The sequence below is a fragment of the Saccopteryx leptura genome, chromosome 2 (genome assembly GCF_036850995.1).
Source record: "Saccopteryx leptura isolate mSacLep1 chromosome 2, mSacLep1_pri_phased_curated, whole genome shotgun sequence".
NCBI lineage: Eukaryota > Metazoa > Chordata > Mammalia > Chiroptera > Emballonuridae > Saccopteryx > Saccopteryx leptura.
In genome coordinates, this window is record NC_089504.1 from 133,820,341 (window position 1) to 133,888,694 (window position 68,354).

Sequence of the window (68,354 nt, forward strand, 5' to 3'; positions counted from 1 at the left end):
CTGACATGACCGTATTTTACATATATTAGATTAAATAAATATGCTATTAAAATAAACTTCACCTGTTTACTTTTACTATTTTTTTAAAGAAAATTTGAAGTCACATATGTGACTCAGGTTCTGTTTCTATTGAGGGGTGCTGGTCTAGACCCTCCCTGCAGGCCAAACACGGGGCTCCAGGCTGAAAGGCAATGAGAGGTCATGACAGATAGAGATCAGACCCCACCAGAGATGTCACCAGTCAGATCCCATGGGACAGATTCCCAGTGGCCCAGGCAAGGCAACACTTCTTGGGTAACTCCTTTAACCCTGGGCTTCACGAGGCCCTCTGAGCTGGGGCATGGCTCCCCAGAGCTTGTCCCTATGAATGGAATGCCCTGATACTCCAGACAGTCACCCAGAGCCACCCCAGAGCTTTGGATCTCCTCACCTCCACAGTTCATGGAGAAGTTCCCCAGCACTCCCAGGGGCCAGGCCTGGGCCCCTCTCCAGAAGCCCAGAGGCATCCTTCCTCCTGTCCAGCGCCCTCGCTCCCACCCACCTGGGCCTGGGCTCAGCCCGCTGTGGGCTGGAAGGGGATGAGAAAGGAAGTGGGTCTTGACAGGCCCCTGGGCCTGTAGATACATTGGCTGGGTCAGCAGATATATTGTATGTTCCATTTCTAATGCCTGTCCTTCCTGTTGTCCCACTGATTGGGGAACAGAAAGGGAACAGGAGGGAGCCAGGAGGGAGGGCACAGTCTGCGTGGGTCTGTCCCTACTTCTCCCGCCTAGATGACTCCACCTCTCCCAGGTCCTGGCTGGGATCCGAAGGCCCCAGGCAAGTGGGGGAAGAGGAGCCACTCCTACTTTCCCAGCAGCTGCTGCTGCCTCTTCCTGTTTTGCTAAAACTCTGGCTCTGGACCCAAGGGGGTGGGGGAAGTCACCAGCCGCTCCCGCCCCCCAAAGGTCAACCTCGTCCCCCTGGTCCTCTTAGCTAGTTATTTATAGCCCCCCAGCCCCTGGCTGAGGAGCTACATCTCTCCTCCCTCAAATGTCAGCAGCTGTGGCTATTGCCCCAGGGATGCAGCCAGATGTGCAGATCACTCCAGATGTGCTGCTGCCAAAATTAGAGGGAGAAGGCAAAGCTTTTCCTACAGTCCGTTTGGGCATTCCCTGCAGCCGGGTCCAGGCTACCCTCAACTCTACGGCAACTAAGAGAAAACCAGAGGACCCCAGGAGGGTTGGGAAAGGTTCCAGATAGTGTCCCCCTTACCATACCCACGCCAAGCCACCCTGCACAACCCAGAGGGATTAGCTTGGGCTAGAGACCCATTTGGATCTCTTTGCATAAATTACATCAGTATCACTGAGACTGAATTTGTAAGGGGGAACTGTGACTTAGAGGGACAGAAGGGATAGGACAGGGTCTTCTATTACTAATGTCAGCATCGAGCTCCCTCCCCAACAGATCCTTGTATGCGTCAGGCTCTGTGTTGAGCTCTACAGGTTCTGATCTCAGGAGCCCTCACAACAACCCTAATAGGGCAGGCACTCCATATCCCACTTGGCAGATGAGGAAACTGAACCTCCAAGAGGTCAAATTATGTGTTTTAAGATCACACAGTGGGTAAGCGACAAACTCCAACCCAAGCAGCCAGACTCCAAATTCTTGCTTTTAACCACAATATGACGCCACCTCCCTTTACTATTCCTCTACAGGTTTTTTAGTGGTTCCTTACAAGCTCAGTCTGCCCAAGGGTAGAGTGGTCTCGTACCTCAGGCTTCCGTGCCTGCCGCGCCCTAGCCACTGTCCCAGGTACAGGAGGAGGCAGGTCAGAGCAGGACCAGTGCCCTGGCCTACAGGACCTGTTAGTCAATCAGGTCTCTTCCAACACAAAACTTCTGCGTCTCGGTGAACTCAGCACGTCCTTTGCAGCACAGGTTGCTGGAGCGTCTTGTCTGACGGGCCTCTCACTCCAGGCTCTTCGGCTGTACCCTGCTCTCCAGGTACCTGAAGCATTCCTCCACGGCAGGAACTGGGGCTTAGAACCTGGCACAGAATAAACACGCAATAAACAAGAAGTTAAACTCAATGAAAAAGAGTGCAGAGTGCGGCGGTGGGCACACAGGGGTGGGTACTTCAAGGGCTTCATAAGGACACTCCCACTCACCCCTTCATGGTCACCCTCACACCGTTCACCCTCCTCTCAGCTCACAGCTCCTTGCCTGCCTGCACTCCCCTCAAGTGCAGGGCAGAGTCCAACCCACCCCAAAAGACCTCCTGGGGAAGAGAGGTGAGTGTCCTTAGGCCAGGACCTCCTCAAGGTCTGCCCCGGAGAGGCCATGGCCTCAGGGCAGTGCTTCCTAAGAGAAACCATTACAATCTGTAACAAGGTCAGAGCCTGTCCTCTAGCCAGCACAGCCACTGGGGCTACAGAGGGTCCTGTTGGAGGCATGTAGCAAAGCTGAAGCCCCAGGCCCGTCAGTGGGTGGCCCACAGCAGTCCTGCAGGGGCCCAGTGGAGCGAGTCATTGTGAGCTGGCTGCAGAAAACATTCTGCAACTCAGATGAATTTCTTCTTGTTCATGATTAGAGTATGACCCAGTGGCCGCCTCCCTGACCATAATCTCTGCTGGCACAGGCATCCCGGGGGCTGGGCGATGCTGGCTGGGGAGGCAGAGCTTAGAGGCTGGGAGCCTGAGTTCTCAGCCTGCTCCTCGTCGCTGATCAACCACGTCATCTCTGGCAAGTTCTTCCCTCCTTGGGCCTTCAGTTTCCTCGTCTGTAAAAGGAGTGGTTTGGATTAGGTCAGGGTGTCCCAAACCAAACCATACTTTAGAATTACCCAGGGCTACAGGTTACTGGGTACCTCTCACCCCAAAGAGTCTGATCGGGTCTGTGAGGCAGCCCAGGAATCTATTTTCACAGGTTCTTCTGAGTGATTTTGATTTATTATCAAAGTAATAATAGATTATAGACTAGATAATCTTATAAATCACTTACAGTTTTTAGGAGCAAAGACTCTAGTAAATGGAACAGCCATATCAAAAGGATTTGATGCTGTGAGGTTTTATCAGAGGGCAAGTGATGGGTAGTTTATTTCATTATCATCATCATCATCATCATATCACTATTATTATTGTTGTTGTTCTGCTGGCATGGTTTCTATGGAGGGAGATGGCAGTGCCCCCATCTGTTTGCTGCCATCACTAATGAGGTTCTGGCTTCAGGGGGCCCTCACTTTCCTCCAGATTGGGGATGGGACTGGGAGAGAAGGGAAGGTAGGAATGGGCCTACTCGGGTGGGTGGGGCCTCTTGGAACCTCTCTTTTCCTCTCTCCTGGGCGGAGCTTGGCTGGATGGGCTTTGGCACCAATCTCTGGGGCTGAGAGAGTGTCTTCCCACCCATGTTCCTCCCCCACTTTTGTGTCTCAGCTGCCTCAGCCCTGGGGACTGCCCCTTCTCCCCCTCCAGTCCAGACTTCCTCTCCAGTCTCCCTCAGTCCTCACCAGCCTCATTCCTGAGCCTGCTAATCTGTTTGCCACCCCTCTGCTTCCTTGCCTCGCCCTTGCACATGCCTTTCTCCCTACCTGGAATGTCACCCCCTGCCCCCACACTGACTCACATTTCTGGGCCCTGGCAAAACCCAGCTCAACACTGGCCTGCTTCGCTTCAGCCAGGATCTGCTCAAGCCTCTCCTCTTTGCTCTGCACCCATTTACACTTGGAGTAATACGATCAGAAAACTGCTTTAGCCTGACCTGTGGTGGTGCAGTGGATCAAGCATCAACCTGGAACACTTAGGTCTCCAGTTCAAGACCCTGGGTCTGCCTGGTCAGGGCACATATGGGAGAGTTGATGTTTTCTGCTCCTCCCTCCCTTCTCTCTTTCTCTCTCTCTAAAATGAATTTTAAAAAATCTTTGAAAAAGAAGAAAACTGCTTTAGATGCAGAAAAATTAGTAGAGATAATCTAAAGCAGCTCCCTTATTTGACAGATGAGAAAACTGAGGCCCAGAGAAGCTGTGACTTGGCTGAGATTGCACAGATAGTGAGATTTTTTAAATAGTTGGCTTCCCAAGGGCTTTCAAGTATTTTATGTGTTTGTTTTGTTTCCTCAACACATTTTGATCTATATGAGGGCAGAGGCTGTGTTTTTGTTTTTGCCTTTAATGTTCTTTATCTCTACTATGGTGTATGTGTGTGTGTGTGTGTGATACCCAGGGCTAGAGTAAGAAATTATATTCCTTAAGCTATCAGAACAATAATTCTAAAATTTACAGTGGTACAAACTTTTGCATATATTATTCATGTGCTCTCAGACCAGCCCAGTGGGGCAGATAGCCAAATTATTGTTATTTTACATAGCAGGAAACTGAGACTTAGAAAGGTGAGACCCAGGAAGTTAATGGCAGAACCAGGCCTAGAACTTAAGTTCCCTGGCTCCCAGCCCCAGCCTCGGGCCCTGACACCCACAATGCCTCTCTTCGAGCTCTCTCCTGATGTTCCTGGCTGAGCACCTAGAGTTGTCAAGGGGGTGATCTCTGCCATCTGTGCATTCGATGCTCCTTCTTCATCCCGGGGCTGAGGAGAGTTTGTCTTTGGTTTCCTGCCCCTCCCCATCCTGTCCCACTGCTCTCTCCTTGTGTCCCACCACAGCGTTGGCACATACACACAGACACATATATACTCAGAACTGCAGGTGTCTAGGGCAACAGACCACAGGGGAAACCACATCACCTTTGTTGACACTGGAGGGAGGGAGGGGTAGAGATGAAGGGACTTGTTTAGTTCTCTCCACTTGCCTCGGTCCCCACGGTCATCTGGCCTCCCAACCAGAGCCGTGCGAACTCATAGCCATGCCCCAGCCTCTTCTTGATATATCCACCCAATTCTGGCCCAGGAGGATATATCACTTCTCTCAGATCCTGAAATCCTGGATGGGGATTTGCCTGGCTGTGCCCCAAAGCCACACAACACCCCCCAACCCTAGCCAGAATACTTGGGTAGCTCCCTAATCCCACCTGAGTGATAAAACAGGAAAGGTGGGAACTATAGATGAGATGACAAAGCTGGGATCAGTGAGGGAGAAATATTGGCATCTGAGATGTCACACATAGGTCTGGGACCTCAGATTACCAGGTTTACACTTGGGCAAGAGACCTGGCAGCAGTTTCTCCATTGCTTTGACCGGCTAGAACAGTGGTTCTCAACCTTTCTAATGCCGTGACCCCGCAATACAGTTCCTCATGTTGCGGTGACCCCAAACCAAAAAATAATTTTGGTGGCTACTTTATAACTGTAATTTTGCTACAGTTATGATTCGGAATGTAAATACCTGATATGCATTATGTATTTTCCGATGGCTTTAGGCGACCCCGCTGGGGTCGCGACCCAAAGGTTGAGAACCGCTGGGCTAGAAGAAATTGTACGGCTCTGAATCAGACATATTCAGTATTAAGTTACTTACCGGTTCTGTGGCCTTGGGCTGATCATTTTGTCTGTTGAGCTTTAGTTTGCTCACTAAAACAATAGGGATAATAATGAGATATAAGTGAAAGGGCCTTGAACACTATATAGTACAAAAGACATGCTCAATAAATCCTAATTACCTTCCTTCCCTCCTTCCTTCCTTCCTTCCTTCCTTCCTTCCTTCCTTCCTTCCTGCCTGCCTGCCTGCCTGCCTGCCTGCCTTCCTGCTTTCCATTTGTTATATCTGGTCTCATAGAACCCTTTATTTGGAGTTGGGGACCTACCTCCCCTATTAATCTGCAAGTCCAAAACCCTGTGGATTGACATTTGATCCCAAGTTCAGCCACTGGAATGCAAGGCCCAACTCAACCCAATGAAATGACTGTCCTCAGAGATCTAACCAGGCTTTGGGCGCTGAGCGCATTCTGATTGCCTTTGTGGAGAATGTGTGGAAAGTGGGGTCTGGGGGATGGATTGTGGCTTCGGCTATCATATTAAGAAGGCAGGGACAAGGCCTGACCTGTGGTGACGCAGTGGATAAAGTGTCGACCTGGAATGCTGAGGTCGCCGGTTCGAAACCCTGGGCTTGCCCAATCAAGGCACATATGGGAGTTGATGCTTCCTGCTCCTTCCCTCCTCCCCCTTCTCTAAAATGAATAAATAAAACCTAAAAAAAAAAAAAAAAAAAAAAAGTAGGCAGGGACAAGAGTGATCTTGAACCCCGAGGTTTAGACCAGATGGCCTCCTAGAGCTTTGAATTCTAGCACAAGGTGGACACCCAGTAATATTTGTTGAATGAACAAATGGCCCCATCCCTTACTAGTGGTGTAATTTTGGTCAGGTTTCTCAACATTTATGTACCATAGTTTAAACATGAGCATAACAAGGGTTATTGTTAAGAATAAATAACTTAATATTTGCCAAGAGGATATTATAGGGCTGATACCTGGTAAATTATGGGAAGGAGGGGAAAGAGAGGAGAAAGAAAGAAAAAGTCAAGTAGGCCCAGAACCCCAAAAAGAAGCAGAAGAGGGTGCCCTTGGGCCTTGTAGGGGCGAGGCAGACTGTGGGAGACAAGGCAGGTCCTAAGAAACTAACTTCTTCTGCCAGGTGCTCAGCTGAACAGTCTCTGAGAAGCCTGGACTCAAGAGCCTTAAAAAAACAGAAACAAAAACAAGCAAAACCTCCCAGGGTAACCAGATAGAGGAGAGATAGGTAGCCTGTACTTTTTTGCCTCATGTCTATTAGGGTTCTTGGAGGCTCTCTGATATATCCCAGCAAGGGATATGTGACTTAGAAACTGGCTTAAGACTCTGCCCTGGGACATGGGAGTGTAGAGTGGTAAGTAAAGCTGGCAAGAGAAGGAGGGGCCGAGTCCAGCTTCCCAGATGCAGGCCTTACATGCTATCTTTCCTTTTATCTGTCCTTCGGGGGCAGTGAGAAAGCCATGTACTGGGCACTACAGGGACAGGCTCAGGAAGGGGAAGACAGCCTTTTTGCTCAAATCTCTCAGAACTCAGTTATTTGGTCAAAAAGAAAAAGAAGACTCTCAAATAAATACATGATTGATGCACATGGTAGAAATGAGCAAACAAGGCCCTGGTCAGACAGCTCAGTTGGTTAGAGCATCGCCCTGAAGCACGGAGGTTGCCGGCTCAATCTCTGGCCAGGGTACATACAGGAGCAGATCTATGTTCTTGTCTCTCTCTCTTTCTCTTTCTCTCTCTCTCTCCCTCCCTCCTTTCTCTCTGACTAAAATAAATCAATTAAATAAATTTTAAAAAAAGAAATGAGCAAACCAAGGCCTGATTTCAGTTCAGAAATAACTATAGGAGCCTGACCAGGTGGTGGCGCAGTGGATGGAGCATCAGACTGGGATGTGGAGGACTCAGGTTCGAGACCCCGAGGTTGCCAGCTTGAGCGCGGGCTCATCTGGCTTTAGCATAAAGCTCACCAGCTTGGACCTAAGGTCACTGGCTCGAGCAAGGGGTTACTCGGTCTGCTGAAGGCCCCTGGTCAGGGCACATATGAGGAAGCGATCAATGAACAACTAGGGTGTCGTGGCGAAAGACTGATGATTGATGCTTCTCATCTCTCTCTGTTCCTGTCTGTCTGTTCCTCTCTATCCCTCTCTCTGACTCTCTCTCTCTCTCTCTCTCTGTGTCCCTGTAAAAAAAGAAAGAAAGAAAAGAAAAAGAAATAACTACAGGAGTCCTGGGGAAATTAGGAAAGGCCATGGGGGTGGGCTGGCGTTAAAGGAGAGAGACAGCAGGGGAAAGACTGAGAGTCTGAAGTAACCAAGCACATTTTCTGGAGGCTGTGGGCACAGAGGAAGGATCTGGAAGGAGAGTGTTCTGGTTTGGAAATGAGGAACACACCTGAGGTGTCTTGCAGTGTCAGCATAAGAAGTAAGGAGAAAAGGGTGTCTGGAGGTGTCCAGCAAGGGTCTGGTTCTTGAAGGCCATGAACATCTGCCCCAATTCAGCAAATAACCCATAGGGAGCTTAAATTTGGTGGAAGGCACTTAGCAAGACACTATAAGAAATGCAGCCATAACTAAGGCAGTAGCTGGGCTCAGGGATGTCTTGAACATTCTTGGAAAGAAGGAGTAGAGTTAAGACAAGTAGACAGACTAGGTGGATAAAGGCCAATGAGAGAGAAAGACTGACAACACCAGGTGGGGTCCTTTAATGGAAGGAAAGATCCCTTTGGCTGTGGGAATCAGGGAAAGGCTCCTGGAGAAGTTGGTGTAGACTTGAGGACTGGAAAGATTTCAACAAGAGGAGAGAGGGACTGTGAAGACCTTCATTTTTGGAGGGAACACAGTGAACCAAGGTGAGGAAGTGAGAAAAAATGAGGACACAACAGGGAGCAGCTAACAGCCCCCTTTGGCTGAAATATGATAATAATAGTAACAATAGCAACTAACATTATTGAGTACTAAGTACCAGGAGGTACTGGGCAGAACAGCTGGGGAACAAAAAGAGAGCGGTGTGTGTAGCATGGTGCCATATAACAGGAGGGCATGAGGCCAGGAAAGGACTTGGTGAGGGTAAGTGAACAAGTGCACTCACTGTCTGCTGAGTGAGCGCTGGGACATGCAAAGGGGCTGAAAAGTAGGAAGGAACTCAGCTGCTAAAAATCCCAGGTAGCAGCAAGTGGTGAAGCTGGAGCTGTGCTTGTGCGGACTAGGAGTCCACGGTCAGAAGTGGGACCTGGGCATGGCCAAACCTTCCTAGGCCGCGGGGACTCTTCTCATTTGATGTGGCTCTATCTCTGGTTCAGCCTCAATTTCTCCTTCTGTAGAATCGTGAGACTCTTGGGTTTCCTAGAATGAAGGGAGGATGGGGTCAGATGGAGACTGTGCCCTGCCTTCCACGGGTGATGTAGGAAAGCTTAGTGTTTCAGATCCTGGATGTCTCCCCTTCCCAGGAACCCCTGTGTCTCTGACCCAGAGATTGCCAGAGGGGAGAGGGCTGATAGGCTACGGGTGCAGTGCAGTGCAGTGAGGTCCTCGGCCTCTGACCCCTGAATCTGACCTCTTTCTGCTAAAAGGGAATGGGGGGGGGGTAGGGAGGGTTACTTCGCAAAGTCGGCAGGAGCTGAGTTTATTAGCTGAGGGAGGGCTGGAGGCGGCTGCATTCCGACTCACAGACTGGAACATTTCTGTGATCCGCTGTAATGCACTGGGAGACACTGGGCACATTGCTGAAGTTTGACTCATAGGGACCGGGAGGGGGAAAGAAGCAGGGAGGGTTGTGGGGGGAGAGGAATGGGAGGAAGAGAGGAAGAGGAGAGGAGGGAAGGAAATCCCTTGAGAAATTTCTTTTAAAAAAGAAAACTTTCAACATCTGCACCGCCCCCATCCCCTTTTTCTTTTAATAGGAACAGGCTGGACCCTTCAGTTCCCCTCAGCAGGCGTTGGGTTGGGGGTGGTAAAGGGGGAGGGTTGGGCAGTGATTCAAATCAGATCCTGGAACTTTCCTCAGGCAAGTCGTGTGGTGTGTTTGGGGGGCGGGGGGTTCGTCTGAGATATCTCGCTTGGGACTTGGGACTCCACGCGTGTCCCACTGTCCCAGTGACGGTTTGCTCGTGGGCTGTACTTGTCTGTACTTGTGCGCGCGGGGGTTCTTCTCTGAAGTGTGTCTGCGTAAATGACTCTGGCCCTGCGTAAACATGGATGTGTGTTCGGGTTGTGTGTGCGAGGCTGCGGGCGCTCAGGTAGCCGGGTTTCCGGGAATTGTGCGCGGGTCGGTGCGCCGCGGCTCCGGCCGGGCGTCAGGCAGCGCGGCGACCGCGCGCGATCGCGGCCGCGTCCCGCGTTCTGGGTCCGGCGCTGCCTCCCGGGCCGCGCGGTTGTCCGCCGCCGCCGCGCGGTGCAGCGTCTGCCGGGGTGGCGTGTCCCAGGGCCGCGAGCGCCGGCCCCCTCCCTCCCCTCCCCCTTGGCCCGCTCTCAGCCTCAGATAAAGCATTTCCTTCCATTGTCATCCTACCCGGCCGGCCGGGCTGCCAGGGCCCTCCCCCTCCCGGCCCCCTCCCTTCCTCTCGCCGTCTCACAGTCGCTCTGCAGCCTCCGGCGACTGGGGGGATGTGAGGCCGGCGCCCCAGCCCCCCGCCCCGCCATGAGCCCCCCGCTCTGAGGGCCCCGGCCCCTGGATGCACAGCCCCGGCGCTGGTGAGTACCGGGCTGCCGCCCCCCGCCCCGCCCGCCCCGCCCTGCGCGGCTGCTCAGCACCGCCCGCCCCGGCTCGGGCTCCGGCTCGGGCTCCAGCTCAGGCTCCGGGCGGCCCGCGGCCCGGGCCGGCGTACGTCCCCAGACCGGTCCCGCCCCACCCGGCTCCGCGGGGCTCTGGCAGGCTCCTGACCCGGGCTGGTTCCGGGGCCGGAGGGCTCGGGCCTCCCGCTGAGCGCCCACATCCGCCCGCCCCGGGGCAGCGACAGGCCCGAGGGAGGGAATTGGAGGCCCCGGGCCGCCGATGCTCGGGCCCGGGGTCCCATCACCTCCATTCCTGGGGAGGACGGATCGGGGGACCGAGGAAGGAGGGACCGCCACCGCGGCCCCTGGAGGGGGCGGTGCACCCGGGCGGAAGGTTTGGAAGCGCGAGGGCAAAGGGCAGGACCCACAGAGTTGGGGCCGGGCTCGTGGCGCTGGACATAAACGCCCACATCTCGTGGATCCCGGCAGGGCCTCGCTCTGACCTCTCGACTCGGGGAAAGTGAACCCCTAGATGGAGGGTCCCGGACAAGGAGCTTTCTCTGAGCACCGCCCCCCGCCCTTGCTCACCCAGTAGGGTGAAGAGACACCTGTGCCCAAGTGAGCTGTAGAGGGGCCAGCAGAAGTGAGGACCACAGCCTGTGTCTTGAGTGGTGGGGGACAGAATGTGCGCCTCCCCAGGCCTGGGGTGTGATGGTGCTGGGGGAGTGTGAGAGCAGGCTGCGAATCTGGCAGCTGGGCTGGACTCTGACATGCCTAGTTTCTACACCTGTGTGCAGGGAGAGAGTCCTCTGGGGCCTGCAGTTCACCCAGCTACCCCTACCCCCCATTTCCTTCCCTCTGGCTGCCCATTCTGATCTGAACTCGCCAGCCACTGCAGCTCCTCCCACCAAGTCCAGGCCATTTCCATCCCTGCGGGCTCCCCCTGCATCTGGACGTTGGCTGTCTTGCTGCTGCCCATCCCTCTCCGCACACCAACTCAACATCTGCTTGAGGCCCAGTTTGGCCTGCCAATTTCTAGGGTGAGAATGGGACATTGGATCTTAGTTGCCCTGCTGAAGACTCAACATCTGGACTGTTCAGCCTGTTCCTGGGATTTGCACCTGGACCCAGGGGTCTAGACTCCTGCCCAGGCACTTTTTCCGGAGAAGGGAGACTGTGGCTCAGTTTCCCATACCCTAATGGGGCACCTTGGCAACCTATTTCTCCCCAACAGGACCCTGTCCGTGAAGTGCTTAGGCTGTCGCACATGCTTCTCTCCTCACACCAACTCTCAGACTTCCCAGGCTCCTTGTTCAGCTTCTGCAAGCCATCTCATAGTTCCTCGTTGCTTAGCATCTCCTTCTCCTTCTCAGCTCTCTGTTCCATCTGCCCACCTCAATTAATAAGTAATTTTCCTCTTTTCTGCAGTCACTTCTGAGGGAAGGTAAAGCACAAAGCAGGCCTGTTGTGTTGTTCGCAGTGAACCAAGACAGGAACCAGGTCCTGGACCTGCTGGGACCCTCCCCTGCCATTAGTCTCCTGATGTTTCTTGCATCCAGCAGGCTCAAGCTCAGAGCTGCCTCTGGTGTTACATCTGGAATGCCCTGGGGAAGTAGTCTCCAAAGGCCTCTGTGTTTCTTAGTTTGAGCCCATGGATGGGTGTCTTTCTGGCCACCGGGTCTTAAGTTGGGATCCTGAACCTGAGAAGTTGCATTCAGGTCTTGCGCTGACCCTTCCAAGAACCTAAACTGGTTACTCTGCTTTGACACTGAAGTTCAGTCCCCCTCATTAAGATGGGGAGAAAATTGTATGTGTACTTCCCAGAGCACAGAGGAGTAGAGAGTAACTAAAGAGAGGGATCGGTGCCCCCTGCCACTGCCTTCAGGCTTAATGGACCCCAGCTTTTATTCTTGGTGGCTTCTGGGAATGAGAGCTAGAACTTTCCCTTCCTCCATCCCCTCCCTAATCCTGATAATGGGAGTGAAAAATTCATGTGTGATGGGGGTGGGGAGTGGGGACCCTCTCTTGGGTATGGTATGCTTGTCCAAGGACCTAAAGGCAGGATCCTGTGTAACTCCCGCCTCTTCTTTGTCTTCTTTCTCCTAGCCTTTCATCATGAGCTGGTAATTTAGAAGTTGGCAGGGGCCTGAGAGAAGATGAGCTAATGCAAGGCCCAGGGGTCACACAGTAGGGAATGGCAGGCCGAGTGGAGCTGGAACCAGACCTAACTCTGCTGGTGCCCATTCTCCTGGACTTCTCCTTCCCTGGACTGACTCAGGTCTTGCCTATGCCTGCCCTAACAGCTCGGCCCTGGCCTGTCCTTGGCCAGACTTGAAACTAGGGCCTATAGTAGGCCTGGGAGCTAAGGGGAGGACATCTGTCCTCCCTGAGGCTCCAGGACTGTGCATTTGTATGTGTTGGATTTGTTCACTAGATGGGGCACTTCCTCTGGGGCAGGAAGCTTTGATTTCCTGTGGTAGTGGTGTTGGTAGGATTAGGAGTGGGGGGCTCAGCTCTGGCCATCCCTGATGTTGTTTGGAACCACAGAGGTGCAGACTTGCTGTATAAGGCTGCATCCCCCAACACAGGGGAGGTAGGACGGAGAGCACTGGAGAGGAGGCCCAGGGTGAGGCTGGAGAAGGAGGCTGTGAGGTAATGAGGGGGGCGGTGGGCAACACAGCAGGAAGCCTGGTCACCAGGTGACCCTGCCGGGTATTGTGTTTCCCTGTGATATTTCCCCCTGTTTCTGTGGTAACCTTCCCTGGGGGACACAGGCCTTTGGGCTGCAGGAAGGTGCCCCCAGACAGCCCTTTCCTTAGAGGCCTGAGTATTAGGAGGAGTCCCTTGATCTGGCCACCTCCTTAACCCTTCTGGCTGCTAGGACGAGGGCCTGGGAATCTATGCGAGTGGGCAGAGCAAGCACTGAGGCACTGAGGGGTGCCTGGGTGGAGGCCCTTTTGCATCTCCTTGGGGTGGGAAGAAGGTGACAAGAGTGACTGCTGGACTTTGGGTGGGCGCTCTGTGCCTCCCCTCATCCCATCTTTCCACTGCCCCCCTTCAGCAGCGCCCCCTACAAGGGGGAGGTGGACAGCATGCTGCCTGGGGCAAGGGTAGCTGTGGAGGTGGCAGAGGCGGAGGGATGTTTTCATCAACAGAGCATAGCTCCTTTGGTCCTGGACTAGTTCCCAGAGGCAAAATAAATTCAGGATAGCGTCTGTTTAGTGTGGGTCAACATGTGATGGGTGTGTGCGCACTCTGGGTGTGTGGCAGGGGCCTGTGTGTGTGCCCTGGGCTGTGTTTGTAGATGTGGTTCTGTGGCAATTTGTGATCCATGTGTTGGCTTTGTGTTGGGTCTTTTGGGAGTATATACACGTGTAGTACAGATGTGTGTCATCTGTATAGCGTATACCTTTGCAGTTTATGGCTCTGTGTGGGGTATGTGTTCATGTTTTGAGAGGATGTATACCTGAGCAGAAATGGCTTTTTAGTACAAGTCCAGACATTGGCTGGAAAGCACCATCTTATTTGTGGTCCTCACATGCCAGTTTTTGGACCATTTGTTTTGGGGCCACCAGAGTGTGTTAAAAACAAAGATCCTCTGGCCCCATCCTGACAGATTTGGAATCTGCAGGGGCAGAGCCTGGGAATCAGAATTTTAACATGTGCTTAGGCAATTCTGGTGCAAAGCTGTGTTTGAGGACCTAAAGATGACCGATCTGGGCCAGGCTCTTCATTTTTTCTTTTGAAGAAACTGATATTTTTGGAAGGTATGTGGTTTGTCCAAGGACACAAGGTTATTGAGAGGAAGAACCAAGACAAAACTCAAGCCTTTGAAGACTGGTCCAGGGTTTTGCCATGCATCTTCTGTGCATGCAGGCATGCGCATGTCCACACCCGGCATGAAGGAGGGGACTAGGTGAGGCTGGTACACACACTAACAGGGCCTTGACCTTTTCCTTGGGGTCCCAGGCTTCCTGACCTTGCTCTTCCTGTTACATCCTGTTTCCTCCTCCCTGGGGAAATCCTGGACCTATTGAGCATTAACCCTATAGGTGACGTTGGCAACCGGGAGGCTCCATTTACTGAGTCGGTCCTTCAGCTATTCATCCATTCACTGGATGCTTACTGAGCCTTGCCCTGTGCCAGGCACCAAGCACGAATATACAGTAAACACATAAGCAGAGAATCTGACCTCAGGGAACTTCCACTCTAGTGGAGGAGACAGACAGTAACAAGTAAGCAAGTAAAGAAATGAGTATGTATATCTAGTTACACATTGTGATAAGTCCTAAGAAGGAAATGAACTGGGCACAGCAATAGAGAATAACAAGGTGGGACTTCCTTAGAGAAGATGGCCAGGGGAGGCCTGCCTGAGAATGTGACCTTGACACCTTCTCTTACCGCCTTAGACCAGAAGTGAGCCCTCAGAGCCGTCTGAGCGTGCCTGGGAACTGCCTGGATCCAGGCGGGGGACCTGAATTGCCAGCCTCTTGCCTGACACAGCAGGGTCTCTGCTCCTCAAGCAGCTCCTAGAGGTTGGCCAAGGGGACGAGGAAGAGGGAGTGCTGGACAGGGCTGACCTCCAGGCCGCTCCATGGCGTAGGGGACAAGCTTTTCCTTCATGGCACTGAGTCCAGGGCCCTGTGCACATGTTGGATATTGGGAAGGTGGCAGCCTCTCTCCAGGAGCTCTTAAGCACCACCCCATTCCTGATCCTTCTGCCTCACCTTCCTCCCCACCTCATTCTCTTCCTCCTCATCTCCCCACCCAGGAACTCCTGTGCCAAGTCCCTCCCCTTTGGGTCTAGCCTGGCTGCCGCTATGGCCACTGGAATTTATTTACCTGGCTCAAGAATCACTGGGGCGGGGGGCAAGGCTGAGAGAGGACCTAGGCCTTGGAAGAGAGGATAGAACTCAGAAGAAGGATTGGGGCAGGGGCCATAGAGGGCAAGGCAAGAGGGCCAAGGCAGGCCAACACATCAGGGCAGGAGAGGGCACGGAGGAGGCCTGCGGCAGGAGGAGGAGGCTGGGGAGGCCTGTGGCAGGCCGCTGCAATGTCTCTCTTGGAATCTGCTCCCCAAATTAGGTGAGGCTCTCAGCCCAGATGGATAGACACCATTAGCTAGAAGGCAGTGCCCCCCCCCCATCCCTTAACTGTCCTGCCCTTACCCCCTCTCAGCAGGTTAACTCACATCAGCAAGCAGCTTTCAGACCCTCTTTCCTCCAACCTCTTCTAGTTGGTCTTGCCTGGGGCACCCAGCACTGCAGGCTGAGGAAGGCGCAGCCCTTGAGAGAGCTGAGTATTAGAGGAACCCTCATGTAAGAGAAGAGGCCCCGTCTGTCTGCTCCTTGGCTGGCATTCCACTCTGGGCCTCCTTTAGGCTGTTCAGTGCACGAACCTCCTGGATTCCTGTGCCAAGCTCAGCCCCAGCCCCTCCACACACCCCGCAGCATGGTGGGGAGGTGACTTCTTCTAATGCGTAGGGCCCTGGCTAATCTCACCATCCCCACCCTGTCTCCAGGCCACTTCCTTTTTTCCTCCTGTGGCCTGCAGGGATTGGAAACCCTGGTGGTTGGAGACCTTGGGCCTTCAGAGCTAGCCAGTGCACTGGACACCCTAGTCTCCTTCAGGAGTCTAGCTCAGCTCCCTAGAGCCCATTCCTGGGAGCCCAGCTCTGGCTCTGCAGTCACCCCCAGCCCTCAAAGTGCCATTCCTTCCTCCCCCAGGTCCCAGGATGGCAGGGAAAAACAGGGCAGGCTGGGAGCCACAGGGTCGGAAAGAGCCCGGGGTGGGGGAATTCAGCGACTGGGCTGAAACTGGCTTGTTTTGCTTGCCCCACAAACCTGCACGGGCATCCGCTGCGCCCTATGGGGCGTTCAGGTTGTGGAACTGCTCTCAGAATGACAGGCTGGTGGCACCCAGTTGGGGCAGGGGGTGGGGGTAGGGTGAAGGCGGGGAGCCCCAGGCAAGGGGGAGCTGGAGGGTTAAAAATAGCAGCAGCCGGGTTTCAGTTAGCAAATGTGGAGGCGGGGAGTTGGAGGTGGGGCGGGTGGCAGGCAGTGTTTGCCCACAGCACAGGGCTGTGTTTCCCCTAGGTCCCAGGAGTGAGTCACTGTGGAGCCGCTGAGGAGATGCTGGCACCTCAGCCCTGGCGCAAGGGGCTGAGCACAGGCTTCATCTCTGGGGAACTGGAGGGTGTGCGTCTTCCTTCCAGGCCTGCAGGCCATCTTGAGGATTGGGCTGGGGTGCGGGGGGTGGGGTGAGAAACAGGGGAAGAAATGTGCCATTCTGAGGCCAAAGACCTGGGTTTGAGTCCAGCTGAATGGCTGTGGGACCTTGTGTGAGGTTGCCAAGGGCTCTAAGTCTTAGTTTCCTAATTTTTCAAGTGGGGATTTTCTCACATCCATGTGTGAGCATTTGGTGGCTTCTAAAGTACCCAACAGGCATTAATTATCACCTTAGGTCTGCTGTGCCCATTGAGAGCTTGGCAGGAGGGCCTTCCTGTAAGGACACCGAGGAGGGCAGGGATGATGTTTTGCAGTGTCCTTTCTCCTGAGAACAGCGAAGTGTAACCTTGGGCACGTGGTTCTCTGCCTCAGTTTCTCTATCTGTACTATGAAAATAATAGTAGTTTCAGCCTTGTGGAGTTGCTATTAAGGTCAAAGTAAGTAACATTAGTACTGTGCCTGGTATGAAGTCAGTGTACACAGAATATTTGTCATTATTATTAATGTTATTTTTCATATTTTTGAAGGTCAGGGATAGGGAATGCTGAAGACATGAAGAACAGAAACTGGGCCCAGCCCCAGTTCACAGAAAAAAAAAAACAGGCCAAATTCACTGTTCCAGATTCCTCCACCCATAAGGGCCTGGAACAGCAGGCGTCTGGAGCCAGAAGTCACAGGGTGGACTCCTCTCTTTCACTTCACTGCCCCCAGCCTCCCCCAGTGACGCCAGAGGGCCTGAAGGTCTCCCATCCAGCTGGCACTGGGGAGGGTCTGGGACGGGACTGCCCCAGATGTCCCCGATGTGGCGTCCCTTGCCAACATCTGCTGGGGTGACCTTTATGTTAGCCCCTCCCTGGAAGCTCTTAAGAGTAGCATGAGGCAGAGGGACGGGAAGGTCAGTGATGTCAGTAGTGAGTATTCCCAGCACAGCAGCTCTGGAAGAGGCAGAAGGCATTTCTCTCAGGAAATGATCATTATTCAGCCTACAGGCATTCACTGAGTAAGTCCTGACTTTGTGCCCAGCCCTGTGCTAGGTCCTCTGTGAGGTTCAGGAGAGGCAGAAGACGCTGGGTTGTAGATCGTGCAGAACCTCAAAAGATATGGGGTCCAAGAATTCAATACGTAGAGTCAGTGAAAGCTGTGGTCTAGGTCTCTGGGAACCAGAGGTCACATCTTGACTCTACAACCCATTGGCTTTGCCACTGTCTGTTTATACGTGTGTGCGTATACATATATATTCTGTTCTTACTGTTATAGAGGCAGTTTGTGTGCATTATAGATAATCAGACAACACAGACAAGCAAAATTAAAAACTAAAAAATACCACAATCCCAGCTGTCAGAGGTCACTGCCATGACACCTCAGTGAACACCTTCCCTTTCCTGCCTGCCTTTTTACACTGGACTTTTCACCAAATGCGATCAGAGTGTGTGTGCTGTCCCCTCAGTCGGTGCCCTTCCCCTTCCCCTAAGGTCAAGTTTTATTTCATCAAATTCCCAGTTGGCCAGAAATTGTCCTTCACACTGGTTTGTCCAGATTACCACCCAGGAGCAGGCAGCTGGTGCTGTGCTCCCCAAAGGCTGGGTCAGCATCCTGGCTGCATCTGTGCTCTGGAAAGGCCTGGTTCACCAAGTCTTAAGGGCAGCCCTGGCCACAAAAGGTAATCGTGTTACCTGGAAAATCTGCCCTACAGACCTTGGCCATCTGCCAAAAATAACAGGGAAAATGAGGGGGATACCAAGGCCTAAGTCGGATAAGGATCTTGGGGGTATTTACTGTCATTAATATTAATGTGGCTTCCCTGTTAGTGCCAGCATTCATCAATAGCTTGTTGCTATTCACAGACTCATACCCATGATGCTCCTAGGCCATGGAGCAAGTCAGGATCCCCACAGTGGTCTCTGCCTTCCCCTAACCCAGCTCTAAGGGTGCCAATGGCCTTTTGGCTATGTTCTTAGTCCCTAGGTCCTCCCAAAGGAATTTGCTCACTGTGACAGGTGACTTGCTGTGGTTAGGCAACCTGCATTTATATAGGCCTGACAGTTTCCAGAGTGCTTTCACACAGTTTGATTCTCCCCTGCAAACCTGGGAGGTTTGGTTGGTTAGTTATACCCTGCTGGCAGCAGCATACAGGAAACAATAAAATGGTAACATATACATTTAAAAAGCAGGGAAAATGTAAGATGAAAAAGGAAGTGAAGATGGGGTTGGGAAGTGCCTCCTGGAGACAAAAAAAACATGTGAGGGACACAGGCAGAGAAGATTCTGTTTTCATTTTTGTTGTGCATGTTTTCGGATAGAGGATTATGGGAACATGCTGGCTCTGGGAATCACCCCCAGGCCTTCAGGTGCTGGGCCCCAGCCTGGCCCTGTGGCCCCCTTGGCGGGGGTGGGTGGAACTAGTTGTACACACTAATGTAGTGATTGTGAGCTCAGGTTCTGGAGTCCCAAAGCCCTTCTTGCCATCTTTGTCACCTTGGCAGTTTTCTTAACCTCTCTGAGCCTCAGTTGCCTCCTTTGTGAAATGAGAATGGTAAGAGTATCTACCTTAATAGGGTTGCTATGAGGACCAGATGAGACAGTACAAGAGAGATGCCTAGTTTAGTAACCAGCACACAGTCACTACATGGTTGTTGATTATACTAATATTAATAATTATAGCATGCTAATTATTAATATAACTTTTCCTGGCAAGTCTCTGGAGTGGCTGAGTGGCCTCATGGATGACACAGGCGAGAGGAGCTGAGGGAGGCCCATCCCCTGGCTTGTGTGCAACAGCGAGAGGCAGGCAGGAGGCAGAGAGGTTCTGGCCAAGGAGGGCCCAGAAGCTGAGGGAACAGCAAGGAGGAGAAGGGGATGAATATGAGACCTCTGAGGGCAGAAGGAAAGGCTCTGAGAGACAGCCCCGGGGCGGTGACCATGCTTCCTGTTGGGGCAAGCACGGGCCCTTGAGAAACACTGTCTGGGACTGATGTTAAGAGGGAGCAGCTGGTGTAAGCGGGGCACCTGGTGGGGTGGTAGGGGTGGGAGAGACAAAGGCAGAAGCTGACAGAACCTCAGTTCTTCCTGTATTACAGATGGGGCCTGCATCTTGACTGCTCAGAATGTTTTGGTTAAGATAGGAAAGATGGTGGTTAGACATCATGGTGAACTTCCTATTTCAGGGATTGGAGCTACTGCAGCGGGGAACTGAGAGTTAAGTGGGAACTTTAATTTTAGAGTGCTTTCAGGACCTGAGAAATCCTGAGGCAGTCTGGACCAGGGGGCTGGGACTGGGGGTAAGAAGGCTGTGGGTGACCGGAAGTGGATGCTGCCCCCCTGAGCAAGTAGCCCTGCTCTTCCCCTCATACCTTCACAAAGAGAAGGAAGAAGGATTGAGTGGTGGGGCCAAGAGGAGAGGCCCTGGAGGAGGGCAGGGCTCCGAGGAAACCCCGTTTTTCTTTGCCAGAGGACAGTGAGGCTTTCCAGGGAGAGCTGGTCCTAAGAACCGAGAGCTGCTCACAGAACGGCCCAGCTCCCTCCCTTAGGGTCCAGGGGTCTCCATCCATGCGGAGAGGAGTGGAATAGAGGACCTGGGGCGGGGGCAAGGAGCCAGGGAGGACGCTTTTCCCACCCCCGGAGAGCTCAAGCTGCTGCTGCCATGGTTATGTCTGCTTCCTGTTTGATTCATCTTAAACAGCAGAAAGGGGTGGGGGGGGGGGGCACGGCTTCCAGCTTGGCCACCACTGCGTGGGGCTGTTTACAACAGCCGCATGTGGGATTCCCAGAAAGAGACTCCAAACCGGACATCCTGCGGCTGCAAAATACCCAGGTGTCAAGAGCTAAAAATAGCTGCCACCGGCCCCAGCGCGTGGGGAAAGGGGCAAGCTTGCTGCGAAGGCGGGAGGGCCAGCTTTGTGGCTCTCACATCCCGCCTGCTGGCGCACAGCTGCGGAGCCTCGTCCCCTCGCTTCCTCGCCTTGGACTGGCGGGTGGCAAGCCCATGTCCCAGGCCGCTCACCTGGGAGCCCAGCCTCTGCCTGCACTGTGGACCAGGCGTTGGGATGTTAATGAGAGATCCTCGGAGGGACTTGGAAGCTTCTAGAGAAGGGATATGGCAGAGCACCTCAGAGCAGGAAAAAATGAAATGATGCTCCTCCAAGACTCCCTTTCCCCAGCTTGTCGCCAGCCCCATGTTCCCACATGCAGCCTGAAATCATTGCATGGAATCTGGGAAGGCAACAGTTAGTCGCTGTGTAGAAGCTATTCTTCAGGATTGCCTTCACCTGAGCTCAGGTAGTTTCTACCCCAGCCTGCAGCAGGGGTTTACCGCTCAGACCACTCTCTGTGGGGCTCTGTGATTTTTTTTTCTTTCCCTGTGCCCAGCGAGGTCCTGCCTTTGCCCTCTCCCCACTGTCCCTTGTGGAGTGAAAGTGCTGGGGAGGGGCAGTGGAGTGTGTTGGTTGAGAATTGCCTGGCTTGTGTCCCAGCTCTGCCACTTCCAGGTTATTTGACTTCAACAAGTTATTTGATACTGCTGGGCCTTGATCTACTGATCTAGTTAATGGGGATAAAAACAGTAACCACCTCATTGGTTTGTCATGAGGGTTAGATGAATTAGCACATGTAAGGCACTTAGAACAACTCCTCAGTCATAGTAAAATAGTGTTTACAAAAGTTCAGATGGAAGCCTGACCAGGCGGTGGCGCAGTGGATAGAGTGTCAGGCTGGGATGCAGAGGACCTAGGTTTGAGACCCCGAGGTTGCCAGCTTGAGCGCGGGCTCATCTGGTTTGAGCGAAGCTCACCAGCTTGGACCCAAGGTCGCGAGCAAGGGGTTACTTGGTCTGCTGTGGCCCCACCGTCAAGGCACTATGAGAAAACAATCAATGAACAACTAAGGTGTCGCAATAAAAAACTGATGATTGATGCTTCTCATCTCTCTCCGTTCCTGTCTGTCTGTCCCTATCTATCCCTCTCTCTGACTCTCTCTCTGTCTCTGTGAAACAAAAAAAGTTCAAATGGAAGAGAAAGGGATGAGATTGTAGTTGGGAGACACGGTATAAGAGATGAGGTGGGAGGCTGCTGCTTCTGGGAGACAATGGACTGTGGTAGAGGAAGAGAGGATGAAATGCTTATGCCGGAAAGGAGGCCGCAGACAAGTTCAGGGGCAAGCAGTATTGATCAGCAATTAAGGCAGCACTACCACATGCGAGGCGCTTGACACATAGCCTTGCTAATCTCAGAGGCTGCTCCCAAGCACACAGTCTGTCCTCTTATTACAGCAGCTGCTGGGCTTCACCAGGTCACATTGTGTCCCTGGCTCTCCCTCCTGGTCATGGGGAGAGTCAGAGTGTGAACCCAGGTCCATCGGACCTCAAAGCTAATATCCTCCACTCTGTGGACCCTCACTTCCATCACTTCACGTGGCAGGAGTTTCCAGCCAGTCTGCAGCCCCCTGGGCACTGGATAAATTTGAGCAATAAGCGGCTTAGTTCCAAGAAAATGAGTAAGAGGATTTCTGGAAGGGGGACACAGAAACTTAAAAAGGGTTGATTCTAGGGAAGTTCAAGGGAGTTGAATGAGTGAGAAACTTTGTTTTGTACTTTTTAAGGCTCTTTAAGTTATTTTTAGTATCTGTAAGTAGTATACTTTTTTTTTTTTTTCATTTTTCTGAAGCTGGAAACGGGGAGAGACAGTCAGACAGACTCCCGCATGCGCCCGACCGGGATCTACCCGGCACGCCCACCATGGGGCGATGCTCTGCCCACCAGGGGGCGATGCTCTGCCCATCCTGGGCGTCGCCATATTGCGACCAGAGCCACTCTAGCGCCTGAGGCAGAGGCCACAGAGCCATCCCCAGCGCCCGGGCCATCTTTGCTCCAGTGGAGCCTTGGCTGCGGGAGGGGAAGAGAGAGACAGAGAGGAAAGTGCGGCGGAGGGGTGGAGAAGCAAATGGGCGCTTCTCCTGTGTGCCCTGGCCGGGAATCGAACCCGGGTCCTCCGCACGCTAGGCCGACGCTCTACCGCTGAGCCAACCGGCCAGGGCGTAGTATACTTTTTAATTAAAAAAAAAAAAGGTGAGCTTTATTTTAAACTCCTTGAAAGTGAGAACCAGGTTTCATTCCTATTTCCATCTCTCTAACCCTCAGATGAGTGACCTCATGTGGAAGTACTATACTTAGTACCTGTGTTTGGGATCTACTTTTTGGGCTTCCCCTGCCTCGGTCTGGTCTGGCCTGGCTGTACCAGTGACCTGCCAGGTGACTGTGACCTAGCCCCGTTCCCTGTCTCTTCCCTCTGCTGTGAAGGGAGAGCTTGGCCTGCACAATCGCTAAAGCCCTGTCATTTCCCAGAGTTCTCAGATTCTGTGCCCCGGGTGCACTCAAGAAGAGCTTCTCCGTGCTCGGCCCATACTTTGTGTCAGAGAAGCCTGGCAACCATGTTCCTTCTTGTGTTTGTTTATTTTTAGATCTTCCTGAAGCCATTTTATCCCCAGCTTTCCTCTTCTCTGCCAGCCCAATACGGAGTCAAGTTTTGCCCCACCTGTGTCAGGGAAACAAAACCAGAGTTGCAATGTGGGGTGTGAAAGGGGTCAGCCCTGAACCGAGCACTTGGCCTCCTGCTGCTGCCGGCTTCTCTCTGGCTGCTGGGGCCTGGGTCTTCCTGCTCCTCCTTTTAACTCGTCAGGGGACCGAGCAGGTGGAACAGCCTCAAAAAGACTTTGGAGGTGTTGGGAGGAGGCTTCTGGGTGGCAGTGCTCTTGGGAAGCCCTCTCCCTGACAAAGGGCCTGCCACACGTGGGAGAGCAGATGGTCAGTCAGGGCTCAGGTTTCTTCTGGGCAGGTAATGGCCCAAGGCAACAAGGTAGGAGGGGAGACCAGTGCATGCAGGTGCCCAGGGGATAGAAGAGTGGCCTGTGTGTCTGCTCTGGAGATTGCTGAGGCCTGAGGTGGACCCACTGGAGCAACATTTCTAGGACTCTTTGGTTCTGGAAAAGAGCAGGTATTCTGGTTTGGGGAGGTGACTTGGTAGCCCAGTGCCTCAGTACCAAGTAAACTGCCTCTTTGGCCTGACTGCAGTTGTTTGTGAAAATGGCAGAAAAGGGGGAAGCCAGGATTCCGAAAAGGAGAGGTCTTCACCCTGGCCAGGAGATGTGTGGGGAAGGGTCCAGCGCTGTGAAGCATTCTCAGACGCTCCGGTCCAGCCCCTCCTGATCTTATTTCAGTTTGACCTCAAATTAATGGAAACAGTGTTCTGAGGGGGGCCCAGGAAAAGAGGGGTCCCTAACTTTATCCTCAAGCCCGGGATGCAGGATGTTCACTTTCTGGTTTCAGTGCAGCCACTGACTGGGTGCCTTGCGATGCCGTTCCTCCCTCTGAGACACAGGAGAGCGGCTCCTCAGGTCTTACTGTTACTGCTCTGGTCTTTTCTGAACTCAAAAGATTGTTAACAGGGAGCCAGGGAGTTAGGGAAGAAGTAGAGCTTTTTCCAGGAATTACTTTGGAAGCAGTCTCTGTTGGCAACACAGACACACATGCGTGCACACGCGCACACACACACACACACACACACACACACACACACACACGTGTGCACGCGCATATGCATGCAGCTTTTCTGAACAGAATTTAGATCATCACTCAGCATCCAAAACATCCCTTTGGGACCAGGTAGCAAACCTACAGAGTTCAAGGCCATTAGTTTTTTTCCTATCCAGACAGTGTGCATGGTGTCCGGAATATGTGGTTACCAGGGGAGTGAGGCGCAGAGAACTAGGCTCTGTTCCCAAGTGTGCATGCTGCTAACCAGCCCTCAGGCAAGGACTGAGGCAGGTCGGAGAGAATTACCTGGAAGCAGAGACTCGAGGCCTGATACGGCCTCTGAGAGTCTACCCAGGAGCCTGGTTCAGAAAATTCTCTTGAGGGACCAGGTCCTAAGAGAGCCTGCAGAAGAAAGAGGAGGTCCTAAGAGAGCCTGGGATAGGTGCCACCATGTCCTGGGGTGGGGAGGCTGCCTCTCACACCAGTGTTCCTTGGACTCACAAACCTTGAGAAATATTCAAGCCAGATCCTAGGCAGAGAGCCGTTGTGTTAGAGTCACTAGTTTCTAACAGAGTCTGCTGTGTGCCCAGCAAGGTGTTAAGTGTAGATGGGTACGTCTTACAACTGACACTCCAGAGACCGTAACTAATGAGTGTCCAGGTGGTGGATGCAGAATGGGTGCTCTGGGAAGCCAAGACAGGTCAGGGTGAACTTCATGAGGACATAGGCCTGGGCTGTACTTCAAAAGATGGGTAGAGTTTGATTAGGTAGAGTGGCATTTCCATACTGAACACTGTCATTTAAAGCAGTGGTCTCCAACCCCTGGGACACGAACCGGTACCAATCCGTAGGTCATTTGGTACCGGTCCGCAAAGAAGAATAAATAACTTACATTATTTCCGTTTTATTTGTATTTAAGTCTGAACAATGTTTTATTTTTTAAAAATGACCAGATTCCCTCTGTTACATCCGTCTAAGACTCACTCTTGACGCTTGTCTCGGTCATGTGATACATTTATCCGTCCCACCCTAAAGGCTGGTCCGTGAAAATATTTTCTGACATTAAACCAGTCCGTGGCCCAAAAAAGGTTGGGGACCACTGATTTACAGTATGGGGTCCTGGTGTTCAAAGGCAGTTGGTGGGAGCCTGTGCTGGAGTTGCCCCTCCCCCAGCAGCGCCTGCCTGCAGGGAGTTCTCCTTTTCAGCCCTGGAAGAGGAACTGGGGCTGCCCCTTACACACAGACCCAGAAGAGCAGCACTCACTAGTTGTCCTTCAGAAAATACTTCTTTGGTCTGAAAAAGGCTTCTGTGTGTTCACTAAATGCCCCTTTAGATGGCTTTCCAATGTCCTGGCCTCCTGTCTCCTTACCCTGAGCTGGGACAGCAGGAGGGAAAGGGTCCGTCTTGGACAGGTGGCCTCAGGACTCACCTCTGTCTTCCCGCACCCCATCCAGTGTCTACACTCTGGAGGGTCTCTCTGCTGCTGACATGCTCTGGCCCTCCCTAGGGTTTCATGGGTTATGAATGGGCTGGGGGGCTGGGCTGGGGTTAGGAGACTGGTCAGGTGGCCATTCCCAGAAGGAAATAGTCCTATTTCAAACTATTCAAGAGAGGCTGAGCAGTTTTCTTCTGGGGGTGGGGGGGGCAGGCTTCAGGACACAAAGTCGGGCAGTGGGAGGAAAGGTGTCCCTGCTGGGAGGTCCTTGGGCTGTGCGCTCCAGACCCAGCACTCACAGCTCCCACCAGCTCTGACTTGACCTGCAGGCTGGGCTCTGGTCCCTCCCCTGCTGTGGAGACTCTGTGTGGGCTCAGCGCCCCTTCTGGAGGACCTGCTTCTCTCCCTCTCTCCTGGCACCTTTAGCACGGTCACCATGGTCTCGCCAGCCATGCTGTCCCACGTCTAGCCCCACCTCGCCTCCCAGCCCTGGGCCCAGGGAAGAGAGTGTCTGAGCACACTGGGAGAGCTGGGGGCAGTGCTGGGTGAACTGGGCCTCCTCAGGTTCTTGCTCTGGGCTGAGCTTCCGCAGGGTGAGATGTCTGAGTCGCTTAGTGGGTTGGATGAGGGAGAGGGAGCTGAGGGTTGCTCTCATCCAGCACAGGGATTTGAGGGAAGGAATGGGGTGGAATTTTCTCACTTTGGTGAGCTTTCGGTGGAGTGCCAAGTTTTGGAGCACCGGAGCTGGACAGGGGGCTCCCGGCGTGGCAGGAGCCTGCCTGGCTTGGCCCTCTGTCTCCCCTGCCCGCCCCCTCCCTACAGCCCCTCCACTCATCTCTCTTCTCTCTACAGATGGGACCCAGGTGACCCCGGGTGCCCACCGCCCCAGTCTCCCTGGCACAGGTAAGCACTAGTCCTCAGGGAGACTGTGTTGGGAAGTGGAAGATGAGGATGGAAGGACATGAGGAGGGCGAGGAGCTGAGCCGTGGTCGGCAGGGTAGTTGGCGGAGTAGCCAGGGTCAGGAGGTTGCAGTTCTAGGGAGAGGGTGCATTGGGGTGTCATGGAAAATGGTGAGTAGTGGAGATAGGAGGCATCTCTGGGTGCAGGTTGGCCCCAGGGCTAGGAAGCACGACAGGAAGAGGAAAGGCAGGATGCTCTTCTTGTCCTTGCCAGATGCAGTGAAACAGGAAGGCAAGTAGGAAGCTAATATTTATACTCAGGCCCCTGCCTCACATCAGGCTCACGTTCTCAATGGTTGGCGCTGTCAGTCCTCATGCTGGCCCTGCAAAGTGGGTGCGGCAGGCCTTGCAGGTGGGCTGGGAGGGGAAGGCGTCCTCTCCCTGGTTCTCTCACCTCTCGTGCCCCCCGTCAGGCTGCACCGGGCGAGGAGGGGAGTGGATTTCCCGCTGCTGCTCCGGTGAGGAACTGCCTGCAGATCGCAATATGTGATGAGGGCCAAATGAGAGGAAAACTGATTAATGTGATCATCTATTCATTTAAGAAACATTAACTTCACCACCTATAATTATTTAGTCTTCCTAGATGTGTAATTTTCTAAAAATTAGATACAGAAATTAGAAAAAGATAAAAGAAGCAAACATTAATGAACCCCATCTCTGTGCCAGGGCATCTTCCTAGGCTTTTGGGGGTTACAGAGACTTGATTCATTGATTCAACCAGTGTTTATTGGGTGCCTATCAAATGCTAGGTACTGTTCTAGGTGTCGTGATAAGAAGCAATAAACAAAACCAAGTCCTTGTCCTTGGCACTTAACTCAGACATGGCCCCTGCCCACACGGTGCTTCTAGGGCACAGGACTGTCAACGTGGTTGAAATCCAGGGGGTGCTGGGCTGGGTCCCGGGAAGAGTGAAGACTGGCTGGGCTGGGAAGAAATGGTGGGGCCTGGAAAAGTAGAATTGAGAGTGAGGACAGCACCGGCAGAGGGACATTGTGAGCCAAGCTTAAAGGACAAAAGGCACATGGGCTCGAAACAGGATGGGAGCCAGGGGCTGAAATGGGGGGTTTGTGTTCAGAGGCAGGCGACAAAGGCTAGAGAAGCCGGGCTAGCACCCAATTGTTCAGACCTCTAAGTCACCAAGAGCATTCCCAGGTTTTCGGGCAGAGCCCCCGCCCCCCCCCCCCCCATTCCCAGAAGCCTTCTGCTTTGGGAGCCGTGGTGGTGCCGGGAGAGAGGGATGGGGCCGCTCACGGTCTCCATCTGTGTGGCTGAAACCGCGAGCTTCAAGTCTGGCGGGCTGCCTTGGCTTCCTCGAGGTCCCTCTCGCATCATCAGGGGAGTCACCCCCAGAATCCAGGATACCAGATGTGGAAGGACTGAGACGCCTCCTGGGATGGGAGTGTGTTGGCATTGGAGGCCTAGATTCAACCAGAATGACTCTGGGCTCCCTGGATGGATGTATAAACAGGGATTGGGGAATCAAAACTGTGCATTGCCTGCTATGGACCACATCTGGGTACACAGCACCCAGAGAGTTGTGGGCACCTCCCTGCTCTGCTCCTCACTCTCTCCGTTTCTCGGTGAGAGCTGTTAGAGCAGGTGCCCCTCAGTTACAGCCTACTGGCGGCCCTTTCTCTCTGCCCAGTGAGAAGCCCCCTTGAAGGGAGGCAGCCCTCTGAGAGCTGATGGAAAACAGCTGGAGCACTGGCCTCGGCAGGATAGGAACCCATGCTCTCAACCTGACCCACATTGGTGGCCTTCACCTGAGCCACCTTTCTTATTTGGGATAACAGAATAGTAACAAACTACCTCCCAGGTCCTGCGGGGAGATGAGGTGAGATGTTGCAACCACACATGCACATGGCTACAGCTGTTCAGTTAGTGACTATTAATGATTGAGTTGGGCCTGGAGGCTGTGTTTCCTGACGCCCCTGCTGGTGCTTGGCTACAGTGCCTTCCAGTCTCCCGCAGCCTCAGGCCCTGAGGACGGCCGGGGCTGCCCTGTGGGGATGGCTCAGCATTGGATGAGCCAAAGGAGGCCTCTTCAGAAATGTTCCAGGGCTGTGTGCCCTGTCAGGACACCTGCCCCCCCCCCCCCCCCCCCGCCTCTCCTTCCCCAGGAGCATCTCCTGCTGCTCAGCCCAGCCTGGCCCCGCTGGCTGTGCTAGTGGAGAACCTGGTCCGGCAGCTAGTTATAAATAGCCCCTGCACCCACAGCCTTGGCAGGGTGCTCCTGGCAGGAGTGCAGAGGACACTCGAGAAGAGGCAGCTGAGCCACGTCCTCGCCACTGCAGGCCAGAGCTGGTGTGAGGGTGCCCCAGAGCAGGGTCCGTGGGCACGTGGGCTGTGCAAGCCTGGGGTGGCGGCCAGGGTTGGGCTGTAGGTTTGAGGCACCACTTCTTCACCGGATGGCCTGGGCTGGAGTAGGGAGGCTGGTGACTGAGGGGGCCGGCTGGAGTTTATCTCTGCATGATCAGTGTCTTTGAGCACAGCTCACTGGGGGCTGCTGGGCCAAATTCTGCTTCCAGAGGGCAGAGGGAAGCAGAGGGCAGGGCCCAGAATGTACTAACCAAAGGGCTTGAGCACATCTCCGAATTCCTGCAGCCCTAGCCTCTCACTTGGAGAGGCAACCTCTTCAGTGGAAAAGCTGTGCTCAGAGGCAGAAGGCTCTGTTCGAACCCCACCAGCGATAGACTACTGGGTACAGTTTAGATCACCTCCTTTCTTGTGGGTAAAATGGAATTGAAAACACCTACTTATAGGACCGTGGTGAGGATGAAGTGAGGAAAAGGCCTATGGAGCACGTTTTATCACTTTGAGTCAAGTGGGCCCGAAGGAGGCTGGCGAGGCTGTAACCATGCACTTGCAGACAGTTCCGCTGACGCCGCTCCCGTTCTGTGTGCTCAGGCTGCCCCAGGCCCCGTGAAGACGCGCCCGGCCCTCAGCCCCAGCCCATGGACCTGCGGGTGGGCCAGCGGCCCGCGGTGGAGCCCCCGCCGGAGCCCACGCTGCTGGCCCTGCAGCACCCCCAGCACCTGCACCACCACCTCTTCCTGGCAGGCCTGCAGCAGCAGCGCTCGGTGGAGCCCATGAGGGTAAAGATAGAGCTCCCTGCACACGGCAGCCTTGAGCTCAGCCCCCAGGCCCCCTCCCCCCCTCCAGCCCTCCCTCAGGCCCTTGTCTCAGTCCTCACCTCCTTGCCCCTTCCTGGGCGGCCGGCCCTGCCCACAGCTGTCGATGGACACGCCGATGCCCGAGTTGCCAGTGGGGCAGCAGGAGCAAGAGCTGCGGCAGCTTCTCAACAAGGACAAGAGCAAACGAAGTAAGGACGGAGGCCTCCCCGGCCCAGGGTCCGTGGCCCGCCCAGCGGGCAGACCGGGGCTGGGGTGGGAGTGACGCCAGCTTGGGTCTCTCTGCCTGGCAGACCCTGCCTGTGGATGTGGGTGTTGGTGGAGACGGGGTCTGGGGGATCTGAAGTGGGGCCTCGGGCTTGGCTTGTGCCTGAAAAATCCCTGGAGCACCTCACAGCGGAGGTGTGGGCGAGGCTGAGCGCAGAGACTGTGCAGGCGGCCGCCCGTCCACCCACCCCAAACCTCCCCATGGCTGCGCGCCCTCAGGTGCTGTGGCCAGCAGTGTTGTCAAGCAGAAGCTGGCGGAGGTGATTCTGAAGAAACAGCAGGCAGCCTTAGAGAGAACAGTCCATCCCAGCAGCCCCAGCATTCCCTACAGGTAAGGCCCTCGCCCACCGGCTCCCTCGCATCCCTGCCATGCCCTCTCTTCCCTGTGTGTCCACCCGTGAGCACTCACATACCCCCTTCTCTTCCTCTCAACTGCTTGTCACCCGATCCTTGGGCCTCACCACCCTTTGTGATGCTTGCCCTCGTCCCCTCTCCCGACGGACACCTGCTCTCTTCTCTCCTTCAATCATCTCTTCCTATCCCCCCCAGGCCCTTTCTCCCACACTGGCTTTCTTCTTCCATGAGTCACTTCGCTTTTTCTGTTTCTCCTAATCATAAAAATATCCTGGTTCCTAGAGCAGGTTCTTCCCACAAGGGATCGTCCTCAGTGTGTCTGTGTCCCTGGCTCCTCTGCCTAGATCAGAGGCCGGCCTGTGGGCTGCTGGTAACAGGGGTGGCCCAATGCTGCCACCTGGAGATGGCCCCTGTTCCTGCCAGTCCCACACTGCCCGCCCTGCCGGCTGCCAGCTCCCCTGGCAAGCCCCGTGGCCGTGCTCAGGAAGGGGCCCCTGTGGAACACGGTGGCTTCCAGGCCTCTGGGCATCCCCACCCCTCTGAAGCAGCCTTGGCACTGACCCCACAGAACTCTCGAGCCCTTGGAGACGGAAGGAGCTGCCCACTCCATGCTCAGCAGCTTTCTGCCTCCTGTTCCCAGCCTTCCCAGTGACCCCCCAGACCACTTCCCTCTGCGTAAGACAGGTGAGTGGGGCAGGCAGGCAGACCCTTCTGGGGAGCCTAGGGGGCGGGCCTTGAACATGGAGTGACTGGGAGGGAGGAAGCATGGGCAGAGGGGAGGAGGGGGTGTGGGGCCGAGCCGTGCTGGTGCCCCACAGTCTCTGAGCCCAACCTGAAGCTGCGCTACAAGCCTAAGAAGTCCCAGGAGCGGAGGAAGAACCCTCTGCAAAGGAAGGAGAGTGCCCCGCCCAGTGTCCGGCGGCGGCCTGCAGAGACCCTTGGAGGTGAGGACCAGCAGCGGGGGTGGCTGATCTTGTCCTTTTGGGTCAGATCCCTCCAAGATGGGTCCCCTCCCTAGGGTTTCTGTGGGTGGCTGTGCAGGGTGTGTTTGACACACTTGCCAGGGGGTGAGTTGGGGCTGAAAGCTACCCCTGCTCTGCTGGTTAAGCTGACTTCTGCCCAGAAAGGGCACCTTAAAAAAAAATGTTCAAAGGCCCTGGCCTGCCTTCTTCTTGCCCTTTTGGGAGGATAGCAGGAAGCAGAGTCCACCCTCCCGGCTCCTGGCCCCTGCCGGGCCTGTGACTGTGCCGCCCTCTCTCCCCAACCCGTCCACCCTCCCGGCTCCTGGCCCCTGCCGGGCCTGTGACTGTGCCGCCCTCTCTCCCCAACCCGTCCACCCTCCCGGCTCCTGGCCCCTGCCGGGCCTGTGACTGTGCCGCCCTCTCTCCCAACCCTCAGACTCCTCTCCCAGCAGCAGCAGCACGCCTGCGTCCGGGTGCAGCTCTCCCAACGACAGTGAGCACGGCCCCAACCCCATCCTGGGCTCAGAGGTAAGGCCTTGCTGGCTCCGCTCTCTGGGGGCAGTTCTGAGGCTCAGCCTTCCTCTCAGCAAGTGGCCCTGCCCAGGCTGAGGCTGCTGGGTCTGGGCAGCCCACCCAAGCCTCTGGGGTGTTCTGGGGAAGGTGTGCCCAGGGGTGGAGGTCTGGGGCCAGTGACCCCTGCCCTGCTCCCCATGGCAGGCGCTCTTGGGTCAGCGGCTGCGGCGGCAGGAGACCTCTCTGGCCCCGTTCGCCTTGCCGACAGTGTCCTTGCTGCCCGCAATCACACTGGGGCTGCCTGCCCCTGCCCGGGTGAGTGGCGGAGGCGGCCTCCCCCGTGCCAAGCTCCCAGCTTCCTTCACTCCCGTCTCCCGCTGCCTCGCCCCCTCACCTCCACTGCTCTCTGCTGGACACTGCTCCCCTGTGATTCCGTGCCGCCTCTCCCCTAGGCTGATGTTGACCGCAGGACCCTTCCGACTCTGGGCCCCCGGGGGCCGGTCATAGGGAGCCCCCACACTCCCCTCTTCCTGCCCCATGGCCTGGAGCACGAGGCGGGGGGCACCTTGCCCCCTCGCCTGCAGCCCATCCTCCTTCTGGACCCCTCAGTCTCTCACAACCCCCTGCTGACTGGTGAGTCCCGCTGCTTCTCCAGGGGAGGGGCAGGCCCCTGCACCCCGGTAAGGGCCAAGCTTGGGACAGGTTCCATCCTTCCTGCCCCTTGTGCTGCCCCCCATCTTTCTGTGCGTCTCCCTGCTGAGTCCCTGCCCCCCACCCATGCCCATGCTTCCTTTCTGTGGTTCCCTCCTTATGCCCCCCCACCTCGTTCTTTCCAGTGCCCGGGCTTGGGCCCCTGCCCCTCCACTTTGCCCAGTCCTTGCTGACCACCGAGCGGCTCTCCGGGTCAGGCCTCCATCGGCCGCTGAGCCGGACCCGCTCAGAGCCTTTGCCCCCAAGCACCACTGCCCCCCCATCACTGGGCCCCCTGCAGCCCCGCCTGGAACGGCTCAAATCTCACATCCAGCTGATCAAGGTGAGGGGAACTGGCTAGGGGAGGCGGGGAAGGGTTGCGTACCTGGACCCATGGGGGCTGAAAGAAGAAGGGGGGCTCTGGAAGAGGAGGGATCTGGAGGGCCAGCGCGAGGATGTGGCCCCTGGGGGCCCAGCCAGATAAAATGGCCACCCAGCCCACCACTTCCCGCCACACTCCCACACCTCAGCATGGCTGCTCAGCGGGCATCTTCCTCCCCCAGAGGCCAGCCAAGCCAAGTGAGAAGCCCCGACTGCAGCAGATCCCGTCCGCTGAGGACCTGGAGACGGATGGTGGGGGCGTCAGGCCGCTGCGGGAGGGCAGCCTGGAACACAGGGAGTCGGGCCACGGGCCGCATGAAGCCAGAAGCCCCCTTTCTCTCCAGCAGCACCAGCAGGTATGGCAGTGCCCAGTGCCCCAGACGGGTGGTCAGGAAACGCTGACGCTGGGACCTGGAGTAGAGGGATGGGAGGGAGGGAGGATATTACTGTAGGAAGCAGCTCTGAGACCTGTGGTTGTCCTGCCAGATTCATACTGAGGTGCAGAAACACACATACACTCACACGCACACGCACCCATATACGAATGCGTGCATACCTGCAGGCAGGCACTTGGCACTTACATGCACACTCCAGCAGCCCACCAAGCTTGGGGAAGCCGTGTCCCTTGTCCGGCAGTGGGCTGGCCTTCATGGAGCCATGCACTCCTGCCCTAGCACTTCTTCTGTGGCCAGCGGTACTGTTTCCAGGAAGGTGGCTGGGGCTTGAGTGGGGCTGAGCGCTCTCACCGTGCGAGCCAGGCCGTAGGCGGGAGTGTGCTCAGCTGCTGTAACCAGTACTGTGAACTGGGCGGCATAAACCACACAGATCCAGTGCCTGAGCTCTGGAGGCGGGACATCTGAATTCAAGGTGATGAGAGGGTTGGTTCCTTCTGAGAGCTGTGAGGGAAGGAGCTGCTCCAGGCCTTTCTCCTCAGCTTGTGGACAGCTGTCTTTGTTGTCTTCCATCTGTCCATGTCTGTACCCATATTTCTCCTCTTTATAAGGACAAGAGTCATAGTGGTTTAAGGCTCACTCTAATGACCTCGTGTTAACTTTATTACCTCTGTAAAGACCCTGTCTCCAATTAAGGTCACATTCCGAGCTACCAGGGGTTAGAGTTTCCTTCACAAATATGAAGTGGGCCCGTACGACGTGGTAACAGTCTCCACACATGCAGTGGTTCCCTATTTCCTCGGGTGGTTGTACAGCCCTCGGACATGAGGTCCTGGTCAGAGTTGGGCCTAAGATCCTTTACCTGGGTTCTGGCTGTGGAGTCCTGAGGACCCAGGGAGCTCTGGGAGAATGTGGTGGTCAGACCTTTGTGGGGCTGGTAGAGGTAGGGAGCTTAGAGTCAAAGGCCAGAGCCTGGCTAGAGGCAAGACTAGAGGCATCGTGAAATCTCTCCAGAAAAAGCGTCTGCATAGAGGTTTCCGCAACCTTGGGCAGGAGCATATGGAGCAGGATCCTCGGAACCTGGAGACTGAGGCCCCCTGTGTCCTTCAGGTATTCCTCTGGGAGCAGCAGCGACTGGCGGGGCGGCTCTCCCGAGCAGGCGCGGGGGACTCTGTGCTGCTGTCCCTGACCCAGGGCGGGCACAGGCCGCTGTCTAGGACTCAGTCATCCCCAGCTGCGCCTGCCTCACTGCCAACCCCAGAGCCCGCCAGCCATGCCCATATCCTGCCCAGCTCAGAGGCCCCCATCAGGACCCTGCCCTTCACCACAGGTAAGACCTGGGTTAGACTGGGGCAGGAGGAAGGAGTTGGGGTACACAGAGGCTCAGACAGGAGTTCGTGTCTGTGTCCCGGTATCATTCAGGGTGGTTTTCGAGGCCACAGGGCACTCTCTTGGTCTTGATAGATCTACGCAGCATCTGTGAAGCAGGGCAGTAGGTGGCGGGTCTCATTTTACATGTGAGAAGCCCAGGCTTAGGAAATCTAAGGTGACAAGCTTGTGGTCAAATAGCAAGCTGGCAGTCAGGCTGCGCTAAGAATTGCCAGGATCCCCTAACAACTAGTTCAGGCCTTTCAAAAATATTTATTGTTTTGGCTCTGCTTGTAAAAAAGAGCTTAACAAGTTTTAAAAATGCAAAAAAGCATAAAAACAATGAAAATCACCGATCAGTATCCGACCACCCAGAGGCAAACACTCTTTTTTTTTTCTGAAGCAGGGAGGCAGAGAAACAGATTCCCGCATGCACCGAACCGGGATCCACCTGGCATGCCCACTAGAGAGTGATGCTCTGCCCATCTGGGCTGTTGCTCCATTGCAACCAGAGCCAATCTAGCACCTGAGGCAGAGGCCGTGGAGCCATCCTCAGCGCCCAGGCCAACTTTGCTCCAATGGAGCCTTGGCTGGGGGAGGGGAAGAGAGAGAAAGAAAGGAGAGGGGGAGGGGTGGAGAAGCATATGGGCACTTCTCCTTGTATGCCCTGGCTGGGAATTGAACCCAGGATTTGCACATGCCGGGCTGATGCTCCACCGCTGAGCCAACTGGCCAGGGCCCGGAGGCAACCACTCTTAAATGCTGTTATATTCTGTACATTTTTGTTCCGGCCCTATGTGCGCATATAAACACCATATATATACTATGTATACATTGTACCCTGCTTTATTCAGGTAACATATTATGAACACTCTGTGGTGTAATTAATCTTCAGAAATGAGATTTTTGTAGTTTTTCATCATAGTGTTTTATTTTTATTTGAAGATTTCTTACTGGTTGGTTGGTTAGATGGTTACTTATTTTCCTCATTTGGATTTCCTTGTACATAAATCTTCACTCACCGCTGAGATTGTTTTCCAAGGGTCACTCTTAGGGAGTGGCACCCCTGGGTTAAGCGGTGTGAGCATCTTGAAGACCTGCCGTCCTGAGCCGTGCTGAAGGTGGCCATCCTACTGGCCGTGTTCTGGGCTGTCCCCTGGTGTCCTGCTGGTCAGGCTGCCACAGCCACTTCCCCAGACTGCACCTGTCTTGTCACAGGGCCCAGTGTCACTGTGGGCTTCACAGCTCCTGGTGTTGGGTTTCCTGAGGAATTTTTTCTCCTCTTGCTTTCCCTTGGTGGCCTATTTGAGTCAGGACATCTAGTGTGAGACCCCACATCTGGCCCCTCTGTTAGGCTCTGAGTTGTTGAGATTATGGTCAGTGTGTTAGGCCACATGAGAAGGGTCACTGTGTCAGGGAGGTAGTGGCCATGTAGCAGCATTGGCAGGGGCCATGTTGGGGTGGGTGTGAGGCGGTGAGGCTGCCGGAGTAAGCAGCTGGGGGTGTGAGTTGGTGTTAAGGGCCACAGTTCAGGATGGGGTGTGTGGCGTGTGTGTGTCAGGCCTGGTTCCGTGTGGGCTGGTGGGGGGCAGACGTGGGGACTCCCTGGAGTCCTAGCTCCGACCCCTGCTCCCACCAGGGCTGGTCTACGACTCAGTCATGCTGAAGCACCAGTGTTCCTGCGGAGACAACAGCCGGCACCCAGAGCACGCAGGCCGCATCCAGAGCGTCTGGTCCCGGCTGCAGGAGCGGGGGCTCCGAAGCCAGTGCGAGGTGAGGGGGCTGCGGGCTGCAAAATCGAGGAGGTAAGAGTATGGAAGGGAAGCAGGTAGAGGCCTTGGGGCTGGCATGAGATGACGGGGCAGGCAGGGTGGTGGTAATGGCAGGCAGGGGGCGAGCAGGGCCTCAGGAGCTCTGTGGGCCCTTCCTCAGTGTCTCCGGGGCCGGAAGGCCTCCCTAGAGGAGCTGCAGTCGGTGCACTCTGAGCGGCACGTGCTCCTCTACGGCACCAACCCGCTCAGCCGCCTCAAACTGGACAACGGGAAGCTGTCAGGTAGGGACCTCCTGGTGTCGGGGGCCCCCCGTACCTCCCCTGGCACCCCTTGCCCACCCATCCCCAGTCTCGTCTGAGCTCTGCGCAGCCTGTTCCTCCAGCATCCTCAACATCCCCGCGCCGCCCGCAGCGCCCCCGTGCACCTGCCCCAGCCCCCTTTTCAGGGGCCCCCTGCTTCCTGACCAGGCCAGGGGCTGAGGGTTGCGCTCACACACACTGGGTCTCTCTCCACAGGCCTCCTGGCACAGCGAATGTTTGTGATGCTGCCCTGTGGTGGGGTTGGGGTAAGTGTGCCCGGGGGTCCCAAGCAGGCATTGCCATGGGCTCTCAGATTTCCTCCTTTCCATTCCCTCAGGCCCAGCCCCTGCTTGTCCTTGTGGTTCTGCCAGACATGGTGGGCCAGGGGGTTTCCCATAATGCCCCTCTGCTGGCTAGAAGCTCCTTGTGGACAGGTGTGTCCTCAGCCCACCAGGGTCTCCTGAATGTGGAGCCCTGTGCCTTGCACTTAGAGAAAGTGCGTGGTAAATGTCGAGTGAGGCCCAAAACGCAGGGTCAAGATCATCTCCCTGCATAAGACCCCAGGGGTTGGGATTGGCCATTTCCCTGGAGTGAGCCTCCAGGCAGAGTCGGGCTCCGGGGTCCTTGGGGACTCAGGCGCTTCCTCCTACTCCCGCTGTCCTCCCGCCCTCCTCACCCTGCTTGGGGGGCTTCCTGCCTCCCCAGCAGTGCTCTCCTGGCCCTGGAAGGCCCCGCAGTGGTTCCCCAAACCGGGACGGAGGCCCAGTTCCGGAGGGAAATGGGAGCTGTAGCCAGGGGGCTATTGGGAGGGAGCCAGACAGTGCCCTGTTCACAACTTCCCATTTCTTGCCACTTTCTGATTTTTCCAACTGTTTTTGCTTCTGTTTTCTTTTCCCTCCTCTCCCTCTCTGTCTCTCTCTCTCTCTTTCTTTCTCCAGCCTCTTGAGACTCTCTCTGCCTTCCTCGCCTCTCTTGGTCCGCCTCGCCCTCCCATCTCCCCATCATGCCCCCCGGCCCCTCCCTAGCCTTGAGGCCCAGGGACTGGGTTTGGGGGGCCTCCCGCCTGGGCTAGGGGCCCTGAGTGGAAGACAGTCGTGCAGACGGCCCCTCGAGCTCCGACCGTCCCGCAGGGCCTGAGCAGAGCCAGCTGGGGCTTAAAACCCCCTCCAGGCCCAAACCCCAAGTCCCGCCCAGGTAACGCCATGCCCCCTCCTCTGACCGGGGAGGCAGGCGCCATGCCGCCAGCAGAGTGCTGGCCAGATGCGGGCTGGTGATGTGGACTGAGCTGGGAAGGAGAGGCCGTGCTGGGACTGGGGGACACAGGAGGCCGTGCCTGTGGGTGGGGGGGCAGTGGGGTGGCAGCCCTGTCTGCCCAGCTCCCTGCCCCTGGGGTCCGGCCATAGGGTGGGCACCACCGTGGGTCCTGGCTCCTGTGGGAAGCCTTGGATGATGCGGGCCCTGACTCTGGCCCCCACAGGTGGATACTGACACCATCTGGAATGAGCTGCACTCCTCCAATGCAGCCCGCTGGGCCGCCGGCAGTGTAACCGATCTAGCCTTCAAAGTAGCTTCCCGGGAGCTAAAGGTAGGGGATCTGGGTTGAAGGTGGGCAAGCCACGGGGAGGTAACAAGATGGGGCAGCAAGGAGGGCCAGGCCCAGAGCCCCAGGCACCTCATTTCTTATGGATAGCACCACAGGGTTTTGGAAGAGAAATCGAGAGCTCTGAGGACTAAGATGAGATTTGAGCCCTAGGTTCATGTTACTTGGTGGAGAGTCCAGCCACTGTGACCCTGGACCTTTGGTCTCTAAGAGATGCAAGGTCATGGTCATCCAGGATCACTTAACACAGACCCAGTGTGTGTCCATAGGCAAGTTGCAGAGCGTCCCTGGACCTTTGTGCACTGGCAGATTGGTTCTTCGCAGTGCTCAAGTTTTATAGACTGCGCTGGTGCTCTGTGCTGGGCACCTTATAAAGGCTTGACCTGAGGTCCACCCTCCACCCCCATTGTTCAGGAGCTCAGCTCAAGGTCGTCACGGTGTCATAGCCCCTTTGTGGGTCTTTGCAATTAAGGGCACAGCCCTGGGTTTAAAATCCTGGCTCTGCCGTTTACAACCATGCAACTTTGTACATGTTGCTTAACCTGTCTAAGCTTTGGATTTCTCCTGTCTGTAACCTAGAGATAATAATGTTTATCTTATAGAGATGTTGTGAGCCTTAGACAACATTTTCCTCAAAGAGATGTTGTGAAGATGAAATCCAGTGTTTATAAAGTGTTTTAGCACAGTGCCAGGCACGTGGTTTTGGCTCTGCAAACAGCTATTGTTATCACAAAGTGCTAACAGCCAGGACACACCAAGGCAGCGGGTCCTGTACTCACGTCCAGCCTGAAAGCAGGGGATGCTCAGCCTGGGGGTTCGGTACCAGGGCACTTGATATCCATCCTGGCCACAGTCAGCTGTTGCCCTGTGGCTCCTCCTCTGGGGAGGAGCCTGGGGCCGGGGCAAGGTCATGGAGATGGGGTCCGAGGGCTGGCCATTTGGTTGATCAGCATTCTTTCCATTTCCAGAATGGCTTTGCTGTGGTTCGGCCCCCAGGACACCATGCAGACCGTTCTACAGCCATGTAAGGCCTGGGGGTGGGTGAGCCTCCTGGGGCTGGACAAGGCCAGAGTGAGTGGAGAGAGGAGGCTGGAGAGGTGGAGGCACGGGAGGGAATGGGCTGGCAGGACCTCTCTTTCCTCCTGCCAGGGGCTTCTGCTTCTTCAACTCGGTGGCTATCGCCTGCCGGCAGCTGCAACAACAGGGCAAGGTCAGCCGGACCCTCATTGTGGACTGGGTAGGTTCCCATGCCTGGCCCCACAGGAGCACGGTGGGAAGAGCCCCGAGTCTGACTCAGAAAATGTGGTTCCATGTCCTAATTGTACATTGTCCTCCTGAGCCTCAGTTTCTCCCTAGTGTAAAGTGGGGCTAAAGAAAACACCCACATCACAGGGGCTGTTGGGACACCCAGAGGAGATGGTATATGGGAAGGCCTTCAGCCATAACAGACTCCTGCAATGGGAGGAGCGATTTGAGTGCTGTCTTTTGGCCTCTATTGGCTTCTATCTGCATTTCCCCTATAGGTAGTGACAATAACAGGAACAGCAGGCAACCCTAACATACTACTAATCTCCTCCAGACACGGATGGTTTGTACATAGGGCATATTTAATCCTGGCTATAACTTGGTTTTCAGATAAGCAAAATGAGCACAGAGAGGTTAAGTAACTTGCACACTGCCATGTACCTCGTACATCCTGAGACTGGGATGTTTTTACAATTGATTTTAGAGAGACAGGGAAGGGGGGAGAGAGAGAGAGAGAGAGAGAGAAACAAACAAACATTGATTTGTTGCTCCACTTATTTAAGCATTCATTGGTTAATTCTTGTATGTGCCTGATCGGGGATTGAACCTACAACCTTGGTGTATCTGAACGATGTTCTAACCAACTGAGATACCTGGCCAGGGCTCTGAGACAAGTATGAAGCCGGTGGTTAGCTCTAGTGCAAATGCATCTTAAGTACTAAGCTATCCCACTCTGCACTGACACCTGTGCGGGGGGCTTTCCTGTGCAGAAGCTGAGGGATTGGAGGAGCTTTCCATACTCGCACCCGTGCGTGGTCCTGTGAGTTACCAAGAGCAAGGGCATAGCTTCTTTTAGGACAGGTGATGCTGGGCCTCGTGCACCTGCCCCTCTAACTGACCTCGGTCTCTGTCATCACCCACATCGATCTGGGACCTGGGAAAAGACTCAGTAGTGAGGGTGACTGTCATGTGTAATCCTGTGTTCTTCCGTCTCCTGCCACTAATCCAACCCCAGACACACTCTCTCGCTGTCCGGCATGTGCTTGGCACAGCCCCTCCCCTTCAGGATCTCATAGACGCTCCCGAGTGCATGTTCTATACACACCTGTGCATACACGGAGAGACTGAGGCTCAGAGAGGGCCTATGGACTACATGCGGCTACTCAATAGTGTAGCTCTAGGGGTCCCAGTTTCTTTACCCCAGTCTAGGGTCCTGACCCTCAAAATGGTCACTGACCTCAAATCCCTTCCAACCTGTTCCAGTCTCCATTTCTCTGCTTTCAGACCTTCCCTAATGCACTGCCCATCCCCCACACAGGATGTTCACCATGGCAATGGCACCCAGCAAACCTTCTACCAGGACCCCAGTGTGCTGTACATCTCCCTGCATCGCCATGACAATGGCAACTTCTTCCCGGGCAGTGGGGCTGTGGGTGAGGTAAACGTGTCGTGTCTACCCCTTCCAGCTTCATTGACTCTCCCTTGTGACCCTGACTCGGCCTGTCACAACTAGCTGTGTGATCCTGGGTAGACTGTTTAGCCTCTCTGATCCTCAACTTCTTCATCTGAAAGTGAGGAAGGCGTATGAGCTGGTCTCGCAGCACTAACATCCTGGGCTTCCTCTCCTGACACTCTGCTCGTCTCATGTCTCTCTTGTGTCCTGTTTTCCAGGTGGGAGATGGCAGTGGTGAGGGCTTCAATGTCAATGTGGCCTGGGTCGGAGGTCTAGATCCCCCAATGGGGGATCCTGAGTACCTGGCTGCCTTCAGGTAAGTGCTCTGAGGGCCCAAAGGAGGCCTGGCCACCCTCTCCTGCCCTTTTCCTCAAAAGCACCAGGTTGGAGGCAATCATTTGGCTTGTCAGCCTGTCCTCATTCAATTGCCAGACATTATATAAGCCATCCCAGAACCGGGACAAAAAAAAAAGGAACAGCATTGTTAAACTGGCCTCTAGTAGTCCCCAGTCGCAATAGGAAGACAGGAAACAATGGGAAAGCCAAAGGGTGCTTTATAGTCACACATTACCAAGAGCCAGTGTTAAGCTGAGTGCTGGGAGACGGGCAGAGTGAAGTGAGCAAAGCAGCCACGTCAGTCAGAAAAGGCTGCCTGGAGAAGAAGGTGGGCTTTGTGCAGAAGATGAGAAACTTAAATAGTGGAGGAAGAGGGAAAGCAGAGGATGTCCATATTGAGGGATTTGCTTAAGAAAAGCCACTCTAGAAGAGCAACGTTGGGCTCTGTACAGGAGCCCTTCTATATTTCACTTGGGTCCCTGGACTCCATTTGGGAAAAGGGACCCAGGAAGTGTGTCTCTAAACACTTTTCTGGAGATAAGTCTCCATGTGAGCTACTTCTGTAGGAGCCTTGGACTGGGTTCCTGGCATCTGTGTGCCCATAGCCCTGGGTCTTGAAAGATACCAAAATGGACCCTAGAGGTGGGTCAGGAATGGAGGAAGGCGGCTGTGGGGGAGGGGGGCACTGGGGCCAAGGAGGAGAGATTGGATCTGGGTAGCCCAGAATTTCAGAGTCTAGTTAGTCATCTTGGTCAGCTCTTAGGTGGTGAATGGCAAGGCGTGGTCAACTCAGTCCAAGGTGGGCGGCAACTAAGTACTGAGTATTTCTAGCCCCTGAGGCTTAGTGACCTGTCCCTTTTCTGTGGCCCTGCCCACTGTGTTCTACACACACACACACACACACACACACACACACACACACACTCCTCTTTCATACCATTTGGTACCCTGTCACTGGGTGGCCGAGTCCTTAGGTCAGTGGTTCTCTAACTTTTTGAAGTCAGGGCTCATTTAAAATCCTACAAATAATTGTAGGCACACTATATACGAATTTCTGAGAAATATGTTATAATAATTAAGTTAAATATTAAAATATATAAAGTCCAAGCGTGCTTTTATGGTAATTAAATGAAATAAATATGACAATTAAATTTATTCTGACATTAAAAAACATTTTTATGTTACGTTTTTTGTTATGCTTTTTAGAATTCTTAAAAAAGGGGTTGAAAAATTAAAAAATGACAAAAAGTTATCTTTTTATATACATAGATACATTCTTAGTAAGATTTAGTAAATTTGGCAGGTCCCAGTGCGAATGTGTTAAGTTTTTTCATTCTTGTGTTTATGAGAAATATGAGCCTGGTGTGTCCTAGTGATTTCTTCAATGTTTGGGTATATATTTGAAAGGCAAACTCTCATTTCCTCGTCAATACTTTGAAGAATTCCTCTCTTTTTACTCTTAATTGTGTTGAGTGCAGAAAAGCCCCACCATACATATCATCTTAACTTTACACCAAACAAAGGATAGAAGAAACTTGCCTCCAGTCTTTCCGAGGAACTGGGGGTAGTGTAAACAATCCAGCACCACAGCTTAACAGCCTTTTGCAACCTAATCTGGCAAGTGAGGTGGGGAGTTGGGCAGACTGTCAGCTTATAGCCAATTCCCCACACCTCTGTCCCCCAAAAATCTAAACCCCAGAAACCCTGTTGGTTTTTTGGTCCCCAACAGGCACATATTTCTCTGGAATACCACAGGGCGCACCTTTTGAGAACCACTGCCTTAGGCTGTACCAGGGACATGGGTGGCCAGACAAGGTCAAGGAAGTCAGAGGGACCCACTAATCCTTTTGGGATATTGGGCATCTTGTAGTCCTAAGAGCAGGTGCCCCACAGGGAAGTTGGTGGGAAAGGGCTGGCTCTAGGTGAGGGCCCGTGGCCTCTGTCCCCAGCAGCCCTGCAGTGTGATGAGCCCTCCATCTTGCACCTTCACAGGACAGTTGTGATGCCCATCGCCCGAGAGTTCTCTCCGGACCTGGTTCTGGTGTCAGCTGGGTTTGATGCTGCCGAGGGTCACCCAGCCCCACTTGGTGGCTACCATGTTTCCGCCAAATGTAAGGAGGGCCCAGCCCAGGGGAGTGAGGGCTAGGCTGGGAGGGGAGGACTGCCCACGTCACAGGGAAGGCGCTGTGTCCGGCCCAGGACCATGAGTGAGGTCGGGGGCATGGCCACTGTCCCTGGAATCCCCTGAACTTTCTTGGCCCTGCACAGCCCAAGGCCCTTTCTCATGACCAGCTCCATTCACTTTGGAAGGCTTGACTGAGTCACACACTGAGGACACGAAGAGCTCAGCCATAGGACTCCCCCACTCTAACTGTGTCATTCCCAGGCTGGGCTGGCATGGCAGCTTCTGAGGGAGGATGGGGAGGAACAGTGCTCTCTGGACAGAGGGAGCTCACTCAGCCTCCTGGGCCACAGGGCCTGCAGGACGCAGAGAGAAGATGGTGTGACTCAGTGGAAAAGACATCTGGCTGGAGTTGATGCCCCTGGTTCAAGTCCTAGCCCTGCCACATACTAGCCGTGGACCCTTGCTCAAGTCTAAGCCTTGCTGAGCCTGAGAGGCATACTAATAGGTTTTACGTAGGACTCCCGTGAAAGCACTTGGGAAAGGAGAGTTTTGCATCTGCCTCATAATTCACAAGGGAAGAAGCAAGCCGGGACGTGGTAGGCAGAGAGGGTCCACCTCTGCTCCACCGCACCCCCCGTTCCTCGCCCCCAACCATCTAGGTTTTGGGTACATGACGCAGCAGCTGATGAGCTTGGCGGGAGGTGCAGTGGTGCTGGCCTTGGAGGGTGGTCATGACCTCACAGCCATCTGTGACGCCTCCGAGGCATGTGTGGCTGCTCTTCTGGGCAACAAGGTGAGCTGCTCCCTCTATCCCTGCCTCTGTGGGACAAGGAGCCCGGCCCTCCCAGGATTGCCCCAAAGAGCAGGGTGGCCAGGCCTGAAATGGGGGGGACAGAGCAACGCCTCTTCCCCAGGTAAGGTCTGGAGCCAGCACCTCTGCCTTAGGCAGAGCCAGAAGTATGTGCCTAATGTGCCGGAAAGCCAGGGTCTTTGGGGTGGGTGAGAGTTGGGTTAGGGGTCCCCAAGACTGGTGGCTAATGTCCTATTGTCTTCTGTAGGTGGATCCACTCTCAGAAGAAGGCTGGAAGCAGAAACCCAATCTCAACGCCATCCGCTCTCTGGAAGCTGTGATCCGTGTGCACAGTGAGTGGAGAGAGGACACCAGCTGACCCCAGACTTGGGAGAACCTCAGGGGTGCTGTCCCCAGTGGCCAGGGCCTCAGAGCTTTGACTGCCAGCCAGGCCAGGCACCCTGGGGCTGGTCAAGAGTAGGCTTCCTATAATGTTACCCCAGCCAGAATGGTGGGGCACCCACCCCAGGAGTGGATACCCACAGAGCCCTCCCGATGGGCCCAGCAGGGACCACCAGACAGTGGCATTTGCAAGTCAGGGCTGACCGTCCATCTCAAGCCCCAGCCCCGGGTCAGGGCCAGAGATTCAGCTCCACATAGGCCATGCTTGCTAAAAGTGCTGGGTCCTGGCCCTGGCCGGCTGGCTCAGTGGTAGAGTGTTGGCCTGGCGTGCAGGAGTCCCAGGTTCAATTCCCGGCCAGGGCACACAGAAGCGCCCATCTGCTTCTCCACCCCTCCCCCTCTCCTTCCTCTCTGTCTCTCTCTTCCTCTCCCGCAGCCAAGGCTCCATTGGAGCAAAGTTGGCCCGGGCGCTGAGGATGGCTCTGAGGCCTCTGCCTCAGGTGCTAGAATGGCTCTGATCGCAATAGAGCATCACCCCCTGGTGAGCGTGCCGGGTGGATCCCGGTCGGGCGCATGCGGGAGTCTGTCTGACTGCCTCCCCGTTTCTGGCTTCGGAAAAATACACACACACAAAAAAGTGCTGGGTCCCACCTTGACCCATAGTGCTGGCTGCAAGGGTCTCAGGAGTTCTGCCCACTTTGGGGGCTGGGTCTTAGAATAATCTCACATTTGGAAAGCATTTACATTTTCAACTTCAACTCAGCATCTAGGAGCACAAAAATGAATAAATTAGATTCCTCAAATCTGGGGCTCAGTAGGGAAGTGCAGGTAACTTAAAGATGTTGCTGGAACTTCGTATGGACCCCTCATGCCAGCCAGGCTCCGGGCATGTTCCCTGGACTTTACTTCTCACAACAGTGGGCAGGGTGGGCATGTCCACGTGGGAGCCCAGGGTGGTGAGCGGCTTGCCACTGGCCATGCAGAGCAGCCGTGATGGTCAGCTCTCCCAGGCCTTCTCTCCTCCCCTCTGCTCCTGTCTGTGTGCTGGACTGACCATTGCGTGGGGCTGATGTGAGTGGAGCCCTGTGCTCCCGGAGACCAGGGCTCAGATCTGGGAGATCCCGCTGACCCAGACCCTGTTTGTGGAAGTGGGCCCTACTGGTGCTATGGGAATGGGTCAGAGGTGACCGTTCAGCCAAAGGGGTGGGAGAATGGCTTGGCCACTGCTAGGCCACCTGATAGCCGTGCTGACTCTGCTCTGCTCACCTTAGGTCTGTGGGGGCCAAGTCGAGGAAGGCATCGTGCTGAGGGTGGAGGCGGGTGAGAATCGACCCCAGGCTGAGGATATGCCCGCTCCTCTCAGGCACTTGGCCTGGGATGTGCAGTCTCATTGTCAGTCTGGGGTGTGTGGTGTGGCAGACTGGAGGACTTGTTTCTCCCAACCCTTTCTGACTCGGTTTCTTGTCCCAGGTAAATACTGGGGCTGCATGCAGCGCCTGGCTTCCTGTCCAGAGCCCTGGGTTCCCAGGGTGCCAGGAGCCGATGCAGAAGAAGTGGAGGCGGTAACCGCACTGGCGTCCCTCTCTGTGGGCATCCTGGCTAAAGAGAGGTAATGCCAGACCCCTGGCCAGCAGCCTCTCCACCTTTTGAGCCCTCGCTATTTGAGGACCCGATTCCAACACAGCCCACCAGTCTTCTTAGTCTCCTCGGGCAGCTGGGCTACGGCCCTTGCTGCAGCCCTGGCCCTCCGTAACCCCCGCTTGTCCTCCCCCAGACCCCCAGAGCAGCTGGTGGAAGAGGAAGAACCAATGAATCTCTAAGGCTTTGGAACGGTTCTACAGCCCGCCCTGCCCTTCAGACCTGGTTCTCTTCTCACCTCTGGCAATAGTACCTGTTCCTGGGGTCTTCAGAGGTCCTCTGGGCAGGTAGTTGTGGCCAGAGAGACGCCCCTTGAGAGTCACCCCAAGGAGCCTGAGAAGGCCCCTGGGTCTAAGATAGGGACCAAAGAGGGCCCTGAGGAGGCAGGTGGGGCAGCTGGCCGGGCCCCAGTAGGACTCTCTCAAGAACAGAGTCTGCCCCTGTGGGGTCCAGGCCCCTACTGGGCTCCCAATCCTCAGGACTGTATGGGGGAGGACTGGCTGATTCGGGCCCACCCATAACCACTATTCTTGGCGCTGTAGACCCCACTTTGCACACAGCCCCAGGCTCCACACAGAAATGTGAACTTGGCCTCAGCCAGGGTAGCCCTGTCTAGGCTCTGAGGGCTGGAGTTGGGGGGAGGGGTATGGACAGGAGGAGCCAAGGGCCCTCTATGCCTGAGTGCAGGGGGAGTCCCTCCTCTTGCCTGTTTACTCACACGACTATGGAAGCCCCCCAAACCCCCGCGACCACCACTGGGCAGTGAGACAAAGCTCCCTTGAGAGCAATCACCAGCAGGCCTCCCGTCTGGTCCCTGCCCCTGCCAGAGGCCACCCTACGTCAACCATCTCAGTGCCCTGGTGGAGCAAATGAATGCTCTTGGAGTTCTGCGCTTCCTGATCCAATGGTGCCAAACCCTCATCTCCCCTCAGAAGCACAGTGTGACCCCCAGGGACCCCTCGGTCACTGCCCCTCTGCAGGAGCGCTGTCTTTCTGGGGTGCCCCCCACCCCCAGTTCTGATTCCTGCCTCACATAGGACAAGTTCGGCTGGGGGGACGGGGTGGGAGAGTAGGTGCAAGACATGGGGGAGGGGAGGCCACCCTGGCAACGTCAAGACTTCTGGGGCCCAAGCCTGGGGCCAAGAAGGAACGCATTGGAGAGGGAGAGGGAGAGAGAGGGGGAGTGTGTGTGTGTGTGTGTGTGTGTGAGAGAGAGAGTGTGTGTGTGCGTGCGTGCACACGCATATGTGTGTCTTCCTAGGACTGCCATACCCTGTGTATGCATGCATGTTTTTGTAAAAAAGGGGAAAAAAAGGAAAAAAAATCTGAACAATAAATGTTTTATTTGCTTTAAAGTTCATGTGCCAGGGTATCTCGAGGGTGAAGGGTATGCAGTGGACACACAGCTTCACAGCGTGTGGAGGAGCAGAGACCTGCTCCTCCAGAGCCTCGTCCTCTGGCAGCTGTCCTGCAGGAAGAATCCATTCTGCATACACCAGACGGCCCGCCCACCCCACCTGGGGTAATAGAGAGGCGGCGGCTTTGGGCCGAGTCCACAGACAGGGAGCCCACTGGGGAGGGGTGGGGGACAGGCAGGGAATATACAGTGGCTCCGACCTGGCTCACGGAGGCATTCCCAAAGAGGCACGAATCAGACTTACCTGGGTTCCAGTCCCCCTGGGAGATCAGGTATGTCTTATCACCTCGTGAGGCCTCTGTTTACCAGCTGAAGGCTCCAGAAGTAGACAACTGGTTTTGGTTCCTGCTCTGATGCACCATGACTTAAGCGTATGCTGAGCCTCAAAAGGAGAACGAACGAGGCAACAGGCCTGGACGAGCCCATCCGTGTGAGCAAAGACAACAGTGCCAGGGCTGCCAGCGCGTGTCTGGTTCTGAGGCGACCAGGCTCCTCCAGCCGGCAGGCCTCATGACCTCAAACCTGGCCCAGAGCCCTCACAGCCTGGGAGAGGGCGAAGGAAAGGGAGCCTCTGCCCTCCTCATCTGTCCTGGCCTCCTGGGTGGCAGACATGAAATCCCGTAGGGGTGGCTGAGGCTGTGCCCATGGGCATCCTTGCCCTGGCCAGGGGTGTACTGAGACCCAGAGGAGAGCCAAACCGGTGTGTTCCCCCATGCCAAGGGCCAGACGGAGCGGGTCTCCAGCCCCTGAGATACCAATCCCTTCCCTGCCCACCAGGGCACAATGTGAACTAAGAAAACGGCTTCATGAGATCACTAGAGACCCAGCACCACCAGCCTTCCTGCCCACTGCTCGCACAGGCCCCCCACCCCAAGAAGCAACCAGAGGCTATCTGATACAAATGGTCACTGTATTTCTGCTAAAGTGACAGTGACATAGATAAGGCAAAGAGCTGAGGGAGTGGGCACAGGGAGGAAAGGGGTAGACCGTGCAGAATGGCAACCTAACAAAGCCGCGTGCACCAGTAACCCCTTCCCTCGCACGTCAGGTGAGCCCTCTGGCCAGCATATGGACAGAGCAGGTTTCGTCGTTCAGAAGGGAGATGAAACAGGTTGTGAGCCCTGGGTAAGGCAGTGCTAAGGGACAGGAGTTGAGAGGGCCATCTTATAGCTGGGGGTGTTCTGGGTGATCTGTGTGGCCAGGGGCAGGGGTGAGAAGACGGAGCGGAAATGCAGGGCTGGCGGTGTGTAGGCACAGGTCTGAAGGTCCTTCCAGCCTACGCCACGCTGCCCTCTCTCTCCGCAAGCCCTTCCAGGGGCAGGAGCACCTTCCCCAAGACCCTTAGTCTGGCCTCATTGGGGAGTCCTGTTCTGAGGTGTGGCGCGTGTAAGAGGAAGGACTTGGGTGGTGAAGGAGATGACTGACTCGCACGCTTATGGGAGATCAGCTCTGGGTGGAACGGACACCGAATTCTCCGCCCAAGTCCCCAAGACCCTTGGGGGAACAACAGGATGGGATGCCGGAGTTGGGCTTGAGGTCTTTACCAGAGACCCCTTATTTGACCTGACCTTTCTAGGTTTCTACCCAGGCCAAGGGAGAGTTCCTAGGGCAGTAGGGACCAGACGCCTGCCCCCTGCCCCCATGCGTAGCTCAAGCCTCTGCCCCTTGAGGGTTGCCCTGGCCCTGCTTACAAAGATTACACGCTAAGAAAATAGATCCGTTTGGGAAGCTTCCCTCCAAGCAGGCCGATGAGGAGCAACATGGCGGGTCCCCTTTCTACCACACCCAGGTCTCCCCCCAAAGTGGATGGGGAAGCTTCCTGAGAGACCAATTCTTCTTGTGTATTTTCTGCCACGGTTCTGGGGTCCCCCAGGGGCAGGGCAGTCCCACCCGATGCCTCAGAAGCTGAGTCCAGGTCCTGAGGACCCCAGGGTGCAGAGGCCTCACCCCCTGGGTCAGAAATCACTGAGGATGCTGATGTCGGCAAAGTCAGCCCTGTAGCGGTGGGCGTAGAGGCTGAGCAGGAAGGCCCACTTGAAGGCAATGAAACTCCAGACGCAGGACAAGTAGTAGCTGTTGGGGTCCGTGAGGCCTGCAGGGGAGAGAGGACTGACTTCGACTCTGGAGGGCCTTGCCTTCTTTCCCAGTCCCCATCCCACAAGCCCAGGGCCACCCCTCCTGGGCCTCCCAACAGAGGCTGAACCAACCCTACAGAGACACTGAGTGTGATTCTTCAGGGTTTACAGGCAGCAGGCATGAGGGAAGGTCAGGGCTGGCCAGCCACAGGTCTGCATCTACTCTGCTTTTTTACTTTGACCAGAGGCTACTTCCAACCACCTAGCATCAGAGGCAGGGACAAAGGCCTTTGGCTTCTTGTCCATTGCAGCCACCAGGGGGCACTCCCATCCCACTGCATGGTACTGCAATTAACCTGCAGTATGCATTGTACTCAGCACTTCATGCATTTCATTGAATCCTCCCAACCCCAGGGGATGGGTACTCTCATTCCACCCCCTTTAAGAGCGAGAAAACCCGGGCGCAGGAGGTTAGGTGATCTGCCAGTCCCTTGGATGTAAGCTGTGGAACCAGGACCAGAATCCTGGTCTACCCCTAATCCCCACATGGGCCCACCCACGTCTTCCCCTCCAGAACTGGCCCTCACTCTGGTGTCCGGTGATGGCCAGCACGAGGAAGGTGCAGAAGGTGGCAATGGAGACGGCCGAGAAGAGGACGCCCACGAAGAAGAAGCCACGCAGCCCCTTGAGCCAGGTCCTCCAGTAATCCTGCATGTACATCACATGCGTCACCAGGGCCCACAGCGCCAGCACACCTGCGGGACAGACTCGGTCAGAAAGACCAGACACTCCAGTACCTCTCCTGCTCCTGCCTCCAGTCAGGGCCCCCAGGGCCCCCCAGGGCCCTTTAGGTCAGCTAGGCCAGACCTGTTTGCATAATAACACTAAGATAGTGTTGGCCTTTCTTAGGTCTTATTCTCTTAAGACTGTGGAGTGGAGTTTTCCAAGGCTATAGGGCCTGTGATCTCACAGGGCCTGAATGCAAAAACAGATTCTCTATCCAGTCACACATGAAAGAGATTGGCAAAAATATAAAACCATACCGTTCTCCCTAATTTTTTTGTGTGTGAAAACATGACCATTTCCTCACACATGCATGCGCACATGCACACACACAGGATGTTACTGTGTTAGTGCAATGTGTTTTTAAAGATTACTTTAAAATGCTTAAAAACATTCTCAGCTTAAATTTCTAATGTGGTATGTATTGACAGATATAACCCACATAAGCAAAATTTTCTTGGGGTTTCACTTCTTTTCAAGAGTATAAAGGGGTCCTGAAATTGTCAAGTTTGAGGACGGCTGCAGTCCAGTCTGCTTTTCTAGGGACCGCCCACTACCTTCCCTGAGGGCCACGGCTGTGGGGAGCCGCTCCTCCACCAGCCACAAGGACCACAGTCTCAAAGTTTCAAGACCTTCTTACTCATGGCCATACTCGATGTCACTCCCTCCAGTTTGCTACAAAAGGCAGACCAGACCCCCCCCCCCCAGGCCTTCCTGGGCCTAGTCTCTGGGCCTGGCTGGGCACTTCTCCTACAGTGCCAGCTGCTGCTCAGCCAATACAATGAGTGCCCTCTGTGCCAGTCTGTGCCTGCCGCGCAGCCCAAGGAGCGAAACAAATATCAATTCTATTGGCAAGAGTCTGGGTCCAGGGCAGGCCTGTGGGGTCCCTGCCAGGGAGGAATGGGGAAAGAGCCAGCTGTCAGCCTGGTGGGTGCAGGCCATACAGGCTGGAGTCCTAGGAGTCAGGAGTCCCGTGCACACATGCACAGGAAAGGTGGCATCTGCTGGGCAAAGTAGTTGCTTATCTGTGGCAAGAAAGAGAAGAAAGGGAAGTTGATAGGGAGGTGGGGGTGGGAAGAGTGCTTTGACTGAATCGGACATTTTATTTCTTAGGCTGGGTGGCGAGTATAAAGGAATTTGTTAAATCATCTTTTTTCACATGCTCAAAATATTTCATTTTTTTTTAAAGTTAGGGACAACAAAAGGCAAAAGGGAGCATCATCCCAGAGCTATGTACACTCTGATTACCAGCTCAGAAGTTGTTGCAATTCAGACAGCCCGGCAAGGGATAAAAACCACGAGGCTGCAAGCCAGGAAGCCTGGGGCCTGGCACTGTTGTGCCGCTCATGAGCTCTCAGAGCCTTCATGTTTCAAATCTAAAACTGAGCAAGCCCCAAAGTCCCACCAGCACGGAAACTAGCGACTCTGGAGTCCACGGTGATGAGAGTGCAGCCCTGCCGACCTCTGCAGCTTCCCCTCCTACCCTGTTCACCCACACTCTCCAGCTCTGCCCCTGCCCACCCCAACCTTCCTCGGGGGTGGGCACCTAGAGCGTGGGTCCCTCCACCCCTGAGATGAGGATGGGCCTGGACAAACATCTCTCCATCCTGGCCGAGGCAGGAAGTGGGAGCGGCCAGAGGTGGGCAGTGTAGCCCCCATGGCTTCGGCTTACATCTTAGTGAACTGGGCTGTGTGCCAGCCACCCTTCCCAGAGTCTTTCCCTATATTTTCACCTGCATTCTAAGTGTTCATTTAGGGAAGCCATTTGTTGTTGTTTTTTTTTATTTTAAAAACTTTTTAATAATATTGTTTTTTATTTTGTTTTGCTTTGTGACAGAGTCAGAGAGAGACAGAGAGAGGGACAGGTAGAGACAGACAGACAGGAAGGGAGAGAGAAAGATGAGAAGCATCAACTCTTCGTTGCAGCACCCCAGTTGTTCACTGATTGCTCTCTCGTATGTGCCTTAACTGGGGGGCTACAGCAGACCAACTGACCCCTTGCTCAAGCCAGCGACCCTGGGCTCAAGCTGGTCAGCCTTGCTCAAAGCAGATGAGCCCGCGTTCAAGCCAGCGACCTCAGGGTTATGAACCTGGGTCCTCCAAGTCCCAGTCTGATGCTCTATCCACTGCGCCCACCACCTGGTCAGGCTTATTTTTTAAATTCATTCTAGGCCGACCTGTGATGGCACAGTGGATAAAGCACTGACCTCCTAGAACACTGAGGTCGCCAGTTTGAAACCTTGGGCCTGCCTGGCCAAGGCACATATGGGAGTTGATGATTCCTGCTCCTTCCCATCCCCATCCTTTTCTCTTTCTCCCTTTCTCTGTCCCTCCACCTCTCTAAAATGAATTAAAAATATTTTTTTTAGCCTGACCAGGCGGTGGCTCAGTGGATAGAGCATCGGACTGGGATGCGGAAGACCCAGATTCGAGACCCCGAGGTTGCCAGTTTGAGCGCAGGCTGATCTGGTTTGAGCAAAAGCTCACCTGCTTGGACCCAAGGTCGCTGGCTCAAGCAGGGGGTTACTCGGTCTGCTGAAGGCCCATGGTCAAGACACATGTGAGAAAGCAGTCAATGAACAACTAATGTGTCGCTATGAAAAACTAATGATTGATGCTTCTCATCTCTCTCCATTCCTGTCTGTCTGTCCCTATCTATCCCTCTCTCTGACTCTCTCTTTGTCTCTATAATAATAATAATAAAATAAATAAAAATATTTTTTAATTCATTCTAGAGAAAAAGGAAGAGAGAGAGACAGAGAACACTGATCTGTTCCTATATATGCGTTGACCAGGAATCGAACCTGCAACCTTTGCAAATCAGGATGACACTTTAACCAATAGAACCATCCAGCCAGGGCACCATCTGGTTTCTTAAAGGGCCCTGAGAAGGAGGCTTATTGTCACTGAGTGCACCTGAGGAACAGTCAGATGGGCACCTGTCTGGGACAGCCCTCCTTGCCCTCTGTCTCCTTAATATGCCATGGAGGGCTGGAGTAGCTGAGCTCTAAAGATCCTTTGCCAAAGATTCTGGAAATTAGCTCAGGAGAAAAATAAGGAGGTCAGAGCGAGTGCTCTGTGACTCAGCAGTTTCTGGGTTAGGAAATGCTGAAATAGGGGCCTACGGAAATGTCATCTCTTAGTCCACTGGTGATGCTCCAGCAGTGCCCCCCTAACACCAAGCCCCACACACAACCACACAGTGAAAGGGCTGAGTAGGAGAAAAAGTGAGATGGCTATCTTGGGTGTTCCAGGTCTCACTTTGCTAATAATTAGCAAGCACAACCTTCCCCACCTCTCACTTCCCCTGCACACAGGCCTCACTTCCAAATAAACACAAGCAAAGCCTGGAAGCAGACCCCGTCGCACCCACCCTGTCTCTCACCACTTTCTGTGGAAGAAGGACCTCCCTCACCAGTTCCACCCAAAGGCATGCAGTGAAGGAGCAGGAGTCCCTACTGGTACCCTCTAGCAGGAAGCAGTTGTCCCTCAGCCCTGCTCCCTTTCCTAGGATACTCCGGGCTCCGGGAAGCTTGGTCTGCCCCATTCAGGACAGAATGGACCATTCCCTAGACCCAGCTGCATGTCCATGCCAGACCTCACCCCTCACTCCACCCTACCTGCTTCAAGGAGAAGGGACCCTGCTCCACTCAGGGCTCATAACCAACAGGCCACGACCAAGAAAGGCACACGATGGGTCACTGAAAGCATCCCCAGTGGCTGGGTTGAAGGTGAGGAGCCCAGGGGGGCTCCGAGGGAAACGCAGCCAAGCAGGACACTAGGCTGGGCCCCCCTATGTTGTACCCCTGTCCTGCAGGAAAGCAAGGCCAGGGGCCCCAGTGCTCCTCTCACTCACAGTTCCATGTGAAGAACACAGAGCCATTTAGACTCTTGGGGGCAATTTTTCTATTGTTTTTCTCTTTCCTTGTCTGTTTGATGTAGAGCAAGTGTGTGTGTTTCCCAGGGTTTCCACAGCAAAATTACTTCTACAACAGCCTTTCCTCCAAGCCTCTTCTTCCCAGACGTCACCAGGATGGGAAAGCAGGTGTCACCCTATGCACCCTTTTCCTGCGGGACCCTTGGGCTCCAGGCTTGCCCTGCCATGAGAACCAGCACCCCCACGGGCCGCTGCCTGGTACTCAGGGAGAAGGAACACACGAGGGCTGCCCTCTGGTGACTCAGCAGTTTCTGAACTGGAAAATGCCAAGTCAGAAGTGGGGTGCTCACAGTCAGTAAATCCGCTGATGCTTCACCCCCAAAAGAGGAAGAAGTCTGACTGGCTACAGACTCTCGGGACCCACTCAGGGTGGAGAGGGCACGTGCACAGCCCTGGCCTGGCAAGCCCTCCATCACCCCACCACACCACCACGCCAGCAGGCAGCTTTGGCTCTTCCATGGCCACCTCCTGGTTGTCAAAGACCAGACTGTCAGGGAGGCCCGAGGCCCCTGCTGCCCTAGCGTCTCTCCTTGGGCAGTTCCACAGCTGGCCTGCCTCAGAGGGAAGCCTGCCGCAAGGGAGAGAGGACAGAGTCTGCAACAGAGGAAAACGCCAGGACACCCTGGAGCATAAGCCAGAGGGCCCATTTCATGGACCTCCATCAAGCAGTTGTGAGGTGAATGAGAGAGAACACAAAATTGCAACATTCTGGACCTCAAGGGGAGGTCTCTGAGATCATCTTCTTCACTGGCATCTCCTCCAGTCCTTAGGGATGAGGAAACTGAGGTCCAGGAGGCACACAGCTAACTAGGGCTCACTGCACCAGGCCAGGCTCTAACACAACCAGAGCAGGCGAGCTCTGATCCCAGGCATGGCCCGTGCTCCTCACTCCGCAGGCAGCCCCTCATCTCAAGTCTTATCAGTACAACCACGGGCCTGGCCTGAAGACACCAGCTCTCTGAGGGCAAAGCAGAAGGGCTGACAAAACCCAGGGAGAGACTGCAAGGAGAAGAGAACCAGGAAAAACAGGGTAGATGGTAAAGGGTCAGGGGTCTGTAGATAAGTGGGCAGAGGTGGCCTGACTGCCCCCAGGGAGGACAGAAAGCCACAGGTGGTGAGGCATCCAGGCAGGCACAAGAGCAGCCCAGCCAGGGTGCCCACAGCCCATCCTTGGTGACTCCCCAGTGCTCTGCTTGGCATTGCTTAAGCTGTGGCCATTATGCCCCTCTTATAAGGCAGAACCTTCACCTCCCATTCCTTGTCTACTCAGGGATGGCTCTCAGTAAGCTCAGGTGCAATGAGGAAATGTAGTTATTTTTCATTAGTCCATTTAGGGCTCTTTGGGCAGAGGAATTTAGTAACAGAATAAGATCATCATATATAAAAGCATTATCCTTACATGTATTTTTTTCCTAAAGTTCTTTTCCCACACATACTATTTCATGTAGCTGTGTAGCCCGGGCAAGCTATTTATTTACACTAAACCTCAATTTAAGGCTTCTCTGTAACATGTGCATAGTAATGCCTACTTCACAGGACTAAGGTAAGGATTAAATGAGATGATGGGAGCAGATTGCTTAACACAGTGCCTGACATATAGAAAGCATTAAAAAAAAGCAAGTAGAAATATTTTTCTTCTTCACACCAGTTCTACAACACAGCAAGGTTAATGGCATGCCCAAAGGGTGCACAACCAGTTCAGAGCCCGGGTGAGCACCGGCTTCCGCCAGCGCACTGACGTTCTTACTCTAGCATTTGCCTCCCCTTCCCACCCTGGGGCACAAAAAGGGCGGCCAGGACAGGTTAGCAGATACTGGTGGAGGAGCCACAGCACAAGGGTGGCAATGAGACACCGATGTGGAGGAAACATAATCAGATCCCTAACGTGCTCCTCCAGGTCTCTACCGAGGATTCTGCCGGGTTGGGGTCCACACTAAGAGGCAGGTGGGCTTCCCCAAATACACCCAGACCTCCTTTCCATTTACCCCTTCTCTGCTGTCATCCAGCCACCAAGGAAGAGGCGCTGGAGGGGCGGGACCCCCGGAACAGGTGTGTGTGTGTGGGGGGGGGTCTTTACACTGAGCCCAGTGTTGGCTCAGGGAAAGGGGTGGCGAGCGAAGCGGACTCTCAGGAAGGAGGCTGTCAGAGCGCAGCGGGCGGGGTAGTCGCGAGCTAACCCGTCAGCCGCTGGACGTCGGCACCCGGGTCGCGCCGGCTTGGTGGCACCCGGAGAATACTCCGGCCGCGAGAGGCCTGCGCCGCTAATGGATGTTTTCAGGTAAACACCCTACCCGATCCCCGGGGAAGCGCCGCCCGCCAGGATCCTCAGGAACAGAGCGCCGCCCCACGCCCCCACAACCGGGCCTCAGTGCCCCCAGCGCCCCGGGCTACCTGCGAGTCCCCCCATAGCCGCGGTCCCCGGCTGGCTGTAGACCACCGTCCAGACCAGGAAGATGGAGAAGCCGGCCACGGAGCTGAGGCCGGAGTAGGCGGCGCGGAGGCCGAGCTGCAGGCGAGACGGGGCCATGGGCTGCGGGCGCCGGGCGAGAGGGCACGCGCCGCGGAGAGTCACAGGTGCAGGGCCGGGAGCCCGAGCCGGGAGCCGCCGGCCGCCGGGTGCTCCGCCCAGGCCCGCCCCCTGCGCCGCCGCACAGCGCCCTCCCCGGCCGGAGGCCGCCCGCGCCGGGAGCCGCCGCCCGCGCGGCCAGGGTTGGGCACCGTGGGGTTGGGCACCGTGAAGTTGGGCTGTCTGGTCACCGGGTACCTGTTAAAAAGGCAGATCCCGGGTTTATCCTCAGACCCACCGTATGAATATGGGCGGAGCCTGACAACATATTTATAGAAGCCAGCTGCAGTGACTGCTTTTTAAAATTTAATCTCTGAATAGGAAGCACATTCTCGTTTAAAATTTGAGATTTAAATTTCTTGTTAAAAATTAAAACATAAAAAAATACAGCGAATATGATTCCTTCCACCCTGCCGCCATCAGCCAGGCTCCCTCCCAGACCTGCGTTAAGCAGCCTCAGAAGGTACTTCACACTGGAGTTTGGGAGCCCATGCCACCATCACCTTCTAACCTTAAATTCCCAAGGCTCACCGACAGCTCCCCTTTCCTTTCATCTCCACAAGCCTCATCCCCACCGCAAACCACTACCAAACATCACCTCCACCTTCAGAATCAGACAATGCCAGAGACCGGAAATACAGCAGGAATACACATATTGAGCTCTCACCGCAGGTCCTGCCTCCTGCAAGGAGCTGGGAGGGAGAACCGGACCCACCACAGTCCTCAAAGCACTTGGAATCTAGCCCATCTATGCCTGCACAGAATACGAGGCCAGTATCCCTTGTATTCTTTTTTTTTTTTCTGCTATTACAAATTCTCCCAAATTCATTGGCTTCAACCAGCACACGTTTATAATCTTATAGTTCTGTAGACCTAAACATGGGTCTCAATTGGCTAATATTAAAAAGGATGACAGGACTGCCCTCCTGGGAGCTCAGGGGGAAAATTCACTTCCTTGCCTTTTCCAGCTTCTAAAGCCAACCCCTTCTTTTTTTTTTTTTAAAGACTTTATTCAGTTTTTTTTTCAGAGAGGAGAGAGAGGGAGAGGGAAAAGGGAGAGAGAGAGAGAGAAGGGGGAGGAGCAGGAAGCATCAACTCCCATATGTGCCTTGACCAGGCAAGCCCAGGGTTTCGAACCAGCGACCTCAGTGTTCCAGGTGGACGCTTTATCCCACAGCGCCACCACAGGTCAGACAACAACCCCATTCTTTGACTGAGCCCTCTTCCTTCATCTCCAAAACTACTAAACCACATTACTTCTGTTGTCATATCTCCTCTCTCACTGACTCTGCTCTCTTCCTCTTTTCCCTTATAAGGACCCTGGTGACTAAGAACCTGGAAAATCCAAAATAATTTTCCAACACTATAATCCTTAACTTACTCACATCAGCAAAATCTCTTTTGCCAAGTATAGGAATAGATGCACAAATTCTAGGGATTAAGATATAGACATCTTAGGGGGCATTATTCTGCCTACCACACTCTTCTGGAATTAAGCTCCATGAGCAGGGGCTGTACCACTTTCATTCACACCAACACCTAAATGAGTGCCTGGCACATAAATGCCCTCTAAAGAACATTTGTTGAATAAATGAATGTGAGTGAATAAAGATAAGTATTAAGTAATAATCATGCACATGAAATCTAGGCAGGGCATGATTAATTAATTGCAAAATGAGTGATATAAACCAGTGTAAGTAAGCTCCATTTCCCTCATTTCAGAAGAGTCTGAGAGCTTCTTAAAAAAGAACGAGTCTGGTGGAACGGAGTGGCCAGTGACTTGTGAACAACATGCCCAAATTTTATTATGACTACTGCAATACACACCTCACCCATGACTCTCTATCTGTGAGAAAGACACACTGCAGTAGCAGGAAACAAAAAGAGAATGTGAAGAACTACTATCAGAAATGGATGGAAGAGCAGGCTCAGAGCCTGATTGACAAAACAACTACAGCATTTCAGCAAGGGAAGATACCTTCTACTCCATTCTCCGCTCCTCCTCCTGCAGGGGTAATGATCCCTCCTCTGCCAAGTCTTCCTGGTCCTCCTCGCCCTTGTATGATGCCAGCCCCCCATATGGGGGGCCCTCCCATAATGCCAACGATGGGCCCTCCTGGGATGATGCCAGTGGGACCTGCTCCTGGAATGAGGCCACCTATGGGAGGGCACATGCCAATGATGCTTGGGCCCCCAACGATGAGACCTCCCATCCATCCCATGATGGTGCCCACTTGGCTAGGAATGACTCAGCCGGACAGGTGAGGACAGAGGGCAGCCTCTTTCAGTTTTATATTTCTTGTTCTACTTCACCAGGAGATCGTGGTGCTGGGACTCCGCGTATTCTTTAACAGCATGACAAGGAAGACTCACTCCCTCTTCCTATCAAAGAGAGAATAGTTTTGAAGGGGTGCAGTGGGAAAAGGAAAGCAATTTTCATTGTGAAATGTTAAAATAAAATTGTCAGCTCATTTAGTTTAAAAGAAAAGAAAAGAGCCTGACTGGTGGTGGCCCAGTGGATAGAACTTTGACCTGAGTCACTGAGGTCCCAGGTTTGAAACCCTGAGGTCGTTGGCTTGGTAAGCTCAGACTCACCAGCCTGAGTGTGGGGTTGCTGGCTTGAGTGTGGGATCATCCACATGATCCCATGGTCTCTGGCTTGAGCCCAGGGCTGCTGGCTTGAGTAAGGGGTCACTGGCTTGGCTGGAGCCCCCTAGACAAGGCACGTATGAGAAGCAATGAACAATTAAAAGTGCCGCAAATACAAGTTGATGCTTATCATGCCCCCCCCCAACACACACACAAAAAGCCCTGGTCAGGTAACTTGGTTGGTTAGAGCAACCTCCTGATACGCTCTAATCTTCCGATACGTGGGTTTGATCCCTAGTCAGGGTACATACAAGAATCAACCAGTGAATGTAAATAGGTGGAATAACAAAACGATGTTTCTCTCTTGCTTCCTCTTGTTTTAAAATCAACAAATAAAAATTAAAAAGAAAAAGACCTCAGATTCCCTCCTGGCCCATTACATTTGAATCTTGGGAGTATTTTTTTTTTTTAATGGGAAGTGATTTTAACGTGGTGAGTTCAGAACCCAGCCCCCTTTTTGAGAGCTGCTGGTGGAGAGTTAGAGCTGATGTTCAGAGGAGGGAGCACGCCCCACGGTCCAGAGAACACTGCCGTGGGTGGCTTCAGAGCTGGCCAGCTGGGTAACACTCCAGGCTGTGGGAACAGCATGTGTACAGACAGCACAGAGGGAAGAAATAACATGTCAGGTTGGGAATCTGTAAGTAGTTTGTGGTTTGTGGGTGGAATGGTGGGTTTTGACATTGAAAATGTTCTGAACGTAAAGGGCTTTGAGCATCCTGCTAAGAAGGCTGTTCCCTCCTTGTGGAGCCAGAGGAGGGGACAAAATAACAGTTCTGTGTTCTAGAAATGTGGCCAGGGTAATAGTGTGAGGGTGAAGTGCCTGTGAAAAGCTAGACAGTAGGGACAAGCCCTTCCCTTCCCTGTGCTTTGTTACCTCCTGTAAAGTGGGGACAGCAGTGATATCTACTTCAAGGGTTGTGATGAGGACTTGGTGCTTAGAAGAATGTCTAGCATATAGTAGGTGTTCAGTAAATGTCCACAAGTATGATTAGTAGCAGCAGAACAGCTGTCATGGCCAAAGGTGATGAGGGGAGTCAGGCCGAGGCAGTAAGAATGGAAACAAGGGAGCTGATTCAACCTTAAAGGTCAGGTAGGAATAATTAGCTGGGCAGACAAAGGAGGAGAGCAAAAATGTTATGAGTGGATATATTAGAAGTCTTAGAGAGTAGGTAGCAAACTGAGCATGAGATTGTGCAAGAAAATAGTGAGGAAAGAATTATGTAACAATAGCTTGGGCCCAGGTTGTACAAGAAGGTTAAGAGCAGGCTGAAACTTTTTCTTAATTGTGGAAACTTTTTCTTAACTGTTGAAGGATTTTATACTCAGATAAGGTTACAACTTACTCTGTGGCCCTGGGCCCCTAATTTAACAGAACTTTCTGCCAAGAAAAAGTTTTTCTGTATTTGCACTCTCCAAGATGGTAGTACTCACGTGTGGCTATTGAGTAGTTGATATGTGGCTAGCTGAATTTTAAATTGTTTTTCATTTTAATTTAAACAACCACACATGCTTAGTGTCTATCATATTAGCACAGGAACCTCTCAGAAGTCCTGTTGCTTCATCTATATAATGAGAATGATGACGATTCCTCACAGGCTTGTTGTAATGGTGAAGGTATATTGAGATTCTGCAGTTAAACACTCACCACAGTAATCCAACAAATTTTTATTGCTGTTGTTGAAATTGTTGCTATTGTTATTAGTGAACAGGTATAGCATGACATAAGCCATGTCTTGGGAAAAATATTTAGACTACGGTATTCAGGTTAGATTTGATAGGAAAGAAAATTGTAGAAGAGAAAGCATTTACAAGGCTATTTCAGTGGTAAGGTGTGAATTAAGTAAGCTCTTACCTGAGGAAAGGCCATGAGAATGGGGAAGAATGGAAGGATTATGGAGCTACAAGCATGTGGGTATGCACCATACATACACTTCTTCCCACATCAGCTTCCTTTCCAGGGTACTTCCAGAAAGCACACTCCCATCCCGACCCGACAGATACCACGGCTCATCACCCACCATGACAGACAACCTCGCTCCCTGCCTGCAGCAGAGATTGCTAGTGCCCACCATCAGCAGCTCTTCTTCTGGCACATGACCTACTAAATTTGAATTCTGAACACTTCCCAAGATTCCTTGCAGTTAAATTGATGCCCTGGGATTGAGTTCTGAGCAATGGGATCAAAATCGAAGCAATGAGTGCCATTACCAGGTTGGACCCATAAAAATCTTCCATGTATCCTCCAGTCTCTCTTCCTTTTCTGTGATGATTTTAGAAGCTGCATGTTGAAGACAGCGGTGTCGAATGATGAAGAGAGCCTAGGACCCTTGAATGAATTAATGGAACAGAACCACCACTTTGTACCCCAGACTCTTATCAGACTGTAACATGAGTGAGAAGCGTACCTTTGTTGGTCTAAGATTCTGCAGTTTCAGGGTTGTTTGTTACAGTTAGACTTATCCCAAAATACGATCTTCATTACATTTCAGGTCATGTAAATATATCCTATATGGACCAGAGGGTTAGGTAGGCCGTTTGTAACATAGGGCAGCTAGGAAATGAATTGGTACCTTTCTGAAAAGCAACATATCTGAATTTTAAGAACTAGCATCTGGAAAAACCAACTTTGGACTAAACTAAGAGGACTCTTCAACCAAGGAACACTGAAGAAGCCATACCGAGACTGCTTAGTGAATCCCAAGGTTCTCTTTACCATGCCACAGTCACAGAGCTCCAGGGAAAAGCAACCTGGTCTCATCTCTCCAGGCAGAAGAGAACAGAAGCTCCATCTCCACACATGCTGCAAATGACTTTTCCAGTCTACCTGAATCATTACCAGCTAGAAGCGGCGGTCACTGGGACTTGGACATGAGCTGCAAAGTATAGAATGGTGACAACTCCAGTGTCATGCGGACTTTTCCTGGATGTGGACTTTTCCTGGACTCCTGCTCCCTGTGACAGCTCCTAACAGACTGAACTGTGGTTGGGTTGCATTTTTCAGGGATTTGGCATGGTGATGGGGCCAACTTGGACTTGGTGAACATGGTAAGGACACTACTCTTTTATGGATGCTTGCTGTATTGGCCAAGAGTTTGCTTAAAGGCTTTTAATCACTGTAAAAAAAAATTGAAGACTGGATAAAGAAGATGGGGCACATATACACCATGGTATACTATTCAGCTAGAAGAAATGATGACATCGGATCACTTACAGCAGAATGGTGGAATCTTGATAACATTATGCGGAGTGAAATAAGTGAATCAGAAAAAAACAAGAACTGCAGGATTCCATACATTGGTGGGACATAAAAACAAGACTAAGAAACATGGACAGGAGTGTGGTGGTTATAGGGGGTGGGGGAGGGAAGGAGGGAGAGGGGGAGGGGAAGGGGTACAAAGAAAACTGGATAGAGGGTGACGGAGGACGATCTCTCTTCGGGTGATGGGTATGCAACAGAACTAAATGACAAGATAACCTGGAAATGTTTTCTTTGAATATATGTAGCCTGATTTATTGATGTCACCCCATTAAAATAAAATTTTATTTATAAAAAATAATAAATAAAAACAAACAAACAAACAAAAAATATATCCTATATGGCTAACCTGCCTGAACTATTAATCCCTGTGAAGTCACTTTTGAATTGGGCCCAACCAATGTTAAGAAAGATTCCTAACTCCCACTTGCAGAGACCTCGCATCCTAAGACGTTTCTTCCTCACTCCCGGAAAGCAGGCACATTCCTGACATATCTTCTCCCGCAATGCTACGTCAGGGTTACTCCCATCAAGCTATATTCCGGTTGATTAGATTTGTCAGGGCTTCCTCTTCTCTGTTCCTTAGTCCCCACCCAGCACCCAGCAGGATGTCATCTGGGGCATGTACTTTATCCTCTGGCTCCAGCCCCAAACCTAGGCATCATTACTGAGTTCTCCCTCTCCTTCACCCCGACATCCACAGCGAACACAGTTGGGCATGCTCTGTTCTTTCTTTCCATCCACCTGCTACCACCCTAGTCCAGCCGCCATCATCACCTCCATTGCCCCCGGCAACAGCCTCCCAACCGGTTTTCCTCTGCTCATTCTTTCCCCTCCAATCCATTCTCCACCCAGCAGCGGTGTGATCTTTAAAAATAACAACCAGAACATGGAACTCCGCTGCCGCAATCCTTCCAGTGGCTTCCCACAGCTCTTAGGGTGAACTGATTGAGGTCTCCCCAACTCAAATTAGTCTCAACTCTGCCCGTTTCACTTCCAGCACGCTGGTCTTCCTTGTTTCTCAAATGTGCCAAGTTTGTTCCTGCCTTGGGGGTCTTTGTACTTTTTGCATGGAAAGCTCTTCTCTGTGCTCACAAGCTCAATCCCTCACCACTCTTGTCTGGGCTCAGATGTTACCTCCTCAGAGAGGCAATCCTGTTCTTAAAGTCCAATCCCTCGCCTGATTTGTTTCCCATAGCGCTTATACTGTGTGAGATGGTCTTATCTATTTGTTTATCCTTTCCACCCATGCCCCTGCCACCCCATCAGAGTATAACCTCCATGAAGGCAGGGGCTTTATAAAGCTGTTTGGGACCAACTTCTTTTGGTTTGTCCAGGGCTCTCCTGGTTTTACTACTAAAAGTTCCGTGTCCCAGAAAGACCCTCAGTCTAGGGCAAACTTTGATGGTTAGTCAGCCCATTTCCTGCTTTGAGTACTTCTGCATTCCCAGTACCTAGTCTAATGCCAGGACCATAGGTAGAACTCAGTGAATATTTGTGCGATGAATAAAGGAAAGTAGGGCTGGCTGTCCAGAAAGAATTCTTTGAGCCTGGCTCTAGGGGGCAGCATTCTCTAACCGTGTGCCTTGAGACCCAGCTTTGCAAAGTTGGGCTAAAATCTTCGATGCAGGAATTTAGGTGGTGAGTTCCGCAGGATTCTCCCCAGACCTTATGTGTCCCCTTGCCCACCCTCACCCCTTGTGCAGTTCAAGGCTGTGGACTCGGGTTGAGGCAGCCAGAGGCTGTGCCTGATAGAGGTGGATCCCCTGTCTCCACCCCACCTTGGCCCCCCTCCTATAGCTTCATCTTCCTCCTGAGGTCAGGCTCACAGACCACACGGCAGAAAAGACTGTTTTAGAGAGGAAGAGCAGGCAGCTCACTGCAGGCGGGAGCTGGCCCGCCCCAGGCAGCAGGAAGGCATCCCAAGGCGAGGGCTCAGATCCAGGGGGTCACCCTGGCTCTCCAGGGCTGTGGCTGCCTTCTGACCCTAAAAGGGGATTTCTTCACTTCTCGGGGCTGGAATGATGCCGCTCAGCATCAGGCTTCTCGCTGAGACCCACTTCCTCCGCCTGCCCACCGCCAGTCAGGAAGTCCACGCAGAGGGCAGGATGCGGAGTGGAAGCAACAGGTTTCAGAGCTCACACTTAGTGAGCATCTGAGGCCGGGGGAGAGGCCTCGGAGTGGGGAGAGGGGAAACGTGAGTGTTTTCACAGCTGCAGCCGCATCTGGAGGGGCAGCGCGGAGCACAGGCCTGCTCACCTCTCCTGTGTTCTCTGGCAACTTCCATCTCCTGGCCTGAACACCCAATCAAGGTACCTGCTCCAACTCTCTTTTCCCTTTTACTGTGAGGTGGGTGTTGGGTGAGGGGAGGGGAGAGAGAGAGAGAGAGACGGGGAGAGAGAGAGAGAGAAGGAGAGAGGGAGAGAAGGAGAGGCGAAGCCTGCAGTTCGCCTCCACGTGGCCGTGAGCCTGGTGCACGGGGTGGGGAGAACACGAAGGCCCGAGGGGAGGGCACCACCCCTTCCTAGAGAACAAAGCCCGGTGCAGGGATTAGTATAGATTTGTCCTCCAGATTTGAATTTAGGGATTTGATTTACTGAGTGAGAAAGTTAACCACAGAGGCTTAATCAATACACCCGGATTCTCCTGTAGTGCAGCTGTGAGAGCACTGGGCGAAGCAAAGGGCAAGAACTAAGGCTGTCACCTGTGCTCAGTTCAGAGCTTGGGGTCCAAGAATAACAACACCCTAGAGAGGTCCGAGAGGCCACATCTGAGGTGCTCCCAGGAGGAGGAAGAGGGTGGACGGAGGCAGTGAGGAATGGAAATTGGCCAAGAACTGTATGGAAAGGTACCAGGAAGAAAGACAGGCCGGGGGGAGGGGCCTGCAGGAGATGACGAGGACATATGGCAGGTGAGGGACAAATAGTTTACCTATTTAACTCAAGAAGCTTCTCCTGAGGGCCTTCTGTGCCCAAGGCCCTGACTCTGCAAGTCATGCAGGCTTGAGCAAAGCAGGGCCAGTTGCTGTCCTCTGGAGACTGACATTCTCCGGGAGGAGGGTCACTGATAATAATTAGGCAGCGATTTAATTTCAGTTGTGGTGAGTGCCAGGCATTTGGCAGGGAAATAGGGGAAACCCTGGCCCAAGCGGAGGCTCTGTCAGGGGAGAAGGACCAGGCCGGGTCCCTGCTGCTTGGCCTGGGTCTCAGGACTCCAGCCGCATCCTCAGCTAAGGGCCAAGGAGCCTGGGGCGCCCTGGACAACTGAAACCTCAGGGAAGATTAAATTGGGATTCAGGCCTTGCAAGGCCGCTGCCAAGAGGGGAAGCCAAGAGCAGGAAGGCCTTCCCAGAAATCAGGGTTGAGACGTCTGAGCAGGGGCGCTCCCTCTCTGTCAGGGAGGGGAAAACGGGACACGGGGAGGAGAGGGGTGGCCTGTGCTCTCTCCCTCAGAAGGCAGACTCTCCTCTTTTTCACTGCCCTCTCTGGACCCCGTGTATCTCCACTTCCTGCTCTGGGCCCCATCTCTGCAGCCCGCCCTGGCCTGTCAGTGTCCCCTCTGGAGGGAGGAAATGGGCCACGGGTCTGGTGCCCAGAAGTCTTTGAATGTTCAGCTTCCTCTGTGGCCCCAGCACTTCCTGAGTGGACTTAGGGGCAGGATGAGGGTCTGCTCTGATGCTAGGCAGGGGCCTCTCTCCCTGGCCTGCTGGCCTGACTGCCACATTCTGGCCCCCTTCTCAGCCAGGGACTGTACCAGGACCCCTCTCTCAGGCCCGCATGGCTGTCTCCAAGTCCCTGGAACATGCGGGCAGAGTGCACACAGAGTTTGGGTCCTGAACAAAGGCCACCCAGGGAGTGGGTGCGGGGGGGGGGGGGGGATGGCGTGTTTGAGATTCAGGTTTGGAGAGGCTGGGAATGTGAAGAGGGAATGTGGAGGGGGTAGTGTGGGTGGTGGCTGGGAGTGGCGCGGTTGGGGAAGGCCAGAGCACAGCAGAAGCTGGGACAGGGGTGTAGGAGTGAAAGAAAAGGACACTCTGAACCTGAAGAAAAGTGGCCACAACTGGACTGAAGCCACCATTATAGAACATTGATCACTCAAGGTCAGATGCAGCGTCTCCTGGGTATTTGGAACACACACACATACACACACACACACACACTTGGAAAAGTAACAGCTGGAGGGAGATTTCAGCTACTAATTTATGCAAGTCTATAAAACACCAAATTTCTCTGAGAGGCAGGCCTGTTCCCCTGCCTTTATTCAGCACAGCTCCAGACCTGCTTTCTCTGCTGCTCTCCTGGCCTCCCCTTACCCTCCGGCCGGCCACCCGTCACCACCACAGGCCTGCGCAGTGATTGTTTCCTTGCCCCTCTCATACTGGGTCAGTTGAGCACCAGCCAGAAGAATGTGCCTCCAGGAAACGGTGGGGTCTCTGCTCTTGCCTCGGCCATCTCCCCTCTGGTCCCCAGCCTCGCTTATTCCTCAGGAACCTCCTTCTAACTTGCTCTCCTCCCCCACCTGGAGAGGGCAGGAGCTCATCTCTCCTCGGCTTCCCCTGCTCCATCACTGTCACAAGTGGCTCATGAGTGACTGGCTGCGACCTGCTCGTCCTAGGGAGGTTTGGCCCGGTGCCCACCAGCATTCCAGCTCCCTGCCTCTGCCCCCACCCCAGGAATGGGCAGGGAGGAGGTAGAGGAACTGAACTGGAAACACCCTTGGGAGAAGGAGCCTGGGCAAGCATCGCAGGACCTTGAACCTTCCAGAGCCAACAGGTAGAGCAGAGCCAACAGGTAGAGCCAACGTGATGGTACCTGTCTTTTCTTCTCAGTCCCTCTCTGTTTCGACCCACCACAGCCAAGGCGGAGTCACAGGGATGCTGAAGGAGGCTGCAGTGGTCAGGGTACCAGGCAGGGCCCTTGCATCCTCTGGTCTCCCAGCTGGTCCTTTCTGCAGGAGGCCTGGCTCACTGGAGGCCTGTTAGTTAAAACTTCCTCTAACCTCCCACTCTCTCTTCCACCAATCAACCTCAAAGACACAGCTGGATCTGTGAGCCAAGTTTTTAGCACAGGACAAAAGGAGAAAAGAGTAGGAGACAAAGAAAGAGCAAGGAGGGAGGGAGATGAAATAAAGTGCCCTAAAAATGAGCTGAAAAGCCACCCACCAACCCTTCCACTCTGCCCTGGGAATAGGCCCTCAGCAGGCACCAGCTGACTTCTCACAATTACCATTCACTTCATTTCCACCCATAATCATTAAGCACCTACTTTATGCCAGACACTGTGCTGGGTAGGGAGGCCCAACCAGATTAGTGTGTTCAGAGATAAAAAAAAATTCTGCCTGGCCTGTGGTGGCACAGTGCATAAAGCATCAACCCGGAACACTGAGGTCACTGGTTCACAACCCTGGGCTTGCCTGGTCAAGGCACATATGGGAGTTGTCGCTTCCTGCTGTTCCCTCCTTCTCTCTCTTCTATCTAAAATGAATAAATAAAATCTAAAAAAAAAAAAAAAAGAATGAAAATTTCATTAGACTCTGTGGTCCTGAAGCCCAGTGTCAGCTCAGTTTTAGATCTTTGTGTATAGCAGAGTTCCTGGCACTTACAGTAAGTGAGATGGAATGAATGAAAGATTCTTGTGGCATTACATAGGAAGGATGAGGAAGGC

The 68,354-nt window shown here is 54.0% G+C and overlaps 3 protein-coding genes and 1 long non-coding RNA gene across 7 annotated transcripts; 2 read left to right on the forward strand and 2 right to left on the reverse strand.

The window, feature by feature from the left end:
- Window positions 1–1,755: 1,755 nt before the first annotated feature.
- LOC136393144 (uncharacterized) lies at window positions 1,756–8,788 on the reverse strand. Its single transcript, XR_010749044.1, has 4 exons — window positions 8,524–8,788; window positions 5,448–5,500; window positions 2,603–2,763; window positions 1,756–2,031 (listed from the first exon to the last, which is right to left on the reverse strand). It is a non-coding gene; the product is annotated as an uncharacterized lncRNA (long non-coding RNA).
- A 1,196-nt stretch (window positions 8,789–9,984) lies between these two features.
- Window positions 9,985–47,363, forward strand: HDAC7 (histone deacetylase 7). Of its 4 annotated transcripts, none has more exons than XM_066368849.1 (26): window positions 9,985–10,124; window positions 26,183–26,233; window positions 29,198–29,385; window positions 29,522–29,612; window positions 29,908–30,019; window positions 30,611–30,726; window positions 30,861–30,986; window positions 31,441–31,532; window positions 31,722–31,832; window positions 31,970–32,150; window positions 32,354–32,550; window positions 32,771–32,944; window positions 34,091–34,310; window positions 35,988–36,121; window positions 36,281–36,401; window positions 36,636–36,685; window positions 37,897–38,004; window positions 38,988–39,043; window positions 39,169–39,256; window positions 40,583–40,702; window positions 40,936–41,033; window positions 43,046–43,164; window positions 43,838–43,971; window positions 44,237–44,321; window positions 45,841–45,979; window positions 46,145–47,363. In XM_066368849.1, exons 1-26 carry the CDS (start codon window positions 10,106–10,108, stop codon window positions 46,188–46,190), a joined length of 2,976 nt encoding a protein of 991 aa, XP_066224946.1. In that variant the 5' UTR covers window positions 9,985–10,105; the 3' UTR covers window positions 46,191–47,363. The 4 variants fall into 4 exon arrangements, with proteins under 4 accessions (XP_066224946.1, XP_066224948.1, XP_066224947.1 ...); XM_066368853.1 differs by lacking the exon at window positions 9,985–10,124 and adding an exon at window positions 11,043–11,185; XM_066368851.1 differs by lacking the exon at window positions 31,722–31,832.
- Window positions 47,364–48,318: 955 nt separating this feature from the next.
- SLC48A1 (solute carrier family 48 member 1) lies at window positions 48,319–56,843 on the reverse strand. Its single transcript, XM_066368855.1, has 3 exons — window positions 56,612–56,843; window positions 50,088–50,255; window positions 48,319–49,517 (listed from the first exon to the last, which is right to left on the reverse strand). The coding sequence occupies exons 1-3, from the start codon at window positions 56,745–56,747 to the stop codon at window positions 49,381–49,383; spliced, it is 441 nt and encodes a 146-aa protein (XP_066224952.1). The 5' UTR covers window positions 56,748–56,843; the 3' UTR covers window positions 48,319–49,380.
- On the forward strand, window positions 56,463–59,051 carry LOC136394957 (U1 small nuclear ribonucleoprotein C-like). The gene is made up of 2 exons (XM_066368854.1): window positions 56,463–56,498; window positions 58,509–59,051. The coding sequence occupies exon 2, from the start codon at window positions 58,578–58,580 to the stop codon at window positions 59,049–59,051; it is 474 nt and encodes a 157-aa protein (XP_066224951.1). The 5' UTR covers window positions 56,463–56,498; window positions 58,509–58,577.
- Window positions 59,052–68,354: the final 9,303 nt, after the last annotated feature.

Coding starts and splice junctions, on each gene's coding strand:
- LOC136394957 (XM_066368854.1), top strand. CDS start 58,578: ATGCCCAAATTTTATTATGACTACTGCAATACACACCTCACCCATGAC.
- SLC48A1 (XM_066368855.1), bottom strand. CDS start 56,747: ATGGCCCCGTCTCGCCTGCAGCTCGGCCTCCGCGCCGCCTACTCCGGC. Junction 50,256..56,611: donor GGCTATGGGGGGACTCGCAG/GTAGCCCGGGGC, acceptor TCTGTCCCGCAG/GTGTGCTGGCGCTGTGGGCC. Junction 49,518..50,087: donor GGCCATCACCGGACACCAGA/GTGAGGGCCAGT, acceptor TCTCCCCTGCAG/GCCTCACGGACCCCAACAGC.
- HDAC7 (XM_066368849.1), top strand. Junction 32,945..34,090: donor CTCTCCAGCAGCACCAGCAG/GTATGGCAGTGC, acceptor TGTGTCCTTCAG/GTATTCCTCTGGGAGCAGCA. Junction 41,034..43,045: donor GAGTACCTGGCTGCCTTCAG/GTAAGTGCTCTG, acceptor GCACCTTCACAG/GACAGTTGTGATGCCCATCG.